The sequence below is a fragment of the Narcine bancroftii genome, chromosome 5 (genome assembly GCF_036971445.1).
Source record: "Narcine bancroftii isolate sNarBan1 chromosome 5, sNarBan1.hap1, whole genome shotgun sequence".
NCBI classification, from domain to species: Eukaryota; Metazoa; Chordata; class Chondrichthyes; order Torpediniformes; family Narcinidae; genus Narcine; species Narcine bancroftii.
The window spans coordinates 183,741,203-183,811,184 of NC_091473.1; the positions used below are offsets into that span (position 1 = coordinate 183,741,203).

General features: G+C 50.6%; 3 protein-coding genes across 24 annotated transcripts in view; 1 reads left to right on the top strand and 2 right to left on the bottom strand.

Annotated features, from left to right (window-relative positions):
- Window positions 1-14,589: 14,589 nt before the first annotated feature.
- LOC138764323 (uncharacterized) lies at window positions 14,590-28,791 on the bottom strand. Of its 17 annotated transcripts, none has more exons than XR_011358106.1 (8): window positions 28,698-28,791; window positions 26,942-27,737; window positions 25,131-25,201; window positions 22,000-22,110; window positions 19,335-19,457; window positions 16,559-16,684; window positions 15,688-15,920; window positions 14,654-15,210 (listed from the first exon to the last, which is right to left on the bottom strand). XR_011358106.1 is itself a non-coding variant. In XM_069940070.1 (7 exons), the coding sequence occupies exons 1-6, from the start codon at window positions 27,091-27,093 to the stop codon at window positions 15,742-15,744; spliced, it is 762 nt and encodes a 253-aa protein (XP_069796171.1). In that variant the 5' UTR covers window positions 27,094-28,674; the 3' UTR covers window positions 14,654-15,210; window positions 15,711-15,741. The 17 variants fall into 17 exon arrangements, 1 of the variants encoding a protein (XP_069796171.1); XR_011358105.1 differs by lacking the exon at window positions 28,698-28,791 and adding an exon at window positions 28,406-28,674; XR_011358107.1 differs by lacking the exon at window positions 28,698-28,791 and adding an exon at window positions 28,414-28,436.
- Window positions 28,792-32,937: 4,146 nt separating this feature from the next.
- Window positions 32,938-50,626, bottom strand: xrcc1 (X-ray repair complementing defective repair in Chinese hamster cells 1). Of its 6 annotated transcripts, none has more exons than XM_069940075.1 (17): window positions 50,435-50,626; window positions 49,464-49,556; window positions 48,005-48,112; window positions 47,166-47,324; window positions 46,255-46,335; window positions 45,148-45,262; window positions 44,555-44,688; window positions 43,894-44,035; window positions 43,214-43,430; window positions 41,946-42,062; window positions 41,194-41,290; window positions 38,628-38,745; window positions 37,090-37,147; window positions 36,306-36,421; window positions 34,492-34,582; window positions 33,881-33,956; window positions 32,938-33,626 (listed from the first exon to the last, which is right to left on the bottom strand). In XM_069940075.1, exons 1-17 carry the CDS (start codon window positions 50,483-50,485, stop codon window positions 33,513-33,515), a joined length of 1,887 nt encoding a protein of 628 aa, XP_069796176.1. In that variant the 5' UTR covers window positions 50,486-50,626; the 3' UTR covers window positions 32,938-33,512. The 6 variants fall into 6 exon arrangements, with proteins under 6 accessions (XP_069796176.1, XP_069796174.1, XP_069796175.1 ...); XM_069940073.1 differs by having other exon boundaries at window positions 32,939-33,626; window positions 37,090-37,150; window positions 45,148-45,259; XM_069940074.1 differs by having other exon boundaries at window positions 32,939-33,626; window positions 37,090-37,150; window positions 38,628-38,742.
- Window positions 50,627-52,486: 1,860 nt separating this feature from the next.
- ethe1 (ETHE1 persulfide dioxygenase) overlaps window positions 52,487-69,982 on the top strand; it is a 17,848-nt gene continuing 352 nt past the window's right edge. Inside the window, exons 1-6 of the mRNA XM_069940079.1 lie at window positions 52,487-52,853; window positions 53,278-53,422; window positions 56,106-56,254; window positions 56,764-56,893; window positions 68,703-68,792; window positions 69,532-69,648. Of these exons, the coding sequence (XP_069796180.1) occupies window positions 52,497-52,853; window positions 53,278-53,422; window positions 56,106-56,254; window positions 56,764-56,893; window positions 68,703-68,792; window positions 69,532-69,648 (988 nt within the window). The 5' untranslated portion in view covers window positions 52,487-52,496. The remainder of the gene's footprint in view (window positions 52,854-53,277; window positions 53,423-56,105; window positions 56,255-56,763; window positions 56,894-68,702; window positions 68,793-69,531; window positions 69,649-69,982) is intronic.

Genomic DNA, 69,982 nt, shown 5'->3' on the forward strand with positions numbered 1-69,982 from the left:
TGTGTGATGGGTTGGTGTTGACGGAGCTTCTCTCTGTGTCTGAACCTGGGATTGTGTGACAGGACGGTGTGGAGGGAACTTCACTCTCTGTCTTACACCGGTAGTGTGTGAAGGGATGTTGCAGAGGGAGCTTCACTCTGTGTCCGACCCCTGAAGTACGTGATGATACAGTTCAGAGGGAGGTTCACTCTGGGTCTGACAAAGGGAGTGTGTGATGGGACGGTGCGCAGATAGCTTCACTCTGTGTCTGACCCCAGGAGTGTGTGATGGGATGGTGCAGAGGAAACTACACTCTGTGTCCGAAACCCGACTGTGTGTGATGGAACGGTGTGGAGAGAAACTCACTCTTTTTTCCGGCCCCCGGGATTGTGTGACGTGACGGTTTTGAAAGAGCTTCACTCTGTGTCCGACCCCCGGTGTGTGTGACGGGATGATGCGGAGGGAGCTTCATTCTGTGTCCGACCCCCAGGAGTGTTTGACGGGATGGTGCAGAATAAACTTCACTCTGTGTCCTATCCCGGGCGTGTGTGATGGGTTTGTGTGGAGGGAGCTTTTATCTGTGTCTGAACCTGGGATTGTGTGACAGAACGGTGCAGAGGTAACTTCACTCTCTGTCTGACACCGGTAGTGTGTAGGCACGTTGCAGTGGGACCTTCACTCTGTGTCTGACCCCGGGAGTGTGTGACGGGATTATGCGGAGGGAGCTTCGCTCTTTGTCCGACCCCCGGGAGTGTGTGAAGGGACATTGCTGAGGGAGCTTCACTCTATGTCCAGCCCCGGGTGTGTGTGTTGGAACAGTCTGGAGGGAGCTTTACTCTGTGTCTGACCCCGGGAGTGCGAGACGGGACGGTGCGGAGGGAGTTTCACTCTGTGTCCGAACCCCGGGACTGTGTGACGATACAGTTCGGAGGGAGGTTCACTCTTGACCTGACAAAGGGATTGTGTGATGGAACGGTGCGGAGGGAGATTCAATCTGTGTCTAACCCCGGGACTGTGTGATGGAGCGGTGTGGAGGGAGCTTCAATCTATGTCTGACCCCCTGGAGTGTGTTACGGGATGGTGTGGAGGGAGCTTCACTCTATGTCCAAACCCTGGGTGTGTGTGAAGGGAAGTGGCGGAGAGAGCTTCACTCTGTGTCAGACCCTGGGAGTGTGTGACAGGATAATGCGGAGGGAGCTTCGTTCTGAGTCTGACCAGCGGGTGTGTTTCACGGGACGGTGCGGAATGAGCTTCACTCTGCATCCTATCCTGGGAGTGTGTGATGGGTTGGTGTGGTGGGAGTTTCTCTCTGTGTCTGAACCTGGGATTGTGTGATGGGACGGTGTGAAGGGAACTTCACTCTCTGTCTGACACCGGTAGTGTGTGAAGGGTCGTTGCAGAGGGTGCTTCACTCTGTGTCCGACCCCTGGAGTACATGATGATACAGTTCAGAGGGAGGTTCACTCTGGGTCTGACAAAGGGAGTGTGTGATGGGACGGTGCAGAGGAAACTACACTCTGTATCCGAAACCCGACAGTGTGTGATGGAACGGTGTGGAGAGAGCCTCACTCGTTTTCCCGGCTCCCGCGATTGTGTGACGTGACGTTTTTGAAAGAGCTTCACTCTGTGTCTGACATCGGGAGTGTGTGAATGGACATTGTGGAGGGAGCTTCATTCTGTGTCCGACCTCAGGATTGTGAAATGGAATGGTGTGGAGGGAGCTTCACTCTGGTTCTGATCCCAGGAGTGTGTGATGGGATGGTTCGGAGGGAGCTTCACTCTGTGTCGGACCCCGGGTGTGTGTGACGGGTTGATGCTGAGGGAGCTTCATTCTGTGTCCGACCCCCAGGAGTGTTTGACGGGACGGTGCAGAATGTGCTTCACTCTGTGTCCTATCCCGGGAATACGTGATGGGTTGGTGTGGAGGGAGTTTCTCTCTGTGTATGAACCTGGGAGTGTGTGACGGGACAGTGCAGAGGGAACTTCACTCTCTGTCTGACACAAGTAGTGTGTGATGGGATGGTGAGGAGGGAGCTTTACTCTGTGTCTGACTCCGGGTTTGTGTGGTAGAACGTTCTGGAGGGAGCTTCACTCTTGTGTCCGACCTCAGGAGTGTGTAATGGAATGGTGTGGAGGGAGGTTCACTCTGGTTCTAATCCCGGGAGTGTGTGATGGGATGGTGCGGAGGGAGATTCAATCGGTGTCCGACCCCCTGGAGTGTGTGACGGGATGGAGCGGAGGGAGATTCACTCTGTGTCTGACATCGTGAGTATGTAACGGGATGATGCGGAGGGAGCTTCACTCTGTGTCCTATCCCGGGAGTCTGTGATGGGTTGGTGTGGAGGGAGCTTCTCTCTGTGTCTGAACCTTGGATTGTGTGAAAGGACGGTGCGGAGGGAATTTCACTCTCTGTCTGACACCGGTAGTGTGTAGGTATGTTGTGGCGGGACTTTCACTCTGTGTCCGACCCCGGGTTTGTGTGATGGAACGGTCTGGAGGGAGCTTCACTCTGGGTCTGTCCCTGGGAGTGTGTGATGGGATGGTGCGGAGAGAGCTTCACTCTGTGTTCGACCCTCGGGAGTGTGTGATGGAGCGGTATGGAGGGAGCTTCAATCTGTGTCTGACCCACTGGAGTGTGTGACGTGATGATGCAGAGGGAGCTTCACTCTGTGTCTGACACTGGGAGTATGTGAAGGGACATTGCTGAGGGAGCTTCACTCTGTGTCCAACCCCGGGAATGTGTGATGGAACGGTGTAGAGGGGCTTCACTCTGTGTCCAACCCCTGGAATGTGTGATGGGACTGTGTGGAGTGAGCTTCACTATGTTTCCGACCTCTGGGAGTTTGTCACAAGACAGTTTAGAGGAAACTTGACTCTGTCTGATGCCTGGATTGCCTGAAGGTACCTTGCGGAGTGAGCTTCACTCTGTGTCTGACCCCGGGAGTGTGTGACGGGATGGTGCGGAGGGCTCTTCACTTTGCGTCCGACCCCTGGAGTGTGTGATGGGACAGTGTGGAGTGAGCTTCACTTTGCGTCCGACCCCTCTGGTGTGTGATGGGACAGTGCAGTGGGAACTTCACTGTGTGTCTGACCCTGGGAGTGTATGATGGAATGGTGCGGTGGGAGCTTCACTGTGTCTGACCCCGGGAGTGTGTGACGGGATGATATGGAGCGAGCTTCTCTCTGTGTCTGAACCTGGGAGTGTGTGACGGGACAGTGCGGAGGGAACTTCATCTGTGTCCAACCCCCATGATTGTGTGATGGGACGGTGTGGAGGGAGCTTCACTCTGTGTCTCAAACCGGGAGTATGTGAAAGGACATTGCTGAGGGAGCTTCACTCTGTGTCTGACTCCAGGTGTGTGTGAAGGGACGGTGCAGAGGGAACTTCACTTAATGTCTGATCCTGAGAGTCTGTGATGGGATGGTGCAGAGGGAACTTCACTTAATTTCTGATCCCGGGAGTGTGTGACGGGATGGTGCGGAGGGAACTTCACTCTGTGTCTGACCCTGGGAGTGTATGATGGAACGGTGCGGTGGGAGCTTCACTGTGTCTGACCCCGGGAGCGTATGACGGGATGATGCGGAGGGAGCTTCACTCTGTGTCCGATCCCCGGGATTGTTTGACAGGACAGTGTCCTTTCCCGGCAGTGTGTGATGGGATGGTGTGGTGGTAGCTTCACTCTGTGTCCGACCCTGGGAGTGTGTGACGGGGCGATGTGGAGCGAGCTTCTCTCTGTATCTGAACCTGGGAGTGCGTGACGGGACAGTGCGGTGGGAATTTCATCTGTTTCCGACCCCTGTGGTTGTGTGATGGGACGGTGTGCAGGGAGCTTCACTCTGTGTCTGAAACCGGGAGTATGTGAAGGGACATTGCTGAGGGAGCTTCACTCTGTGTCTGACGGAGGAGTCACGTGATGGAGTAATGGCCGGTCAGGGAATTCCAGCCCTCTCCCGAAAAGTTAAAAAAACACACACAAAGCACAAAGGTACAAGATTAAAATTTATAATAAAGTAAAAATAAAGGTGAGAAGAAAATGGCAGCGATGAGAGAAAAGTCGAAAACAACGGGAAGAAAAGAGGAAGAAAGAATATCGGAAGAAGAAGGTGAAGGCCTTACCTGTATGAAGAGGCCCGCCGCGGAGAGAGAGGCCCGCTCCCGCAGGTCAGTGGAGGTCCCGGGCTCGGGACTACAAAAATGGCTCGCAGAGCCGAGTAAAAGTGAGCAACCGCGCATGCGCGAGGAGTCGCGCATGTGCGATGCGCATGAAAAAAACACACTGACGGGAGGGGGGAACAGCTGCGGAGTCGATCTCCACAGCTGAGAGAGACACCTGCAGCACAGCAGCAGGTGCAGAACAGAGACAATAACGACAACAAGAAAGAAGAGGGTAAAAAGAAAACAAGGAAACAACAGATGGTCAACCCAGAGGAAGAAGAAGAAGAAGAACAGAAAGAAGTGGAAGAAGAAGAGAAAAGCAAGACAATGGATGTAGCTTTTTTTAAAGAATATATGGAATCAGTGAAAGAATGGCAATTACAAGAATTTGATGAGATAAAAAGAAGAATTAAGAATGCAGAAGAAAAAATGAATAAAATGGAAGTGGCCATATCAGAATTGGCAAAAAGAGTGGAAAATATGGAAAAACGAGAAACATTTGTAGATATGGAAGTAAAAGACTTAAAAGAGAAATTAGAAGAATCTAATAAAAAAGCTAAAGAGGCACAGGAGCTGTTAGCTCAGAAGATAGATATAATGGAAAATTATAATAGAAGAAATAATATAAAGATAGTGGGCCTTAAGGAAGATGAAGAAAGCAAGAATATGAGAGAATTTATAAAAGATTGGATCCCCAGGGTCCTGGGAAGACCAGAATTACAGGAAGAAATGGAAATAGAGAGGGCACATAGAACTTTAGCCCCGAAACCACAACCGCAGCAAAAACCAAGATCCATTTTAGTAAAATTCTTAAGATATACAACAAGAGAAAATATATTGAAGAAAGCAATGAAGAAAGTAAGAGAGGACAAAAAGCCACTGGAATATAAAGGTCAAAAATTTTTTTTATATCCAGACATAAGTTTTGAACTCCTGAAGAAGAGGAAGGAGTTCAATACAGCAAAAACGATCTTATGGAAAAAAGGATATAAATTTATGTTAAAGTACCCAGCGGTACTTAAAATAGTTATTCCAGGGCAACAAAACAGACTATTCTCAGATCCAGAGGAAGCAAGGAAATTTGCAGAACAACTACAAAACAAGCAGAGAGATGAAGACATGTAATAAGAGTAAAAATGAACACGAACTATATGTATGTGTGTAAAGGGGTATATGTGTGTATATATATAGTGTGTATACATGAATGTATCCATATTTAGAGGAAAATATAGAGTATAGACAAGAATTAATAAGGGAGGGAAAGGGAATAGAGGGAATAAGGAGGGAATTAAAAGAGTGACCTTTGTTACATATGAAAATTGAAATCTTTTCTGGGGGGGCTGGGTGGGGAGGAGTTACGGTCACTACAAAATCAGTTGACGTTTGCGAGTGAATTCGCAAATCCAAATGGAGAGGGGAGATGTGGTTGTCCGACAAGGGATAAAGGGCAACTCAGGAGGGGGAGGGGAGAATGGGGTTAAGGAAGTTTTAAATAGGAGAATAAGGAAAATGTTTGATGTTTTAGAAATGTTGTCTTATAAAGTGTTCAAAACAAGAAAGCAGAAATGGATAAGAAGGAAAGGTGATGTCTTGGATAAACTTATACCTCTCATTTTGTTCATTTTAGATTGGTCACAGTGTTTGAGCTACTGAAAGAAAATAGACACACACACCGAGAGCAGTTTAGTTTATACAAATGTTTATTACTAATTTAAAAGCTGATTTCACACTACAATATGCAAGCCCTTTCCAACTATACTTATCAACGCTTGGACTGGTCCCAACTGCCAAAGCGAGGCAACGACTGCACACTTGTAGTAGGTTGTCAGGGCGCCGGTAGCAGCTTCTCCACCTCCCCCGACCGGGACGTTGCTCGGACTCTGGCTGTTCTTCCTTCTTGACAAGGGGTGTTCCCACCCCTCGGAGAGTCTAAACTTCAGCAGCGGGACCACAGGCTTATATACCCCAAAAAAAATTAATCATGCACCTACTCCTTCTAATATTTGTCAGTCAAAATCAAAACTGAACATTATATTCTACAATTTAGAAGATTAATTATTATGGAACCAGGATGTTATGATTTCCTGGTTTATCTCGTAGATACAAAGACTTATTAAAACTTCTCGAGCAAGACAGGTTATGACCAATTCGTCAATTTCAGAGTGTTGCATTTGACAACTGCTTTCCCTGGGCCTCACGGTGGAATTCCATTTCAAAGTGTATCTTCAGATAAGTCCCCATGGCTGAGTTTAATTACATCTGCTAGTTCTGAAAGTAAGGTGACCTGCGTGTGGACCCAGTGTCGTCAGTTCCACATAAGCAAAAAGCATATGGGCACATGGTTTTAATCCTCCATTACAGGTGATGATGGAGAAACGGAAAGGGAAGATAAACAAAGTATGAAATGGCTACGCTGAACTATATGACTTTAAATATTAATGGAAAACATAACCAAATTAAAAGGAAGAAACTGCTAAATTTACTGAAAAAAGAAAAAATTGAGATAGCATTTGTGCAAGAAACAAATTTAACTGAATTGGAGCACAAAAAATTAAAGAGAGATTGGGTAGGACATGTAATAGCAGCGTCGTATAATTCAAAAGCAAGAGGAGTAGCTATATTAATTAGTAAAAATGTGCCAATTAAAATAGAAGAGGAAATAATAGATCCAGCAGGGAGATATGTAATGATAAAATGTCAGATATATTCGGAGTTTTGGAACCTACTCAATGTATATTCACCTAACGAAGAAGATCAAAAGTTTATGCAAGATATTTTTTTGAAGATAGCAGATACGCAAGGGAACATATTAATAGGAGGGGATTTCAACCTGAATTTGGATTCAAATATGGACAAAACTGGGAAAAAAATTAACAGAAAGAACAAAGTAACCAAATTTATAATTAAATCGATGGAAGAAATGCAACTTTTGGATATATGGAGGAAACAACACCCAAATGAAAAAGAATATTCATATTACTCGGGTAGACATAAAACATACTCAAGAATAGACCTATTTTTGTTATCAGCTCGGATGCAAGATAGAGTAAGAAAAACAGAATATAAAGCTAGAATATTATCGGACCATTCACCCTTAATATTGACAATAAAGTTAGAGGACATCCCTCCAAGAATGTATAGATGGAGATTAAACTCCATGCTACTCAAAAGGCAGGATTTTAGAGAATTCATTGAAAGACAAATTAAAATGTATTTTGAAATAAATACGGAATCAGTGAAGGATAAGTTTATACTATGGGATGCAATGAAAGACTTCATCAGAGGGCAAATAATAAGTTATGTAACCAAGATGAAGAAGGACTATAATCAGGAAACAGAGCAGTTGGAAAGGGAAATAGTAAATATAGAAAAAGAATTAGCAATGAAGGAAGATACAACTAAAAGAAGAGAATTGGCAGAAAAAAAATAAAATATGAAACACTACAAACATATAAGGTGGAGAAGAACATAATGAAGACAAAACAGAAATATTATGAACTAGGGGAAAAAACGCACAAAATTCTAGCATGGCAGCTTAAGACAGAACAAGCAAAGAAAATGGTATTGGCATCAAGGAAAAAAGACAAACAAATCACATATAATCCAAAGGAGATCAAGGAAAACTTTAGAGAATTCTATGAACAATTATACCAAACTGAAAACGAAGGGAAAGAAGGCAAAATAGATGAATTTTTAACTAAAATTGAACTACCAAAATTACAAATAGAGGAATAAAATAAATTAACAGAACCATTTGAAATAGTAGAAATACAAGAGATAATAAAAAAATTACCAAATAATAAAACACCAGGAGAGGATGGATTCCCAATAGAATTCTATAAAAAATTTAAATATTTATTAATTCCTCCCCTCCTGGAAGTAATCAACCAGATTGATGAAACAAAAAGCTTACCAGATTCATGTAAAACAGCAATAATTACAGTAATACTAAAGCAAGGGAAAGATCCACTCGCACCAGCGTCACAGATTATAAGATAATAGCTAAACTATTAGCAAACAGATTAGCAGAGTATGTACCGAAAATGGTAAATCTAGACCAAACTGGATTTATTAAAAAAAGACACACAACAGACAATATTTGTAAATTTATTAACTTAATTCATGCAGTAGAAGGGAGTAAAGCGCCAACAGTAGCAGTTGCTTTAGACGCAGAGTAGAATGGAATTATTTATTCAAAGTATTGCAAAAATTCAGTTTACCAGAGAAGTATATTAATTGGATTAAAGCATTATATAAGGGACCATTGGCGAAAGTGACAGAAAATGGATATATATCAAAGGAATTTAACTTAAGCAGGTCAACACGGCAGGGATGCCCACTATCACCCTTATTGTTTGTGTTAGCTATAGAACCACTAGCAGAATTGATAAGAACAGAAAATAATATAAAAGGGATAAAAATAAAAGACAAGGAATATAAAATCAGTTTATTTGCAGATGATGTTATAGTATACTTAACAGAACCAGAACTATCAATAAAAGAATTATATAAGAAATTGTCGGGTTACAAGATTAACGTAAATAAAAGTGAAGCAATGCCAATGAATAATGCGGATTTCTCAAAATTTAAGAAGGAATCACCATTCAGATGGCAAATGCAAGCAATAAGATACCTAGGTATACAAATAAATAAAAATCTTGGCCATCTATATAAACTCAATTATTATCCACTAATGAAAAAATTACAGGACGATTTAGAGCATTGGAAAGATTTACCATTAACACTAATAGGAACATTTTCCCAAGGATATTATACCTATTTCAGGCATTGCCAATACACTTGACAGAGAAATTCTTCAAGGAGTTAAAGAAAATAATAAGGAAATTTTTATGGAAAGGGGGGAAACTGAGGATAGCACTAGATAAATTAACAGAATGGTATAAACAAGGAGGCTTACAACTGCCAAACTATTTAAAAATTATTATAGATCCGCACAATTAAGATACCTATCAGATTTTTATCAAACAAGGGAAAAGCCAGATTGGACTAGATTAGAATTAGATAATATAGGGGAAAAGATACCTGAACACATATTATATAAATGGGATGAAAAATTGGTACAACATAGAAGTTCTCCAGTGTTACATCATCTACTCAATATTTGGAAGAAGATTCATGTAGAAAGGAATAAAACAAATTATCAATTACCAAAACTAATATTGACGCAAAATAAGTTACTCCCTTTTACAATAGATAACCTTTCCTTTAGAGAATGGGAGAAAAAAGGGATCAAAAGAATAGAAAATTGTTTTTCAGGAAATAGATTATTATCCTTTGAACAAATGAAAGATAAATACAATATAACTCAAGATACAGTACTGGCATATTACCAATTGAGATCCTGCTTGAAGGACAAATTAGGAAGCAGTCTGAGTTTACCAGACGGAAGTAACTTTGAATATGTGATTACAGATACAATGATAATCAAAAGATTTATAACAAATATGTATATTAAACTGCAAGAAAAGGAGAATGAGGAAACAAATGGTAAAACTAAACAAAAATGGGAACAAGATTTAAATATAAAGATAAAAAAGGAAACATGGGAGAAGTTATGTTCTGGAACGATGAGAAATACAATAAATACGAGGTTACGTATGATACAATATAACTGGATACACAGGCTATACATTACACCTCAAAAGTTAAATAAATGGGACCCAACAGTATCTGATAGATGTTTTCGATGTAAAAAAGAAATGGAAACAACAATTCATGCAATCTGGACATGTGAGAAAGTAGAAAAATTTTGGGAAGATCTAAACCAAATATTAAATAAAATTACAGAAAACAATATACCAAAAAATCCAGAGATCTTCCTCCTAAGTAACATAAAAAACAAAGAATTTGGAATTGATTTGGATGGTGCACAAAAAAGATTTGTTAAGATAGCTCTAGCCGTAGCAAAAAAATGTATTATGTCAACTTGGAAATTGGAAGATAATTTGAAAATACAACAATGGTATATAGAAATGAATAAATGTATTCCATTAGAAAAAATAACATAGTTTAAGAAATAATATTGAAATATTTGAACAAATATGGGAGCCTTACATGAAACACAATAGAGAAAACCTACCGGGGACATTCACTACCTAAATTAACGAAAGGAGAAGGGAATGAAAAGAACTGACTCAGTGGAATTTCTTGTTTATTTTTATTGAATGACAACATTGTTTGACTGGTTTAATGTATCCTAGATTTTGTACTTTAAATGGACAGGGGTGGGGGGTAGGGAGGGTGCGATGGGAGGAGGGGGGGGAGAAAATGGCACTGTATATATTTGAAAAGGAAAAAGTATGTATCATGGTCAATGTGGTTTATGGTGTGAAAAATAAAAAATTTTTTAAAAAAACTTTGTCTGACCCCAGGTGTGTGTGAAGGGACGGTGCAGAGGGTACTTCACTTAATGTCTGATCCTGAGAATCTGTGATGGGACGGTGCGGAGGGAGCTTCACCCTGTGACAGACCCTCGCAGTATAGAAGGACCATCTGGTCTGACCCATAGATCACACATGGAGAGATATTCAATCTGAAAATGAAATTTGCTGCTTCCTCTTGCTGAAATTTGGTTCCACAGCACAAATGTCATGTTCATTTGTCCTTTTGGTGAATCCCTGCGGCCTGTGGTCTTGTCCCCCCACCTCCTTGTTTTGGTGTCAGTGCTGAACACGCCCTGTTTCATGAAAATATGCTCACTTCCTCTTAACTCCAAGGTGGAAGTTGGGCCTGCTGTTCAATTCTCTTTCTTCAACCTTATTATAAGGCCATGAGAAATCGGCTATTCAACACATCGTGTCTTCCCCGCCTTTCATTCATGAGCTGATCCATTCTCCCACTCAGCCCCACTGCCTGGCCTCCGCCCCATAATTGAGAACTGTCAATCTCTGCCTTAATTACAACACAAATTCCACAAATTTACCACCCTCTGGCCCAGAGATCAGATTTCAAACTCCACCACACTTTCTTAAATAATTTGCTGAATCATTTGTTGCCACTCACAAATATCAAACCAATAAATGTCAGGCCTTGGTGAAACTTCATAAAATATTACATCATAGTACAGGCCCTCTGGCCCTCGATACTGTGCCGAACTACTGTCTACCTAAAAAACACCCTCTAATTTTATGACATCGATACGCTTAAATATTTCAGCTTCCAGGCCCCTGCAACTTTGTGTAAAATTTGTTTTTACACCTGACATCTCCCCTAAACTTCCCTCCCTCCTCTTTGTACACACGTCCTCTGGTGTTTGCTGATGCTGCCCTGGGAAATAGGGTCTTGACCGTCCACCCCTTTTATGCCTCTCAGAAGCTTTAGAGCTTCTATTAAATCTCTTTTCATGGTCACTCCGAACAGAAAAGTCCTAGTTCTGCTAACCTTGCTAAAGGTTATTTTATGATGAAATGCAACTGTGAGTCACAGTAAAGAGAAGAGGTGGAAAATCTCGCGATGCAATGCGAGAGTAACAGCCCAAGACTCCACGTGGACAAGCTGTAGGAGATGATTGTGGAGGGCCAGGAATGACCATCCTCTACCTCATATCAACAGCTCTATGGTGGAGGGAGGGGAGTTCCTCAGAGTCCACTTAACTAGTGACCTGACCCTGGTCGCACAACACCTCCTCAATCGTCAGGAAAGCGCAACAGCGACTGCACTTGTTCAGTAGACTGAGGTGGGCATGGCTACCGGCAAGCATCACGTCATCTCTCTGTCAGGAACGTCCCAGCTGGCTGAATCACAGTGTGGAACATTTGCTGTGGAGCATTGGATCGGAGGTCAATACGCAGGACCATAGGAGTGGCAGAGAGTCACTGGGGATCCCCCCCCCCCCCCAACCATCGATATTATCGTTGTTTGAAGAGGGCGTGCAAGATGGTTGAGAATTTTCCCAAATGGAGGACGTGCAAGGTCGGCATCAGAAACTCTCTCGGGTAGGGGGGAGGGGGAAGGGGAGGGGAGGAGGGGACTTTTCTTCTATGAACTTTGGCGCAGCACCGTCACACTCCCCCCCTCAGCTGGCACTCTGGCATGGTCGCGGCACAGCCTGTGGACCCCCAATGAACAGGTGAGGCCCCTGCTAATTTGTCCACTCTGCTACCATCTGGAGGAAGGTCCAAGAGTCTGAAGGCATGGACTCAGCGGCACAAGGACAGCTTCTCCTCAGAATTCACAATGGACCACAGACCCTGCCTCACTTTGACTTTTTCTTGCGCTGTGATTTATATAAACTTGGCCAGTGGCGCCCTCCTGTGTATAATAGATTAAATATTGCACAAAATAGCCAAGAAAGAGAAGCATAAGAGTCCCTGGATTTGCCTCGAGAGTTCCAGCCACCACACAGCCTTCAATCCACACCATCGGCAACCCAAGCTCCAAATCCAACCCTCTGACATGATCAGGAAGCCTTCTGCACTCTTTGTGTATCCCGGTTCCGATACAGCTGGTACTAGCATCCCTTTCAGCCAGTCTTGAACCAGTCTCCTGCAGTCTGCAGCCTGGTGCGAGTCCCTTGACCGCAGTCCCCAGCAGCCCACAAGGATTCCTCTCCAGTCGCCAACAGTCCTGCCACCTGTGTGTTTTACAGCTGCAGATCCCCTCGCTGGTACTAACAGCAAACTCTCATTCCAAAATCGAGGAGCTGATTGTAGACCAGGAAGGGCAAACCAGAGATGAACGATCATTGGAGAATTAGAGGTGGAGACCCTGAGCAAATTTAAATTCTTGGGAGTCACTATCTCAGAGGACCTTTCCTTGATGCAACATATTAAATGTCATCGTGAAGAAAGTACGTCAGTGCCTTTACTTCTTCAAGAGTTTGCCAAGTTTCAGTATGACATCAGAAACCTTGGCAAACTTCTGCAGTGGAAAGAGTGCTGACTGGCTGTATCACGGCCTAGTATGGGGACATCAATGGCTCTGAGTGGAAAGCCTTGCAAACGTAGAGGACACAGACCAGTACATCACAGGCACTTTCCCCACTAACGAGGAAATCTACATGGGAACGCTGCCATCGGAGGGCAGGGATCCACATGTGGTCTGTCCTCGCCTCTGCCATGAGGAAAGAGGTAAAGGTGCCACAACTCACACCACTATGTTCAGGAACAGCTGCCACCCCTCCACCTTTCCGTCAGACTCAACAACAAACTCATTTAAGGATTCTTACACTGAGCATTATTTATTACTGATTTTCTTTTCTTTGCACAGCTTGTTAATATTTCCTTTGTTTACATTTCTACCTTTTGTATACATATTGTATCTTTTCTTGAGTACATTTTCTACACTACCCACAAGAAGAAATTCTGCCTGGCCTGCAGGCAAATGAGACTCGAGGGTGTATGTATGGACGCTGCCGATAAACAGAATGAACCAGATGGCCTTTAGCAACCGTGCAGTAATTCCAGATGTTTGTCTGCCAGTGGATCAGCATTTGTGGAGGCAGAGGGATGACCAGTGATTCAGGTCAAGGTTCTGCATCAAGGCAGAGTGTTGAAGGAGGATTTCCTGTATAAGCAAGCGGGCACCTGCTGGGGCAGGGGGGGGGAGGGGGGAGAAAAGAAAGGACAGGGGGAGTAGCACAGATTAATAGGTAGATGATAAATGGACATGGACAGGAGGGGAGAGTAGTGATCTGAAAGGGTATGGCTCTGTGAATGCAGAGCTGGAGAAAAGGAGAGAGGGATGGAGAGAGAGGTAGGGAAAAAGAGAGGGGGAGAGAGGGAGCTGGAGGAAAGGAGACGGAGGGCTAGGGGGAGAGACAGGGGTAGGGGCTAACAGAAACCAGAGGTCAATGTTAATATCATCCAGTTGGAGGGCTTTCTGACAGAATGTGAGGTGTTGTTCCTCCAATTTGCAGTGACCTCAATTGGGCAATGTATGAGACCATGGACAGACTCATCGGCATGGGAATAAGGCTGGGAATTAAAATGGATTGGCCAGTGGGAGATCCCCACTATTGTGGCAGACAGAGCCAAAGGACTCAATGAAGTGATCTCCCTCTCTGATGTGGAGGAGACCAAATTCAGTAATACGAACCCTGCAGATTGACAAGTGAAGTGTTGCTTCAACTGGAAGGACTGTCTGGGCCCCCCTGAATGGCAAGTGAGGAAGAAGGTGTGGGCGCAAGCGGAGTGTCTCCTAGGGTTACAGGGGTAGGTGCTGAAGGGGAAGATTGGTGAGGAGGGGAGGAGTGGACAAGGGAGTCATTTAGTGAATGCAGAGTTGGAGGAAAGAAGACCAAGGGAAAGAGAGAGGGAGCTGGAGGGAGGGAGACATTAGGGGAGAGAGAGGGGGGATTGGGGACTTACGGAAGATGAAGAAGTCGATCTTAATGCCATCCAATTGGAGGAAGCCCAGACAGAATGAGGTGTTGTTTCACCAATTTGCAGGTGGTGTCAGTTTGGCAGTACACGAGACCATGGACAGACATGTCATCAAGGGAATGGGGCAATTTTTATGTTTCAGTCAGTTTACAAATACTCCACTGCAGAAGAGAAATTCATAAATGACTCATTTACTTTGAAGTAACATTAAAATAGAATGTGAACACAAAACCATGGAAGAACTATCAAATCCAATCTCCGAAGGTTTGAACAATGAATCTCCAAACAATGCAACATGTATGTCCTTATCCCCAGTGGGTACTTATGAGCTGCCAACCATTCCATTTAGGTGGTCTGTTCCCAACGTAAGATAGCGATGACGGTGTGGTTGCTCCGGAATGTTCTCCACTCTGCTAGTCTCCGGTTACTGGGCGCTGTGGGAATGATTCAGGCAATGCTCCCTTCTGATTTCCCATCGGAATGAGACAGCAGCAGGAAATTCTCCACTGTTGCATCACATCACAGAATGACGTGAAGCTTGTGCACCAGTGGAGGAGTTCCATGCTAAAGGTCCGGTCGCTGCAACGATAGAAACAAGGCTCCCACAAACAACCGCGTCACAATCAGACCGCATTGGTGGTGTTCCTGGGTTCGCAAGGAATATTGGATCCAGAACATGCCACTCCCAACATTTCTCCTCCCACTGCTGGCCATAGGATCAGTCAGTTCCACCTGCGGAAGGAGTCGAAGTGTCAGATTCATCCTTATCTGAAGGACAGTGTGTCTCTCCCTCCCTCTCCTACTCATCACCTCACCCCCCGCACTCCACAGAGATCTTTCCACCACCCCTTTATCCTCAACCCCCAGAGGTCCCTCCCCACCATCTCCCCCCATCCCACAGCGCTCTCTCCTCACCACCCTTCCCTCCTCACCACCATACAGCTGCCTCACCACCCTCCCCACCACCTTCTCCAACTTCAGTTTCCTTCCCACCGCCCCTCTCTCCTTATCCCCGAGGTCTCTCCTCACCACCCCTTCCACAAAGCTTCCTCAACACCCTCATCCACAGAGCTCCTTCCTCCCCCCCCCACCCCACAGCCCTCCCTTCTCTCCCCTACCCAGAAAGCTCCCTCCTCTCTGCCCCCTCCCTTCCTCACCACCCACTCCCTCCCTCCTTACACCCCCTCCCTCAGTGGTCCCTCTGCTCACATCTCCGCCATGGTGGAGCCCACCCGTCTGAGCCAGGGCCCAAGCTCGTCTAAGTCACCGCATGCACAGCCAGGCTAGCAGAGCAGCACCCAGCAGAGGGAAGATGCAGCTGAACATGATGCTGCTGTTGCACAGGTGTTCGTGGCAGCACTTGATGTTGTGGATGTTGTGGATGGGCTCGCTGCAAATCAACGAATTCACACAGCCCCGGAATGGGAAATGCTTCTTCCGGCCTGAGGCACAGCAATGGTTAGTCCTCCCCCTCTCTCCCCCTGCTCTCCCTCCTTCACCTCCCCGTTTCCCTCCACCTTCTCTCCTTTTTTCCTTACCCCTTCACCTCCCCTAATTTTCCTCACCCCCATCTCTGTTTCCCCTACAGCTCCCCTTCCCCCTCTTTCAAGGAAATGTGCAGGCAGGTTTTTCCACATAGAGTGGTGGATGCCTGAAATGGGCGGCCAGAGGGTGAGGGAAGCAGATGCACTGGTGGTGTTTCAGGTTTGAAACAGACCATTAAATCCGCAGGAGGGCAGAGGAATTATGGATTGTGGATATAGTTTAATTTGGGCATCCTACTCAGGATCATGGGCTGTAAGGCCCGTTCCTGTGCTGGACTGTTCCACCATCATTTGGCCTTCTCACCCCTGGATCTTCACCAGTCATGGAGACCAAAGCTGATCCAAAACATCAGGTACCATTTCCCTACAACCAAAATACTTTCCCTCTATAAATGAAGTCAATAACTGTCTCTCCAGAGGCCCCGAGATGGGAGTTGTCCCCTTCCGGTCCCTTACACCCCACCCCGTCTCTGTAACCCCCTCCTGTCCCCTACACCCCTCCCTGACTCTTTAGCCCCCTCCAGTGAGTTACTTACTCATGTAAATTCCTTTGAAGATCCCCTTTGCACATGCTTTCTGGTTAGCCACGCAGGCAATGGGCTTTAACTTCCCTGCACATTCGTGACCTGTACATCCATAGCACTTCTTGCCATTCTCAGACTCTGTTTAATAAATAGAAGCCTGTTACTCTCATGCATCCTGAAGAGGTGGTGGTGGTGGGTGGGGTGGTGGGGGGTGGTTTTAATGGCTGTTCTGAATTAAATTCTTGATCTCAAAATCCTGAGCCCGTCATGACAAAAGAAGTGAATTTCTTGATTTGGATACAGGAGTTCAGGGACTGAGCCCCACAAAGCAAAGGTCCCTCAAAGAGCATGAGAATTGTGTGGACCATGAGCTGTGGCGTTGCTTGTTAAAGGAGACCTGTTGGCCAAGAGGCGTCCTCCTCTGGGCTGACAGACATGCGTGTCCACATTGATGTAGCAGACAGGAACTCCATTTCATATCTCGTTAAGCTAAGGCTGTATTCCTTCCAGAATCAGAATCATGTTGTCATGAACATGTCATTACATTTGTTTTGCAGCATTATTATTGTGCATTACAGGTGTAAAACTGCTCTAAATTAGAGTTCCGAAAATACCTGTATTTTCCCTGATTTTAACCCAGTCTGTGCCAGGAGTAATTCACAAGTGGCTTCATTGACCCCTATGTTTTGGTCCTGTCCGGTTTTGGAAAGATATCTTTGTCTTCTTTCAGTAATTAATTTGCAGCCAAATCCTTTAACTGCTCTTTCTGGAGTTTTAGGAGCGGATGGAGGTCATTGTCCGGCTTTTGCTCATCAGACGATCACTTTTAACCACCCTGATGGCCAGGAGAACAACTCTTCTAAGACAGAAGGACCCCACTCCGCCTGCGATAGCCCAGTGATCTTTCTCAAACCGTCGGAACTTAGAGAGAATCAGGAGTGGCACATTTGATGCCTCCATTCAATTTGAAGAATCTTGATACCCAGGCATACAACATTTTTGCATGATATAATTTTTAACATTTTTCTTTTTGGAGTTCTTGTCCCTTCCTGATATCATCAAATTTATCTTGTGGGTAAGATGTTTGATGAATGTTCTTTCAAGGCTTTCCTGTGGATTTCTTTGCATTGTTTTTGTTTTTCATACCTATTGCACTATAGATTAGTACAGGTCGTTTTAGTATAATGTGAATTCTTTTTCTTTTGCCTTTTTGTGTATAGGGAGATGAAAACACTATTTTTTTCATTGGTGTTGTTGTATATTATAATCTTGTCCATCATGTATCCTTATTCTCTCTGTACATTGTCTCCTGTATGATTCATATTATATTAAAATTCAATAAAAGAATTGACCAAGAAAGACAGCCATGCAGGCCCATCTCTTTGGCTTCATGAAGAGCCTGAGGAAATTGGGCCTTCAGTCCTTCTATTGAAACCATCCTGTCACAGTGCTCTGCCCAAAACCGCTGAATAGCAGACTTAAGTTTTTAAAATTAGACATACAGCACGGTAACAGCCCCGTGCCCCCCCCCCCCCGCCCCCATACCCCAATTAACCTACAAACCTCATACGTTTTGAAGGATAGGAGGAAACCAGAGCATCTGGGGGCAATGCATTGTGTTCTTAGCCACACAGCCCCCCCCCCCCCCACCACTCACTTTTCACTTATGACTGTGTGGCTCAGTGCAACAATAAAAGCATCTGCAAATTCGCTGAAGATACTACGAAAGTCAGCATATAGGTGGGAGACTGAATGGTATATGAACAATAATGTCGCAGTCAATGTCACCAAAACCAAGGAGCTGATTGTTGACTTCAGGAATGGAAAAGCAGAGATGTACTGATATCTTGAAGAAAGCACGTCAGTGCCTCTACTTCCTCGGGAGTTTGTGGAGGTTTGGTATGACAAATTTATACAGATGTGCAGTGAAAAGTGAGCTGCATCTGGTATGCAGTCACCAATACCCCTAAGCATAAAACGCTGCAAAAGATAGTGGACACAGCCGAGGACATCACAGGCAAAACCCTCCCCGCCATCAAGAACATCTACAGGGAATGATGCCATAAGAGAGCAGCAACAATCATCAAGGATCCACATCATTCCAGCACACGCTCTATTCTTGCTGCTGCCTTCACAAGACTCGCACCACCAGGTTCAGGAACAACTGCTACCCCTCCGCTATCAGACCCCTCAACGACAAACTCAATCGGGACTTGCTTAAAAACTTTTACTTCTGCACTTTATTGATTTTTTTTCTCTCTATATTGCACAGTTTATTTACATTTCTTTCTTTGTTCACATGTGTACATTGAGTACAGTATTTTTTTTGCACTACCAATAACTTGTAATTCTGCCTGACCCGCAGGTAAAAGAATCTCAAGGTTGTATGTGATGTCATGTATGTACTCTGACAATAAATCGGAAATCTGAAGCCCATGCAGACATGGGGAGAATGTACAAACTCCTTACAGAACAGCACCGGATTCAAACCTGGGGTGCTGACGCTAACCACTATGTTAACCATGCCAGCTTCGTGCACTTGTTTCTCTGCTGTGTCTCTCTCTGTGACTGTCATTACGTGGGCCCTTTTTTAAAATTACGCTGTTTGACTTGCTTGATACATCACACGCCTTGCAAAGCATTTACACAGACAACCAAGGTTAATTTAGTAATCTGCTTGGTCTGCCCCTATTTGAAATATTGCCTCTGTTCTACCCATCTCCCCCAGTTCTGATGAATCACACAGTCCAGGATGGGTAACTTGCTGCCTGACTTGCTGAGTGTTTACCTGGCTGAGTATCTTGATTGCACAGGTTGGTCTCACAGCAGATGACAGTCTGTCGTAAATGACCGGTGTTAAAAGAGATTCCACAGCCGATTGGACTGGAACAGCCTCTCTCTGTGAACGTCGCTGTGGAGGAGAGGGGAGCTGCTGTTACCAAACTGGGGTGCGGATGTTGCCAGGATGACCTACTCCGTGCACTGTGTTTATCAGAGCAAGGGGAGAAAGTTGTGGGACTAGGAGCTCAGCCGATCACTGAGAACTTGCACTCTAGAGGCCATTCGGGTCCATGTGTCAGTGTTGGACCAACCGTACAAACCCATCCCACATCATTCTCCTCACATTCCCATCGACCCTCTCTCCTGCCCCGCTCCCCCCCCTCAGCGATACTCCCTCAGTACAGTGCTCCCTCCCCACCGCAACCCCCCATTGTGCAGTGCTCCCTCCTCACGGTCCCTCCCACAGTGCAGAGCTCCCTCCTCAGCACCTTTTCTAGTGCAGAGCTCCCTCCTCACAACCACTGCCACATGGCAGAACTCCTTCCTCACCACGTGTCCCACAGTGCAGAGCTCCCTTCTCCCTGCCCCTCCCACAGTGCAGCGCTCCCTCTTTTCTGCCCCTCCCACTGTGCAGAACTCCCTCCTCACTGCCCCTCCAACAGTGCAGAACTGTCTCCTCACCACCTTTTCTAGTGCAGAGCTCTCTCCTCAAAACCACTGCCACATGGCAGAGCTCCCTCCTCTCTGCCCCTCCCACAATGGAGAACTCCCTCCTCATTTGCCCCTCCCACAGTGGAGAACTCCCTCCTCATTTGCCCTTCCCACTCTGCAGAGTTCCCTCCTCTCCGCCCCTCCCACAGTGCAGCACTCCCTCCTCTCCACCCCTCCTACAGTGGAGAACTCCCTCCTCATTTGCCCCTTCCCACAGTGGAGAACCTCATTTGCCCCTCCCACTGTTCAGAGCTCCCTCCTCTCCGCCCCTCCCACTGTGCAGAACTCCCTCCTCTTCGCCCCTCCCACAGTGGAGAACTCTCTCCTCATTTGCCCCTACCTCCCTCAGAACGGTCTGACAATATTTTCAAAAAACAAATAAACTAGAGCTCTGTATAAACAATAGTCCTCCACAGGAGAGGAAAAGCCTCATGTTGAATTAAGTCGTGCCAATTCAATCTTCCTCCGAGAACATCATCCCCCATTACCCAGTCGAAAACAGGAGTCCTTTATCTGGACAATGAGATAGCAGAACAACGAACAGAAATCCCAGGATGTTAAACATTTAATGAGCAAATGAACTCTCAGCTAATTGCTTGAAATGCATAGTTGGAGTCAGCAGAGCTTTACTCACAAGCAGTAAACATCTTCTGAACAAGAAGCCTGCCCAAATACTCCTACTCCGCTCACATAAAACCTTTCATTCAAATCCCATATCTGCAGTTTGAATCATACATCTTTGTCTGTCTTCCCATTGGTGCTGATTGTGACTTCTGCACTGTCCCCCTTTTTTTAAAATAAGATGGACAGACAGTCAGCTCTCCCCACCCCCTCGACCACCCACCACCTCGACCCGTGAATGGCCAGTTTTGCCAACCCTACAAGGAGATCCACTGAATGCCCGGCCCTCTTCTGGACCAGGCAGCCGCAGATCAGGAGTGGAGGGTTGAAGAACAACCACAATTTGAGGGGCAGCCCCTTCAAAGAGGCGAAGGGGGGCTGCAACCTCAAACATTCTACAAAGATATGGTACTGCACTACCCCTCCCACAGTGGGACCTTCCCTCCTCACTGGCATTCTCCTCCGCATCGCCCCTTCCACAGTTTGGAGCTCCTCCCAGTGACACTCCAACCAGGTGATGCTCCCTCCATCTCCCCTCCTTCCTCACTGTCCTTCCCATAGTACTCCTCCTCACTGCCCCCTCCTTCCTCTCCAATTCCTTTCTCCTCCCTCTGTCCCTCCATGCCACCCCTCCTCACTGCCCCTCCCTCAACACACTGCTTCCTCCTCACTGCCCCTCCCACAGCCCTCCCTCCTCACCAATGCATTTCTCCTCACCATCCCTCTCCCCCCACAGCCCCCTCCCACAACACTCCCCCATCTCACTGCCCCTCCCTCCTCACCATCCCTCCACAGTATGATGCTCCCCACCCACCTGCCCTTCCCTAGTGCGGAGCTCCCTCCTCACTGACCCACCACTCCTCCCATAGCATGATGGTGCTTTCTCCTGTCAACCCCTCCTGTCGCACTCCCTTACCTCCCCTCCCACGGAGATATTTAAACATGAGGAGCGGGTATGGGTTAATTGGGTGTAAATTTGGTGGCATGGGCTTGTGGGCCAAAATGGCCTGTTACCATCTTGTATGTCTAAATTAAATTAAAACATTAAATTATGAGAAATAGAGTGGAGACCATTCAGCCCTCATTCTTGATCTCTCAACATAGCTGATTGCCCTCACCCCCACATCCCTGCACTAATTCCCATGTGCCACAATTGAAAGGAATTGCAGGATTGAAATTATTGAGATTAATAAGATGAGGAAGAGGGTAGGAATGAGGTGGAGGGGGGGGGGGTGGGCACTATGGTGCGGGAATAACATCAGCACCGGGGCTGAACAATCTGCTTCACCGAAGTAACATCGTGGCCACACTTGAGGTAGGGTCAAAGAGGATCTTTTTACCATTTTCCAGAGTCGATAATTCCGACTTGCAGACCTCATCTTCAAGGCACTCTGTGACCTCACACTTTGAGTCCACTGGTGTTGAGCACGAGTTACACTTGAGCGCCAACACTAGACAGGAGGGCATGGGGGGGAAATAAATGATCAGAGCGAGCTACTCTGGACGGCCCAGTGTATCGGAAAATATCGAGGAGTCATCATGTTATCCAGCAGGACTGAAGCCTCTGGACTGGTTCCACTTGCCTGCATTCAGCCCATATCCCTTTTCCATCCACAAACCCATCTGGATGTATCATTCCCCCACCTCTCCCACTTCTTCATTTCTGGGGAGAAAAACACAATGCTGGAGAAAGTCAGCAGGTCAAAGGTAAGATACAGAATCAACGTTTCAGGCCTTCAGCAAAGTGTGGAAAATTGTCAGCAGATCCCCGAACAAAATGGTGGGGGGAGGAGGGGAGGGGCACAGACCCAAAGACAAGGAGGTAATAGGTCGATAGGGGAGGAAGGGCAGAGCAACAAGCAGGGGGAGGAGGGATGGCTCTGTGAATAGAGAAGAGAACAGAGGGAAAGGAGATAAAGGAGAACGGAGAGTAGGTTAGCAGAAACCAGAGAAGTCGATATTAATACCATCCGGCTGAGTGCCTGGATGGAAAAATCGTTTATCCAACTGGAAGAATTTTCCATCTGGGCCCTCTCCAACTGGATGGCATTAACATTGACTTCTCCAGTTCCTTTCCATTCTCCCTCCCTTCCCCATTCCTAGGTCCCCTTTTCCTTAGCTCTCCACCCCTTTCCCCTCCTTCCTGGTGTGCCCTCCCTCCCTTATCTACCTATTACTGTGCTCCTCCCCACAACCATTTTGTTCAAGGACCTGTCTACATTTTGCTCACACCTTGATGAAGGGCTCAAGTCCGAAACGTTGGTGATGCAGCTTTATCTTTGCTATATAAAGTACAGTTTGACCTGCTGAGTTTCTCAAACATTGTGTTTTTATTTCAAGCATGGTTTCCGTAGACGTTCGGGAATTACTTTGACTCTCTGTGGAGAAGTGTGGAGTGCAGTAGAACAGAGGATGGGGCCAGAGCTGTTGTAACAGCAGTGTTGCCACTAATGTAGACCTGGGAGACTGAGGAGCGGGAGTGGAGACATGGCGCTGCCCCACAGGATCCTCCTGCCCTAATTCTGACTTTAAAATACAGGTCAGGCTTTAAACGGCCTGTTAAAGGACATTGTTTATAAATAAAATCCTGCAACATAAGGTTTGTGCCCAAAACGGAGGTGGCTGTGCTCAGCAGCAGTCAGTCTCTGGGACCGGATTGACATGAGACACAAGAAATGGGGAGAACAACCTCCCCACCCCCTTCCTCCCAGTGGAGAAGGAGAACCAGAGGAAACAACCCTACAGGAAGGCAACCAAAACAATGGACCAGTGAGGGGCCCAACGGCTGCCGGACCCAAAGGGGAGGTGACCACAGCAGGAGATCAATGAGGGGCTCAGCACTGAGGGGCCTACGCAGGCTGTTGGCGAAGGGCCTCAGGCACTGAAGGTGTCCTGATCCACGTCAGAGGTTTGGCTCACCGATGGATCGAACGGGACTCTGTGGCTGCATCGGCTTCGGGAGCACTGGAGGCGAATCCATGGACACTCTGTAGCCCCTTTTCCATTGGCATCCCAGTTACTTGGCTGTGCAGTGTCCCAGTTGTGCCATTCCCACTAGGCCACCTCTAACCAGGACACTGACTGCTTTTCCACTGAACACACTCATCCCCGGGGATCGGAGAGTCTACTTCAAATGGAAACGGGTGACTTTCTGCTGTCCTTTTTCCACTGGTTTATTCAGCCCACCTGCATCAACTGACACCAGGGATACGAGTCAGGGAAGAGGCCACCCATCCACGGCGTAATTTGACATCATTTGACATCAGTGTGCTGACTGCTTTCTTTTTCCACTAGAGCCTGTCCCAGTTAAATCTTGGGGCAATGTGCCAAGAGACCAGTGTCTCTGAACGGACTCTCTGTTGCTTCTCTTTCTCCTATTGTTAGGAGTACCAGGCAACGTTCATGGCAACTCTTTGTTTGGCTTACAGTGGATAAAAGTCACAGTATGTCATGTATGTTAATGTATTATTATGTGACAATAAAAGGAACCTTGAACATTGATCCATAATTTCTGAAAAGTGGCGTCATCGGCAGATAGGGTGGTGAGGTGAGCTTTTGCCTTCATAAATCCGAGCTCTGTATAGGAATTGAGATGTTATGGTAAAATTGTACAAGACATTGGTGAGTATAAATTTGGAACAATGTGTGCGGTTTTGGTCACCGAACTACAGAAAAGATATCAATAAGATTGAAAGAGGGCAGAGAGGATTTAGTGGGTTGTTGCCAGGACTTGAGGAACTGAGTTACAGGGAAAGGTTAAATAGGTTAGGACTGGAGTGTAGGAGATTTGACAAGAGGTATACAAATTAAGGCAAGCAAGCTTTTTCCACTGAGACTAGGTGAGATACAAACCAGAGGACATGGGTTAGAGTGAAAGGCGAAAGGTTTAAGGAAAACATTAGAGGAACTTCTTCACACAGAGAGTGGTGGGGGTGTGGAACAATCTGCCAGCTGAAATGGTGAATGTAGAATCCATTTTATCATTTAAGAAAGTTTGGACAGTTACATGGATGGGAGGAGTATGGAGGGATATGGTCCAGGTTCAGGTCAGTGGGATTAGGTAGAATAATAGTTTAACAGAGACTAGAAGGCCCGAAGGGTCTGTTTCTGTGCTGTAATGTTCTAATGACCACAGGTATGGCAGAGGTCCCTTGGCCTCCAGCCCCTTATGATCTGGAAGAATGTGATCTGAGTTCACAGATCAGCCTTCTCTACATTTATCCCGGCTCCTCCTGCGTTCCACTCCCCAACCCTCTCCCACCCACACATAACAAGACTGGACGCAAGCTTGAGGAGCATCTCCCTGACTACTTGGGGCGTCTGGATGGCAGGAGTGAGGAGATTGAATGGGCGGGTGTAGCAGAGGAACCGACCTTACAATGGGGAGCTGCAGGCGGGGAAGAAGAGAGCAATCCCTGCGGAATGCTGAATGGGATAAACTGGGCTGCCGATATGTCGGAGTACATCTTACCTCCAAGAAAGAGACTGACGAGCACCAAGGCCGCCAACAAAACTCTCATTGTATTTCGGCAATGTCCTGTGCTGGCGAAGAGAGAGATGAGTGTTAACATCTTACAAGAGCAGCTCAGATTTCTTCCAACATTCCCAAATAAAACTCATCATCCAGTAAACCAAAGTTTTGTGTCCGCAGGAGGAGAGGGGGCAAGTGGAGTTTCTATGTCTTGGAAGGATGTAGAGCAAATACAGTCAACCCCAGAATGACTAAGTTGGTTGGCATGGAGGAGATGGCCTGTCTCAAGCTGATGATACTAAATTGAGTGGAAAAGCAAATTGTTCAGAGGATAAGGAGAGTCTGCAGAGGGATATATGGGTGGTCAAGGAACTGTGAGATGGAGCACAATGTAAGAAGGAAAGAAATATTGGAAGGAAAAATGTTAGATCAGATTATTATTTAAATGGCAAATGATTGAAGGATGCTGCCATGCAGGTCTTGGGAGTGCTTGTGCATGAATTTCAGGTTTGCAGGCTATTAAGAAGGCAAATGGAATGCCAGCCTTCATTGCTAGAGGGATTGAGTTTAGGAACAAGAACGTTATTCTGCAATTGTACAAGGTACTGATGAGGCTACCTCTGGAGTACTGTGTACAGTTTTGGTCTCCTTTTGTAACCTACAACATTCCACAACACTGTCCACAACTCCTCCAACCCATGTACCATCCACAAACTTATTGACCCATTCTTCCACTTCATCTAGGTCATTTATAAGAATCTTAAAAGTGCTGTTTCCTTTAGATGCAGCATGGCAACAAGCCGTTCTGGCCATGAGCCCGATACATTCAGATGGCCAATTAATCTACTAACCTCATTCATCTGGAAACCCATGCAGACACAGAGAAGGCAAAAAAAAAAGGCAGTGCATCCACTGGTGCGGACCTGGTGTGAGCTGGGAGGAGACACAGTGCTGCTCCATAGAGATCTTCCACCCAGTCTAACCACCGACAGCTGATCACAGGGTTTCAAAGGAGCCAAAAAGTGTTATTTTTTAAATCCTGCATCCGCGGGGTCTGGGGCCAAGGTGGCGGTGCCTATGCTAGCAGCAGCCTTGAGCAGAGGACTTGTTCATGGACCCAAAATGCAGGGAGAACACACCCCATTTAAGGAGAAGCAGAGGAGACAACCTGTGGGACGATGATCACAGCGGCGGACTAGCTCTGCATTTGAAGGGCACACATAGGTGGTGGGCTGTTGGCGACTCGAGGCAAGGAACCCTGCAGGTTGCGGGCAACTTGCGGTCAAAGGATTTGCATTATGCTGGAGACTGGCTGAAGGGGTACCAGGTATCGGAATGCAAGAAGGTGCAGGGGTGGAGAGGCTCACTTTGGGTGCTGAAGGGCCTTCCCGATCGATTCAGAGGTTTGGATCTGGAGCTCAGGTGGCCGATGGATCAAACAGAAGTCTGTGCATGGGTGCTGGGGTGAATTCACGGGCACTCTGTGACTCAGAAGGGACTTTCTTTTGCTTTTTTTCCTGACTTACAGGGGTGCCGGGCAATTTCTGCTGATGGTGAATTTTATATTACCAACAAAAAAAATCTTGAATCTGACAGACAGCGGTGGATTTAAACCCAGGTTGCTGGCACTGTGATAGTGTTACTCTAAACAGGCCACCCATGCCTTTTTACAACACAGAAAATAGAACATCAGGTTAGCCACCAAGTGCAAGATGTACAAGGTATTTGTCTTATCGGCCTTGTATTTGGATGTGAGACGTGGTGCCCTTATCAGTCACCTATGTCAGCTTGACCAACTGCAGCAGCATCACCTATGTTCTCTGATGAAGATCACCTGGCGAGACAAGGTCTCCAATATCGAGGTCCTTTCTCGAGGCAGAATGCCAACCTTGGTGATGTCAGTCCAACCACACTGGGCAAGACATGTTATCAGAATACCTGATGGAGGACTGCCCAAGGGCATCTTGCACAGCCAACTGTCCAGTGGTACCCGACAATGAGGCGGCCAGCGACTACGGTACAAGAAGCCTTAAGAAAACTGACATTACCCCATCAACATGGGAGGATCTGAGGCTCAAGATCACTGGCAGTGGAGGGATGCCATCAGAAAAGGTGTTGACTCTGCTGAGAACATGCTCAAAGACAAGAGGAAAGGCACAGGAAGGGCCACAACAGAGTTTTTGCCCCTACTGCCCCTTCGGGCCTCACCCTGCCAAGTATGTGGCAACCAGCGCTTGCCAAGGATCAGCCTGTATGGCCACTCCAGGACGCACATATGAAATCCCACAAACTGACTGAAAGGAACCATCATCATCCTGCATGTTACACTAATTATGCCATGCCTTTTTACGTCGTGGAAAATACCGCTGCTCTGATTGCCATCGGTCTGCCGGCGTTACATTACCCACCTTATTTATGGCCTCTCAGTATCCCTGCAGTCTTTTATTCCTCAGCTGACACACTGAAAGTTCGTCTCCTCCCAAACCCCACCTCACTCTCTGAGGGCGCAAACCTGCACTTTTCCGTGGCACGCTTCCGTGATCTGGACGCCGTTTGGGTGAGGCAATCCTTGAGGCAATGACTGAGAAGTCAACTTCTGACCTAGCCCTTCAGCAAAACACAAGTTATTATCCTTCAGTTAATGCATGGGAGGGAGGATTTGACCTTGACCCCAGTCATCTGCCTAATGGACAGGTTCACCTTTCTTTATTCTCTGGACAACAAACAAAGGTTTGTCCTTGAACCCAGTTCTCCAGCCAATGTCCAGGTTAAGGTTTTAATCCAGTTCTCTGCCCAACAATTTGACCTTGAACCCAGTTCTCTGGCCAACAATTTCACCTTGAACCAGTTCTCTGGCCAACAATTTGACCTTGAACCAGTTCTCTGGCCAACAATTTCACCTTGAACCCAGTTCTCTGGCCACCAATTTGATCTTGAACCCAGTTATCCAGCCAGTTCAGGTTAACCTTTCAACACATTTTCTGGCCAACGATTTGACCTCAAACCCAGCTCTCCAACAAACAATTTGGCCTTCAACCCAGTTCTCTGGTCAATGCCAGAGAAGCTAATTTTCTGGCCAAGTTACCCAGAGTTGACCTTGAACTCAATCCTCCAATCAATGCCCTGCACCAGCCAATGCCATGGAGAATAACCTAGTCCAGGAGGGGGACAATGCCTAGATTACTCTTCTGCCAATTCCCAGGAGGTGGGCATTCAACCCAGTTTGAATGCCCAGAAGATTGAGCCTTTCAGCCAAATCCTCAGATTAACCTCACCTACTGACCAATGCCCAGGAGCTTCATCTTCAACCCTGTTCCACAGCCAATGACTTCCAAGCCCACCATTTCTTGACCCAAATGTTGGGTATTTGACCTTTGAACTGAGCCACTGATTGGCTAATTCTGCAAAGGTTGGTCTTTTGGCATGGGGGGGTTTGGGATCTTGGGCGTTCAATTCATCCGCCTCCCTCGCAGAGGAAAGTTTGTTAAAGGTGGCGCCTTATGCCCCAGTGGCCCGACGCCTCCCCCCCCCCCCCCCCTCCCGGGGGCTTCCCGCCCGCGCCCTCACGCCTTAAATAGCCGGCGGCTTCCGAGTAGCGGGAGCGGCGCCTCGCCCAATTGCCGCGCGCCTGCCCCACCGCGAGACCGCTCGGCGCCCAATGGCACGCCGCCGGCCTCACAGGAGGCGGAAGGTCCCTTCGAGCCGCCCGGGGTCCTATTTCAAATGCAGGGCCGCGCGTCCGCTGGCGGTTATTATTTTTCCCGCTTTTCCTCGCCATCACCGCTCTTAAAGGGACAAGCACATTAACTGAAACTTTTTTTTGGGGGGAAAGAAAAGGTTAAAGATCCATAATAAGGAAGGATATAATGAGCCAACTTGTCAAAAAAAGATGGCTAACTTAAGGAAGCATTGGAGTCAAGTTCGTGGTAAGATTCCACCCATCCCATAGTCAGAAGCTGCTTAAAAATAGTTCCAAAGTTATAATGGTCCATTTATTCACAATTCTGCCAGCCAATCAAAACAAGTCCAGCAGATATTGGTCATTCAGCCCATAGAGCATGGCCCACCACTGCATCACCAGCTCCAACAGCAGACTCGATGGCCAAAAGGCCTCCTTCAGTCCTTTTAACCTTGTGAGCAGTGCCCTTGAGTTTGCAGTTGGAACGACAGCAGTTGACCTCATGGGCAATGCCGATGCGTCGAACTATAGAGAAAAGGTTGGAGAAGCTTCGCGATAGGTTGCGGGAGGCACAAGTCAAGTCTCGGTGTGGACAAGGCGAAGAAGAAGATCGCGGACTCCAGGAGGGAGTGGAACACGGTTGTCTGTGGGCGCCGCAACTGCAGTAAAAGCGCACCGGAATGCTGGAGGAACTCGGCCAGTCTCGCAGCGTCCAGAGGAGATAAACATATTTCTGACGTTTTGGGCCTGAGCCCTTCTACAAGGAATCGGTAAAAGAAAATCCCAGGAGACCTCAGAATTAAGGCAGTGCCGGTGGCTGGGGGAGGAGGCCGACCAACAAAACGTCATCATTGGAGACGATAAAGTGGGGTGGGGGGGGGGGGGTGGGAGAAGAATGAGAATTAATTTTGTCCATGTGAAAGGGAAAAGAGAGACAGGTCATGGGGGGGGGGAAGAAAAGGGTGGCAAAGGGGGTTGGTTTAATGGAAATTGGAGAAGTTGACATTGATGCTGTCCGGTCGGAGAGAGCCTGGATGGAAAACAAGGTGTTCTTCCTCCAGTTTGCGGGTGGTCTCGGCCGTACACAAGACCATGGACAAACGTGTCAGAAAGGGAACGGGAAATTGAAAATGGGAGACCCACGCTACTGTGGAGGGCAGAGCTGAGGAACTCAACGGAGCAATCTCCCAGTCTGCATCCGGTCTCTCCAATGTGGAGGAGACCATAACGGGAGCCCCGGACTTCAGGAGGACCAGGAACAACTACCCTCCATTTGAGACAGTAGAGAGCACCAAATTTTTACTCCAACCATAGCGTCTATGCACTGTTTGACCTGCTGAGTTTCTCCAGCATTGTTTGTACTTCAAATTTTCATGTTTTACTTCCACTTAACTAGTGACCTATTGTCCTATTGTGGACACTCAACATCTCATTTGTCAGAAAGGTGCAACAGCACTTCCTGAGGAGACTGAAGTGGTCACCATTTTCCCAACCTTCTGCACGGGCTCTATCGAGAGCGTCCTGGCCGGGCTGCATCACAGCGCGGATGCGTTGCTGCAGAGAAATAGATTTTGGTCAATCCACAGGACCATAGGAGTGGCAGAGGGGGTCGCTGGAAACTTCTTCCCCCACCCACCCCCCCCCCCCCACAAATGACATGATCTACTGGGACCATTGCCCGAAGAGGGCACGCAAAATCATTGAGGACCCCCTTCCACCCCCCAACACAGCTGCTCCGACAGGGAAGAGATCCAGGAGGATCAGAGCCAGCACAACCGGGCTGAAGAACAGCTTCTTCCCACAGGCAGTGAGAACGCCAAAGAAATCGCTCGCACTGACCATCTGAGACTCTTATCTTCCCAAAACAATATTTATTTATAAATATGAAAACTGCCTATGTATTGTCTGTATGCATGTGCTTTATGTTTGGTTTTTGGTCTGTGTGCTTTTCACTGAGGACCGGAGAACGCTGTTTCGTCGGGCAGTACTTGTACAATCAGATGACAACAAACTTGACTCGAGATTACCCCACCATTCAATTGCAAGCTGATCCATTTTGCCTGCTCCCTGCCCTAGCTAATCAAGAATTCATCAGGCTGCCCAGTTGGCGTAGTGGTTAGTGCAATGCCTTTACAGCACCAGCGATCGGGACCTGGGTTCAAATCCCGCGCTGTCTGTAAGGAGTTTGTACACTCTTACTGTGTCTGCTTGAGTTTTTCCCAGGGGCTGTTTTCCCCCCACCATTCAAAACATAACAGGAGATGGATGTTAATTTGGGCCGAAATGGCCTGTTACTGTGCTGTATATCTAAATTTAAAAGTTTAAATCTCTGCCTTAGAAACTCCCAATGACCTGACCTTCACAGCCACCTTTGGCAACAAGTTCCACAGATTCACCACCATCTGGCTTATTAGGCAGGGGAGTGGGAGAAGGGATCAGCTTGCAATGGAATTGGCAGATCGGACCCGATGGGCTGAATGGCATACTCCTCTGGTGGATGCAGAGTGCATGGACTAACACCACTCGGGGAGGTGGGAGTATCTTCACACTCCTGATCCATGCCTTGCAGATGGGGGAGTGGTGGTGGAAATGCGGCAGATGCAGTACATGAACTAACTCCACCCAAAGGAGTGGGGTGTGTTCATTCACCTTTCTGACACCTTTTGACAGGATGGTGGTGGATGCAGAGTGCATGGACTAACTCCACCCAGGGGAGTGGGGTGTGTTCATTCACCTTCCTGACACCTTGTTGACAGGAAGGGGTGGATGGTGGTGGATGCAGAGTGCATGGACTAACTCCACCCTGAGGGGGGTGGCATTCCTCATATTCCTGACCCATGCCTTGTGCATGGAGAGAAATGGGTCAGATGTGGAGTGCACAGACTAATTCCATCCAGGGGAGTGGGGCATGTTCCCTCACTCTCCTGACCTCTGCCTTGTAAACGGGGGTGGGGGGAAATGTGGAGGATGCAGAGTGCATGAACTAATTCCGTCCAGGGGAATATTCTCTCCCTCTCCTGACTCGTCCCTTGTAGACGTGGCAGTCAAGATCCCCAGCCTTTTACGCTCCCTCAGCATTGAGGCTGGTGCAGCTGAAATTCCAGTCAGAGGTGAACCCTCCCAAGAGATGAAGGGTGGAGGATATGGGGCGATGGGAGGTGGTCAGACCCTCCCATTAGGGATAGTCATTGCCTGATGTGAATGTCTCATCACTGAGAAGTCAGTATGCGGAAGATGGAGGAGGTCTTGCTGCTTTATAAAAAGTTTTAACGCAAGAGGTGAAACAAATCTTGAGACTTGGAGAGAGCAGTGTGTGACAACCTGGTTATAATTTCTCTTTATTAAAATAAACACAATGAAAGATGAGGTTGGAGACTTTGACCTCAGCGGTCAGACGTCCTTAGTGAGAGAGTGTCTGGGATAATTCTGGTCCCAATCACCCCGCTCAAACTCCGAGAACAGGGTGCAGGAAGGACAGGGAGTACAGGAGGGAGAGCAGGAGGGTTGCATAAGCGAGAGGATGGAGGGAGGTGGGACAGAGAGAATTAGGGGATGGAGGAGTGAAGGAGAAAGGGGGAGGGAATTGGGTAATGAAGGGCAAGAGAAGGAAGGAAGCGAGAGAGAGGGGGAGAGAGGGGGGGAGAGAGAGAGGAGGGGGGAGAGAGAGGGGGGGGCGAGAGGGGGGGGGGGGCGAGAGGGGGGGGCGAGAGGGGGGGGGCGAGAGGGGGGGGGCGAGAGGGGGGGGGCGAGAGGGGGGGGTGGCGAGAGGGGGGGGGCGAGAGGGGGGGGCGAGAGGGGGGAGAGGGGGGCGAGAGAGGGGGGGGGCGAGAGAGGGGGGGGCGAGAGAGGGGGGGGGCGAGAGAGGGGGGGGGCGAGAGAGGGGGGGCGAGAGAGGGGGGGGCGAGAGAGGGGGGGGCGAGAGAGGGGGGGGCGAGAGAGGGGGGGGCGAGAGAGGGGGGGGCGAGAGAGGGGGGGGCGAGAGAGGGGGGGCGAGAGAGGGGGGGCGAGAGAGGGGGGGCGAGAGAGGGGGGGCGAGAGAGGGGGGGCGAGAGAGGGGGGGCGAGAGAGGGGGGGGCGAGAGAGGGGGGGGCGAGAGAGGGGGAGGGGGGGGCGAGAGAGGGGGGGGCGAGAGAGGGGGGGCGAGAGAGGGGGGGGCGAGAGAGGGGGGGCGAGAGAGGGGGGGCGAGAGAGAGAGGGGGCAGGGCGAGAGAGAGAGGGGGCAGGGCGAGAGAGGAGGGCTGAATGAATGGAGACAGAATGAGGGGAAGGGACGGAGGAAGGCGAGGGGACGGAGGAAGGCGAGGGGACGGAGGAAGGCGAGGGGACGGAGGAAGGCGAGGGGACGGAGGAAGGCGAGGGGACGGAGGAAGGCGAGGGGACGGAGGAAGGCGAGGGGACGGAGGAAGGCGAGGGGACGGAGGAAGGCGAGGGGACGGAGGAAGGCGAGGGGACGGAGGAAGGCGAGGGGACGGAGGAAGGCGAGGGGACGGAGGAAGGCGAGGGGACGGAGGAAGGCGAGGGGACGGAGGAAGGCGAGGGGACGGAGGAAGGCGAGGGGACGGAGGAAGGCGAGGGGACGGAGGAAGGCGAGGGGACGGAGGAAGGCGAGGGGGAGAGAGAACAGGGAGGGGAGAGCAGAGTAGGGGACAGAGGGAGAGAGGAGGATGGGGTTAGGGGAAAGTGGGTTAGGAGTGCAGGGTGGTCTAGATGCTGGGGACCACGACGAAGGGCTGGTGGGGTACCAGCCTCTGCCTCTCGTTACAGGTGTACACCCAGCGGGGGCGGACGAAGGCCAGGTTCGAGTTCTCCATCAGCGCCTGCCGGGGGAGGGGAGCAGACTCAGTGCTCGGATGTGATCGCTCTCCAACCCCACCACCGTGCTAACCCCACCTACCACCCAGAACAGGAGTAAGGGTCAGCGAGGAGGAGCAGTGGGGAGGAAAGGGGTGGCTGTGGATGGAGGGGGCAGTGCGGAGGGAGGGGGTAGCCAAGGCAGGTGGGATAAGCAAGGGGAGAGGGCGCGGCGAGGAGGGTGGAGAGGGGGTGCTGACCTTGACCTTTGTCCCCTCACCTCATCGAATCGGTCGTCCCAATCCTCAGCGGTGACTACAAAGTTAACACTCTCACTCATGTAGTCCTCCAGGGACCTGCAGAGGGGGAAGCAGAAAGAAGAGAGGGGCCAAATGGCCTCAGCAACTCTGGCGCGGCAGAGAACAAACCCCATACCCCTACATTCACATCCAGAGACCAGAACTATGTGCGACCCTCCCAGTGTGGTCTCACCCACATCCTGCGCAATTGTAACAGGATGTCCCAGCTATTGGACTCAGTGCCCTGACAGATGAAGACGAGTGAGATCAAATGCTTCCTTCCCTGCCCTGTCTACCCGTGTCCCCCACTCTCAGGGAGCAATGTAACCTGTAGGTGTTCTATCCACACTGTCCCTTCCTCATCACCCTCCCCACTGCCCCTCCACCTGGCTGCCCCCTCCTACCCCCACTGTCCCTCCCTCCACTTCCACCTATCTCTCCCCCACCACTCAATCCCTCCTCACTGCCCCCTCCCTCCCTCCCATCTCTCCTTCCCCCTCCTCCCATTTCTCTTCCCCATAATGCCTCCCACCCCCACCTCCTCACCGCCCCCTCCACCACCTTCTTTCTCCCTGCCCGCCTCCCTCCTCACCCATTGAACGCGGTGATGTAACGTGTCAACAAGCGATGCTCACTGCCGGGAAACTCTCCATACAGGAGGAAGTGTTTGCCCTGGAAGAGATCTGCAGAAAGGAGATGGGGAACGGTCAGGCCGGGAGTGGGACTGTGGCACGCGCCAGGCAGTTACGGTTCAGCGGTCCCATCCCAGCATGGATGGACAGACAGCAGGGTGACAATCTCAGGAGGGGAGTTTAATCAGGCTGGTGTGTGGAGGTTAGAGAGGCAAGGTGAGAGTGGGGATGGGGCTACAGAGGGGTAGGGATAAGGAGGAGGGGGCAGGATGGAGAGGGGGCGCAGGACGGAGAGGGGAGCTGTGACAGGACGGAGGGGGGAGGGGATAGAGGGGTGAGAGCCAGGACAGAGGGAAGATGGGAAGGCCAGGACAGAGGGGGAGGGGTGTCAAAACGGAAGGGGGAGGGGGAGAACAGGACAGAGATGGAGGCGGGAGAGTGAGTCAGGACGGAGGGGGGAAAGTGGGTCGGAACAGAAGAAGAGGGGTCAGGACCGAGGGGAGGTGGGGTCAGGACCGAGGGGAGGTGGGGTCAGGACCGAGGGGAGGTGGGGTCAGGACCGAGGGGAGGTGGGGTCAGGACCGAGGGGAGGTGGGGTCAGGACCGAGGGGAGGTGGGGTCAGGACCGAGGGGAGGTGGGGTCAGGACCGAGGGGAGGTGGGGTCAGGACCGAGGGGAGGTGGGGTCAGGACCGAGGGGAGGTGGGGTCAGGACCGAGGGGAGGTGGGGTCAGGACCGAGGGGAGGTGGGGTCAGGACCGAGGGGAGGTGGGGTCAGGACCGAGGGGAGGTGGGGTCAGGACCGAGGGGAGGTGGGGTCAGGACCGAGGGGAGGTGGGGTCAGGACCGAGGGGAGGTGGGGTCAGGACCGAGGGGAGGTGGGGTCAGGACCGAGGGGAGGTGGGGTCAGGACCGAGGGGAGGTGGGGTCAGGACCGAGGGGAGGTGGGGTCAGGACCGAGGGGAGGTGGGGTCAGGACCGAGGGGAGGTGGGGTCAGGACCGAGGGGAGGTGGGGTCAGGACCGAGGGGAGGTGGGGGTCAGGACCGAGGGGAGGTGGGGTCAGGACCGAGGGGAGGTGGGGTCAGGACCGAGGGGAGGTGGGGTCAGGACCGAGGGGAGGTGGGGTCAGGACCGAGGGGAGGTGGGGTCAGGACCGAGGGGAGGTGGGGTCAGGACCGAGGGGAGGTGGGGTCAGGACCGAGGGGAGGTGGGGTCAGGACCGAGGGGAGGTGGGGTCAGGACCGAGGGGAGGTGGGGTCAGGACCGAGGGGAGGTGGGGTCAGGACCGAGGGGAGGTGGGGTCAGGACCGAGGGGAGGTGGGGTCAGGACCGAGGGGAGGTGGGGTCAGGACCGAGGGGAGGTGGGGTCAGGACCGAGGGGAGGTGGGGTCAGGACCGAGGGGAGGTGGGGTCAGGACCGAGGGGAGGTGGGGTCAGGACCGAGGGGAGGTGGGGTCAGGACCGAGGGGAGGTGGGGTCAGGACCGAGGGGAGGTGGGGTCAGGACCGAGGGGAGGTGGGGTCAGGACCGAGGGGAGGTGGGGTCAGGACCGAGGGGAGGTGGGGTCAGGACCGAGGGGAGGTGAGGTCAGGACCGAGGGGAGGTGGGGTCAGGACCGAGGGGAGGTGGGGTCAGGACCGAGGGGAGGTGGGGGTCAGGACCGAGGGGAGGTGGTAGGACGAACAGGGAATCAGGACAGAGGGAGGGGGGCAGAAGGGGGAATCAGAATGGGGGGGGGGGCAGAATTAATGGTGTGGGGGTCGAGAAACTCACCAGGCAGCTCCGGGATGGGCAGGTCAGGACTGACTCCATCCTCGATGTCAGTGTTCTCGTCGGTGGAGGCTGTGTACGGATCATCATTGTCTCGGTGGTGAATGTGCTCCTGGACCCTATCCAGAAAGGTCAGAGGTCACTGCAGAGGTTATTATCCCTACTCCCCTCCCTGTCTCTGTAACCACTCTGGTCTCCTACACCCCTCCATGTTTCTGTAACCCGCTCCAGTCCCCTACACCCCTCCCTGTTTCTGTAACCCGCTCCAGTCCCCTACACCCCTCCCCGTTTCTGTAACCTCCTCGGGTTCCCTACACCCCTTCCTGTCATTCCCTCCACCTCTACCTGTCTCTGTAACCTCCTCCGGTCCCCTACACCCCTCCCTGTCTCTGTAACCCCCACTCTGGTCCCCTCCACCCCTCCCTGTCTCTTTAACCCCCTCCAGTCCCCTACACCCCCACTCTCTGTAATGCCCTCCGCTCTCCTACACCCCTCCCTATCTCTGTAACCCCTCCAGTCCCCTACACCTCTCCCCATCTCTCTGTAACTCCCTCTGATCCCCTCCACCCCTCTGTCTCTATTACCCCCTCCAGTCCCCACCACCCCTCCCTGTCTCTGTAACCCCCTCCAGTCCCCTCCACCCCTCCCTGTCTCTGTAACCCCCTCCGGTCCCCTACACCCCTCCCTCCCATCCCTTCCCGCAATCTCCCTATGAGATCGGGTGGGATTCACTCCCCTCCCAACCCCAGGGGATGTGGGATTTTGGGAACATGGCCTGCGTCCCTACCTTTTGATCTCCTCCTCCGTGTCACAGTCCGAATCCTCATCCACCGCCACCTCGTCGCCTGCTGCAGGGTAGTGTGCGCACAAATGTTACCCCTTCCACAGGCCCAGCAGGTAGTGCTGCTGCTTCCTCTGCCCTGGAGACCCAGGTTCAATTTCACCCCCATCCCCCACCGCTGGGCAGAGTTTTCAGCCCCTCTCCCTCTGTGACCCCCTCGCATCCCCCCATCTCCCCCAGATCCCTATGATGCCCAGGGTATCAGTCAGTAAATCAGCCCTGAGAACCGCCCCACAGCATTTGGAACAAGTATATTGTACAATGTATATCTGTAACGAACAATCCGACTTGATGAGACAGAGCAGGGAGAGGGAAGTGGTGCAGTGGACTGCAGTAAAAGGTGGGGCTCTGGGGTACGTTGTTGAACAGAGAGGCCCCGGGGTACAGGGACATCGTTCCGTGAGAGTGGGGACAAAAGTAGATGGGGCGGGGAAGGGTGTTGTAGAACAGAGAGGCCCTGGGGTACCGAGACATCGTTCCCTGAGAGTGGGGACCCAGGTAGACGGGACAGGGAAGGTTGTTGTAGAATAGAGAGGCCCCAGGGTATAGGGACATCGTTCCCTGAGAGTGGGGACACAGTAGATGGGCCGGGGAAGGGTGTTGTAGAACAGAGAGGCCCCAGGGTACAGGGGCATCGTTCCCTGAGAGTGGGGACACAGGTAGATGGGGCAGGGAAGGTTGTGGTAGAATAGAGAGGCCCCGGGGTACAGGGACATCGTTCCCTGAGAGTGGGGACACAGGTAGACAGGGCGGGGAAGAAAATGCTTGGCCAGGCTTGCCTTAATTGGTCAGGCTTGCCTTAATTGGTCAGGCTTGCCTTAATTGGTCAGGCTTGCCTTAATTGGTCAGGCTTGCCTTAATTGGTCAGGCTTGCCTTAATTGGTCAGGGCACTGAGTCCAGGAACTGGGACACCCAGCTACAACTGTACAAGAGACCACACTTGGAGTATCACTAGCAGTTTTAGTCGACTGGCTGTGGGAAGACATCACTTGGCTGTGGGAAGACATCACTCAGCTGGAAAAGGTGGGGGGAGAAACAGAAAAGATTCAGTGGGATGGACCCGGGACTGGAGAGAGGGGCTCGAGCAAGAAGGAGAGGTTGGGTCATTTCTCCCTGGAGTGTTGGACATTGGGGTGGGGAAGAACCATTTTATGGTTTATACAACTGAAAGGGACATGGATAAGGTGGAGGGTTTCAGGAAAGATTTTAAGGGGAACTTCTCCATATTTTGTTGGGGTGTGGGTCTGTGGAACGAGGAGATGGGAAAGGCAGGAACATTTATGCCTTTTGGACTAGTCTGGGAATAGGGAAGGTTAAGAGGGAGATGGGCTGAATGCAGGTAAACAAGACCAGCTCAGGGAGAGAACTGGGCCTGCAAGGAGGAGTTGGGCTAAAGGGCCTGTGCGACCAGCAGGAGTGACAGGGAAGGAAGGTTTCCTGGTTCGTAGCCTTGGCGGCTGATTGCACCCAGGAACATTCCTACCTGTCCTGTCCTCCTCCGTAGATCCTTCAGAATCCCTGTCCCCCAGGCGGGAAGTGCTGGGAACTTCCTCCCTCTGCTGAGGCCTGTGGGGATCTGGCAACTCCTTGCGGGGTACCTGCTGGGGGACAGGTGGTCAAAGAGGCTCTCTCACTCCCCATTCAAGGAGAATCGTTAACGTGGGGGTTAAATGCGGGTGGGGGGGGGGGAGGAAGAGATTGAATGGGGAGTAACAGCCTCCATCTCTGCATCTCCTTACCGCCTTTCCTCTCTCAGCACTCCCACTTCACTATCACTCACCCCCACACCTGCCCACCACACTATCCCTCCCCCCGCACGCCGTCCTCCCCCCGCACGCCGTCCTCCCCCCGCACGCCGTCCTCCCCCCGCACGCCGTCCTCCCCCCGCACGCCGTCCTCCCCCCGCACGCCGTCCTCCCCCCGCACGCCGTCCTCCCCCCGCACGCCGTCCTCCCCCCGCACGCCGTCCTCCCCCCGCACGCCGTCCTCCCCCCGCACGCCGTCCTCCCCCCGCACGCCGTCCTCCCCCCGCACGCCGTCCTCCCCCCGCACGCCGTCCTCCCCCCGCACGCCGTCCTCCCCCCGCACGCCGTCCTCCCCCGCACGCCGTCCTCCCCCGCACGCCGTCCTCCCCCCCGCACGCCGTCCTCCCCCCCGCACGCCGTCCTCCCCCCGCACGCCGTCCTCCCCCCGCACGCCGTCCTCCCCCCGCACGCCGTCCTCCCCCCGCACGCCGTCCTCCCCCCGCACGCCGTCCTCCCCCCGCACGCCGTCCTCCCCCCGCACGCCGTCCTCCCCCCGCACGCCGTCCTCCCCCCGCACGCCGTCCTCTCCCCCATCTGCCCACCCTCCTCACCGCCTCCTCCCTCCTCACCGCCTCTCACCAGAAGTGGGGAGGGGAGCTGGAGAAAGGGAGGGAGGGGGATCGGGAAAGAGAGAGACAGAGGTAGGGGACAAATGGACATTGGAGCTGTCAATGTGGATGCCGTCTGCTCAGAGACTGTCCAGGATTCCGAGTCCTCTCTCCCCTTGTGCCTGTAGCGTCTACCCATCCATTCGTCTACCCATCCATTCCTCACAGAGGGGAGGTGGGCAAATGGTGCTAGAGTAACAACCTGCGTCTCAATGTGGACAAGACAAGGGAGATGATAGTGGACTTCAGGACGAAGGGTGTCCATTCTCAACGACACATCAATGGTTCCGTCATGGAGAGTTTGGGCAAAGTTCCTCAGTGTGAGTGGGACAGACACCCATTCTTGACCCACAGCACCACCTCATCTGTCAGGAGGGACCAGCACCACCTATATTTCCTCAGGAGGATGAGGTGGGCAGGGCCAATGGGGACCCAGCTCAACAACATTCTACAGGAGCACAGCCAGAGTGTCCCACCACTGGGTAGGATGGTAGCTGCAAAGCATCGGACCGGAAACAATAGAGGGTCGTCAGAACAAACGGGAAGACCACTGGGGTCGCCCTTCCCTCCAATGACGACTTTTGCCGGGAGCAAGAGCTCAAAGAATTATCGAGGACCCCTTTCCATCTGGCCCAGAGGGTCTCTGACCCACTGCCATCAGGAAGGAGGTACAGGATCATCAAAATCAGGACAGCCAGGCTGGAGAATAGCTTCTTCCCACCGGCTGTTAAATTGATGAAGAATTTTCTGTAACTGAGTAAATCATCCCAAAATATTTAAGATCATAAGATATAGGAGCAGAAATAGGTTATTCAGCCCATCAAGTCTTCCCCGCTGATCTATTTTCTCACAGCCCCATCGCCCGGCCATCTCCACATAACTTTCCAATCAAGAATCTATTAATCTCTGCCATAAGTACATCCAATGACCTGGTCTCCACAACCACCCATGGCAACAGATTACACAGATTTACCGCCCTCCGGCTGAAGAAATTGCTCCGCATCTCTTCTAAGTGGACGCCCTTCGATCCCGAAATTGCGCCCTGGGGAAACAACCTTTCTACATCGACTCTGTCCATGCCTTTCAACATTTGAAATGTTTCAATGAGATCTGTGTGTGTGTGCGCGCGCGCATGTGTGCATGCGTCTGTGTCTGCGTGTGCACACACGCTTGTGCGTGCACGTATCATGTTATGGAGAAATGCTGTTTCATCGAGTTGCACATGTATGGTCAGACAATAATGAACGTGAATTTGAAGAGGGGAGAGTTGGTCAATGCAGGAAAGAATACAGCCTCCCCCACCCCCACAGCAGGGTTCTCCTGCCCGGGGGGGCAGTGGGACATCGAGTTGAGGGCCACGAGATCACGTGATCCTCTCCTACAAGAAATGCTGTTCACGTTCAAGGGAACTGGGTCGAAACAGCATTCATTGCTCCTCACTTGGGTTGGGGTGGGGGGGGTTAAGGGTAAGGGTCAGCTCGTGTGTGAGGAGGAGGGTAAAGGGTCAGTGTTGATGGGACAGTCCCCATTGTTACCGGTGGGGCTGGAGATCTGGGATTCAGGTGATGGGCGTCAAACATGCCCCCTGCTGTCTCCATTGAGGGGCTGAAAGGCCTGCTCCTGCCCCCTTCCCTACCTTGCGCTCCAATGTTTGCGGTGGGGCTGACTTCGGGCTGTGTCCCTTGGCCTCCTCTCCTTCCTCACTGCTCGAGCCAGCACCGTCCAGCAGGTACCTGTCGGTGATGAGGGGGGTGGGGGGAAGGAGAATCGTTAACATGGGGGTTAAATGCAGGGGGGGGAGGGAAGAGATTGAATGGGGAGTGAGAGAGTGGAGGGGAAAGAGTCGGGGAGGGGAGGGAGGAATAAGGGGAGGGAGGAATAAGGGGAGGGAGGAATAAGGGGAGGGAGGAATAAGGGGAGGGAGGAATAAGGGGAGGGAGGAATAAGGGGAGGGAGGAATAAGGGGAGGGAGGAATAAGGGGAGGGAGGAATAAGGGGAGGGAGGAATAAGGGGAGGGAGGAATAAGGGGAGGGAGGAATAAGGGGAGGGAGGAATAAGGGGAGGGAGGAATAAGGGGAGGGAGGAATAAGGGGAGGGAGGAATAAGGGGAGGGAGGAATAAGGGGAGGGAGGAATAAGGGGAGGGAGGAATAAGGGGAGGGAGGAATAAGGGGAGGGAGGAATAAGGGGAGGGAGGAATAAGGGGAGGGAGATTGGTGGGTGAGGAAAGGGGAAGTAGAAGGAATCAAGGGGGTAGGAATCGGGGGAGAAATTGAGGGGGGTAGGAATCGGAAGTAAGGAGAGGAATCGAAGGGGCTAGGAATCGGGGGGAGAGGAAATGGGGGGGGGAAGAGAACAGGAATCAGGGGAGGGGGATTTTGTGCCCACCGTTTGTGTGAGAGCCTGCGTTTCCTCTTGTAACAGTCCAGTATCCAGTCCTTCCTGACGACAGCTCCACCGAGTGCTTTCACCTGCGTGTACTTGGGGGTGTTGGCAAAGGCACAGCTGGAAAACACGAGGGGGAACAATTATGCCGGCGCACCAAAGAGCAGACGGCCCAATCTGTCATCTCCAAACCTGCAGGACTGTGGACAAGGGTACGCCACAATCGACCGTCGCATGTTGTGTGGTGTCGACATTTCTCTCAGTGACCGAGGAGGTTTGTTCTGGCGCGAGGGTCGTTGAAGGAAGCCCTGAGATGTACTATATTGAGATTCCTTCCATCCCCGCAAGAAAACAGTCAGGGAGTTGTCGTCAAGCCACCGGATCGGCTTGGTTGGCGCAGTAGTTAACGCAACGCCTTTACAGCGCCAGCGATCGGGACCAGGGTTCAAATCCCACGCTGTCTGTAAGGAGTTTGTACGTTCTCCACGTGTCTGCATGGGTTTTCCCTGGGGGCTCTGGTTTCCTCCCACCGTTCTATCCATACTGAGGGTTGTAGGTTAATGGGGTGTAATTGGGCAGCATGGACTCGTGGGCTGAGGCCTGTTACCGTGCTGAACGTCCAAATTTAAAATTTTTAAAAGAGGGATTGTTTGTTGGGTTGAGTAATGTACAAAAGTGCTGGAGAAACTCAGCAGGTCCTGCAGCGTCCACAGGAGACAAAGATGTCTTACCAACGCTTCGGGCCTGAGCCCTTCGTCAACGTGTGAGCACATAGCAGGTAGGTGCCTGGATAAAATGGTGGGGGGAGGAGGAGGGGGGGGGGGGGAGGAGCACAAGCCAACAGGGAAGAGCCAACAGGGAAGAGGCCATACGTGGACACGAATAGGCTGGTGAGTATTAATCGGTGGCTCTGTAAAGGCAGAGCTGGGAGAAAGGAGACGGGGTGGGGGGGGGGGAGGGAGGGAGAGAGCTGGAGGAAAGGAAAAAATGGGATAGGGAAAGGGAAGAGATGGGGTCAAGGGTGGACAACCAGGGGGAGGGGAAGGGGGGGGTCTTACAGAAGCGGAAAAAGTCAGTGTTAACGCCATCCGGTTGGATGGTGCCGAGACAGAATATGAGGTGCTGTTCCTCCAACACAAGGGTGGTTTCAGTCTGGAATGCCCGTGCCCCTCCATATGCTCCAGAATTCCCTGAGCCACCACAAAGCAACCCAGTAACCCCAGGGCTCCCTTCCATGCGACCCACAATGCCCCTGAGCCCCCTCCACTCACATCAGGTGGGTGCACTCTGGGTCCCAGTCGCTGCGGTATCGCGCCCCCATCTCCAGGGCCTTGTCCCGCAGCTCCGATCGGAAGGGGTTCTGAAACCCACTGAGGACGAGCACGGCGCCCTGCAGGATGGAGCGGAGGTCAGTGGGCTTGGCCCCTGTGAGCCCCTCTGTGTCTGGTTTACTGGAGGGGGGCTCCGACTTCGCCGGTGGGGGTTCGACTGTGGGTGGATATGAAGGGGGGGGGTGGAGTTGTTACCTCGTGTCAGAGACCTCACCCCCAAAACAAGCTCCCATCTTCCTCCCTCCGCCACTCCTCCCAACCTGCCCTCCCTCCTCCGTCACCCCTACCACTTTGTCACCTCCCCTCCCTCCATGTTTCCCCCATCCTCACCGCTTCCTTGCCCTCCTCACTGCCTCACCTTACTTCTCACCACCTCCCCTCCTTGCCTCTCCTCCCACCTGACTTGCTACCTCCCCCTCCTCACCACTTCCCCTCCCACCTCCTCATCACCCCCTCCTGGCTTCTCCTTCCCATCCCCTCTCCTCACCTCTCTCCCACCCCCTTTCTTGCCTACCCACCTACCTTTCCCTCTCTCCCACCTCCCCTCACATCTCCCACCTAGCCCTCCCCCTTCCCTTGCGCCTGACCCCTTGTGCCCCCAGCCACCTCAACATCCCCACCTTTCTGCCGCTTCAGGGTGGGCTGTAATGGACTGGTCTTCTTCCCGGAACCTTCCAATGCTTCCTTTTCCTTCCGTACTACTGGAGGGTTGGCCTTCTCCTTCGGGAACTCAAACTTCCGCTTGGTCCGCGGTGCGTCCGCCTGTGGCCGACAGGAGCCTGGGAATCAGGGTGGGATCTAGCACCCTTCCTGAAAATAACTGTCCCTGTCTCAGGAATAACCATCCTGGGAATAACTGTACCAGGAATAATAGTCCCTGTCTCAGAAATAGCTATCCTGGGAATACTGCCCCTGATCCAGGAATAACCGCACCCAACCCGGGAATAACCAACCTGGGAATAACCGCACCTAACCCTGGAATAACCATCCCTGGAATAACCTCCACCCATCCTGGGAATAACTGCACCCAATCCAGGAATAACCCCCCAACCCTGGAATAATCATCCCGGAAATAATCTCCACCCTTCCCAGGATAAACCGCACCCAACCCAGGAATAACCAAACCCAAACCCAGGAATAACCACCCCCAACCCGGGAATAACCTTCACCCTTCCCAGGAATAACCGCACCTGACCTGAGAATCACCATCCCGGCAATAACCACGACCCTTCCTGGGAATTTCCCTCCCCACAATTCTCAACAATGGAAGGCCCACCGTACCTTGTCAGTGGGCGAGCGGGCAGCCAGCTGGCCCGGGGTCCTCTCGGCGCCTCCAGGGGCATCCACTCCACTTGCCTGCAGGGTGGCATCAGCATAGCTCGCCCCCAACCCCTGACTCGGCGGCGGAGGGGATGCTGCCGAGGAGAGAGACAGGGTCAGTGTGGGGTTCTGGAAAGAGGGATACAGGGAGATGCAAGGCCTGGATGGGGGAGGACGGGACATCTGTGGGGGGAGGAGATGGGGTTATGGGGAAAGCTTGTGGGAGGGTGGAGGGCGATCCTGGGGACTGGGGTGATGGGCAGAGGTCCTGCAGATATGTTAGGATGGGTTCCAGTGGACGGAGCGATAGGGATCTCAGGTAGGTGATGGGTGTATGGGGAAAATCCTCAGGATTGGGGGGAGAGATTGTGGAGGGGGGAGGGGAGTGGGGATCCTAGGTGCGGGGTGGGGGAGCAGGAAACATGGGGAGAGATGTCGCGGCAGTCAGACACACTGGCTCAGGAACTACCCCCTCTTCCTCCCAGGACAGAGGTTGGTTGGAGAGGAATCCACCCACCCCAACCTCCCCCCTCCCCCTGTCAGCCACAACCCACCTGTGGTGCTGAGGCGAGGTCTGCTCGCCCGGTTGAACAGACTGCCTGGTTTGAGGCCCTCGTTACATCCCTCCTCCTCCTTCACCACAAACGGACCCAGCCAGGTCACCTTCTGCTGGAGAGAAACCAGGTTCACTCTGTGTCTGACCCTGGGGAATGTGTGATAGGACGGAGAAGGGGGAGTTTAACTCTGTGTCTTACCCCAGGAGTGTATGATGGGATGCTGCAGAGGGAGTTTCCTCTTCACTCTGTGTCTGACCCCGGGAGTATGTGATGGGATGGTACAGAGGAAGCCTCACTCTGTGTCTGACCCCGGGAGTGTGTGATGGGATGGTACAGAGGAAGCCTCACTCTGTGTCTGACCCCGGGAGTGTGTGATGGGACGGTACAGAGGGAGCTTCACTCTGTGTCTAAACCTGGAAGCATGTGATGTGATGGTGTACGGGGAGTTTCACTCTGTGTCCAACTCCGGGAATGTGTGATTGGACAGTATGGAGGGAACTTAACTCTGTGTCTAACTTCAGGAGTGTGTGTTGGGATAGTGTGGTGGGAGCTTCACTCTACATCTCACTCCAGGAGTGTGTGAAAAGCTTCAGCCAAAATCCTTCCTGCCATCCTGGGATCTATCTGCCCCTCCTCTTGGATTAAGAATCCATTCGCCTGTTCCCTCTCAAGATTCCATTATTGTCGTGTCGTCGTACAGAACATGTAACATTACACAAAACTGCCTTTGGCCTGCCTTAACAGTCGCCATTAGATTGGTGTCGCCTGGCTCCCCTTAAAGTGCAAGGGAAGGAGAAGCATAGACACACTCTGAAGGCACTCTGAGTGCCATTGATTCGCCTCCCGCAGCCTCTGCAGCTGCACAGACTCTTGTTCAATTCAGTGGCAACACGAGCTCCAGGTCCAAACCTCCAACCAGGAAATCTTCAGTGCCTGAGGCCCCTTGGGAGCACTTCTTGCCACCCCACCCACCCACTGATCTTTCTGTGCGAATGATTCCCCAGTGCTCCCTTCCTGAGCCCAATACCCTGCCCTCTTGTGACCATGGGCTTGGGGTGGGGGGCGGCGGTGGTGGGTGGGGTCGGGTGGGTGATAGCCACTCACCGGACTGCTGGGACCTGCCATCTTCTCATCCAGGTCAGGACCGGAGTGAAACCTGATGAAAGAGAGTCCATAGCACAGATTCTGCTCCGGGTGTGAACGAGGGCAGGTGGAAGGGAAGAAATGAAGAAAAATGAACCAACACGACCAGTCTTGCTGCCCCATCCTGGTCCGAGAACACCTCCCGGTCAGCTCCCAGGGAATTATCCTGTCGTTCCGTGGAAAAGGAAGTTGTTCTGCGCATCTCTCCTGCCTTACAACACCAGAGACCATTCACCCTTCTCTCTGGCCTACGGCACGGTGACAGCAGGCAGTTTAGCCCTTCTCTTGGGCCTATTACAGAGGACAGGGGGCCATTCAGCCCCTCTGGATGAGAGGAGGTGGGAAGAGAGGAGGTGGATTGGGGAGGGAAGAGAGAGGGTGGGTGAGGGGATGGGGAGGGTGAGGGGGAAGAGTGGGGGTAGGTGTGGGTGAGGAGCGGGGAAGTGAAGATGGTGTGGGAGAGGTGGGAGAGGGAGATAAGGGGAGGAGGGAGAGAGGTGGGTGAGGGGGAGGTAGGAGAGGGGTGGTTGAGGAGGGGGCAGAGAGGTTTGTAGGTGAGGAGAGGGGTGAAGGTGAGAGGAGGGATTCCCAATCCCATCCTCTCCTCATCTGGAAAAACCCTTCCCATTCCCGGAACCTGGCCTGTAATTTATAATTAACAGCCACCCCTCCCCCACCCCCCAACCACAACCACCAGTCTCTTCCCACTCCCTCATTTCAGAATATTCTACTAGAGGAGGTGGGAAATCATCAGATTTTTCCCCGTAGTCTGGTTCGGCAGGGATTGGAGGACAAATGGATATGGTTGAACGACCCCCACGGAGTTAACCCAAAGATCAGAGTGGCTTCCCAGCCCACCCCGGCCCCCTCACCTTGTTGTAGGGCTGGGTGCAGACCACTTTGACCCGGTCCCACTTTTTACCCAGAACACCCTTGGCCAGCTTGTCTGGACCAAACATGCGGACGCGGTTGAGGTTGTTTCCGCTCCGGCTCTCCATGGGAGACATGAAGAAGGAGGAGACGAGGATCACCTGGGAGGGAGGAAGTGGAGAGGAGTTAGGTCAAAGTTGGGTGCTGCAACAGAACCAAGGAGGAAAGGCCGCCACGCCCACCAGCTGGAGAGAGACCCTGGAGCTTGGGGGTGTTGTGGTGGCAAGGGTCAAGATGGGAGGGGTGTCGGGGACTACAGAGACAGGGAAGGGTGTAGGGGACCACAGGGGGTTACAGAGACAGGGATGGGTGTAGGAGACCATAGGGGGTTACAGAGGCCAGGAGGGGCCCATGGGGGGGGGGGGTGGGTTACAGAGATGAAGAAGTTTAGGGAACCAGAGGGGGCTACAGTTACAGGGAGAAGGTGTAGGAACCAAAGAGGGGTTGCAGAAACAGGGAGGGGTGTAGGGGACCAGAAGGGGTTACAGAGATGGGGACGGATGTAGGGGACCGGAGGGGATTACAGAGACGGGGAGGGGTGGAGGGGTGGAGGGGCTTACAGAGACGGTGGGGTGGAGGGGATCAAAGGGGGTTACAGAGACAGGGAGGGGTGTAGAGGACCGGAGAGGGTTACAGAGAAAAAGTGGGATGTTGGGGACTAGCTCAGAGGAAAGGTCGCGGATTAAATCTCCCCCTTCAGAGGAAGGGCTGGCATGGAACCTGGGGATCAGCTACCAGCACGTCAGTGGGTTGAGTTTTCAGACGAAGCACATGATCTCACCTCAAAATCCTGTTGGCAGGCCGACATCGAATTTCCCACCAACACTTCCACGAAAGCCGATCCCTCATTGCCAATATCGATGCTGTGAATCAGCTCCGCCTTCTCAAACTGCGCGGGACAAAGACAGCAAGTTCACCAGGAACCTTCTTCCGAATCAACACCCTCCCCAGATGCACAATATAAAATGCAGCAAACGCTATGGGCTCATTCCTACAGGTGGACTGCGGAGAGTGTTCTGGCCGGTTGCATTATTGCTTGGGACAGAAGCGCCGACTCTCAGGTCAAGAATAAACTCCAGAGGGTTAACTCAGCCTGCAACATCACAGGCACCAGACTTCACTCCGTTGAGGATGTCTACAAGAGGTGGTGTCTGAAGAAAGCAGCCTCTATCCTCATGGATGCCCACCACCCAGGCTACACCCGGGAAAAAGGAGCCTAGACGAGCACTCAGTGGCACAAGGACGGCTTCTTCCCCTCTGCCGTCAGATTCCTGACGGATCAATAATCCAAAGACATGGCCTTACTTTTCGTGCACTACTGTTGTAATTTTTTTTTCCAAGAAATGTCGTTAGATGGTTATAATATGAATGTTTGCACTAGGATACTACTGCAAAACACTGAATTTCATGACTTGTTCACGACAATATATCCTGATTCTACTTTTTCCAGGAACATGCAGTTAGAGACAGGCAGCAAATGGAAGGTCACATTATTAAAACATCCTGATAAGGGGTCTTGTCCCAAAATGTTGACTGTTCACCCCTTTATCTCTGGGAAAGACTGCATCAGTTCTGTGTTCCTGAGTCAGATCGCACCGGGGACACCGTACACAGCTCCTGGTCTCCGTATGCCTTGGTTAGACCACACCGGAAAAATTGCAGTTCCCGGTCTCCATATCCCTGGTTCAAATCACACTGGGAGCACCGTGCAGTTCCGGGTGTCTGTATCCCACACCAGGAGCATCGTGATGTTCCCGATGTCTGTATCCCACACCAGGAGCGCCGTGAAGTTCCTGGTGTCTGTATCCCACACCAGGAGCACCATGCTCAGTACCCAGTCTCTAAATCCCTGGTTCAAATCACACTGAGAGCACTGTGCAGTTCCCGGTATCTGTATCCCCACCAGGAGCACCGTGCACCATTCCCGGTCTCCGTAACCCTGGGTCAGACCATTTCCCAGTGGGGACACACCCTCCAAACCAGGAAACTTAAGGAACCCCTTCGCTGCTCCCAACACAAGCGCTCACAGCCAATGGCAGCAGTGAAGCACAATTCTGTCCTTGGTGATCACGGAAAAAATGGGCAAAAGCCGGCCTTGGTGTCAGGAGTGAACACCGCCATCAAGAGATAGAAACTGCTGGACTGTTGGAGGTTCTTGGGGTGGGTGACGGGACTGTTGGAGGTTCTTGGGGTGGGTGACAGGACAGTTCTCCACCATCAATACTCAGTCCGCCACACACCTGGAGGATGACCGATATCTGCTTCTCTCCTTTGTCCCTTGAGCGCCACTTGCGATAGGTGTCCGCCTTCAGCAGGTTCTCTGCCTTGAATGTCTGGGGAGGGGTTTGAGCAGACACAGATCCCATCAGGCCTCTGAACGCAGGTGGAGTAGGACACAAGCCCACCATCTAGGAATGGCCCCATCCTTCACTTCCTCCCCCACCCTCCAATCCCTCAAACCTCACTCCACCTTCCCATGAAACCCTCCGATTCCCTCCTCATCCCTGTATCTGTACCCCCTCTGCTCCCCTTCTCCCTTTCCTGTCTCTGTAACCCCCTCCGGTCCCTGACACCCCTCCCAGTCTCTTTAACCCTCTCCGGTCCCCGACACCCCTCCCAGTCTCTTTAACCCTCTCCGGTCCCCGACACCCCTCCCTGTCGCTGTAAATCCTTCCGGTCCCTGACAGCGCTCCCTGTTTCTGTAACCCCCTCCGGTCACCGACATCTCATTCTGTCTCTGTAACCACCCCCTCCTGTCCCCTACACCCCTCCCTGTCTCCATAACCTCCTCCAGTCCCTGACATCCCTCACTGTCTCTGTAACCCCCCTCCGGTCCCCCACACCCCTCCCTGTCTCTGTAACCCCATCCAACATATCATCCAACCTGACTGCCTATCACCTGACCACTGACCCCCAACACCCCCCAATCCACATAACCTGAACCCCCACATCATCTGACACTTGCCTCCCAAGTCACATGATCCCATATCACCTGACCACTGAATTCCCCCAGACACTTCCTGACCCTCTCACATCACCTGACGCTTTGTCACCTGACACACACCCACGTCACTTCACCCTCTATATCACCTGACCCCACATCCAGATCCCTCCACATCACCTGATCCCCATGTCATCCCCATGACCACCCCCGATCAATGCCACCCTCAGCAGGATACCATAGCATGAAGCCAAGGCCCAGGCGGCTCACCGGGTCCTCGCTGCTGCACGACACCACATGCCGGAGCTTCACCTCGGGCATTTTGTTGGGGGGGGGGTGATAAAACCTCACACTGGCGGCCCCACTACCGGACCGGGGAACTTCTCACGGATCCTTCCCGACGCCGCCGCCGCCTTGAAATCAGGTTGTTTTGGCGCGCCTCCTCATTGGACTTCCGTTTCCGGGTTAGACAGCGAAACTCCCACCTTTGCAGTGGTAGACGTCCTTAAATTAGTTATTCGTGCGACTTTCTGAGGGAAAATCTTTTTTTCAATTCCTTTCAAGTTTTAGAGGATGATTATATCAATAGTTAGGCAGCTGGCAGAATGTCAGGGATCTCAAGGGGGAAAAAAAATGAGTGCGGCCATGTTGCATACTGGCTACGTGACTGCAACATTGGTGTGGGAGGATCGGTGCGGCCATGTTTTCTATTGGCAAAATGGCTGGCTGTGGCTGCAGCAACTCTGAGTGAGGTCTCAGGAGGCCGGCGCAGACTTATATCCCGGAGGGTGATTGACACCTGACCGGGTGGGGCTTGAGCCATTCAGGCCGACTGATTGACAGCTGGCCAAGTGTTGTCCTGTCCCCTTACACTCCTGCAGGTGCAGAGGTTGCCTCCTGCAATAGGCCGGTGGTTTACCCCCACAGTGCCAGAGACTCCCATATTCCCATCTAGATCGACCGCACCACTGACCACAAGAGGAGATACCGTCCAAGCCCAAGATTGGCCTCTAGCGCTTCCTCAGCCACGCACAGTCCAGTCTCCGTACCCCTCTGAAATGATCAGTGTCCCCTCGCATGTGGGTACCCCTTCGCTGCTGGCATCTGGAAAGAGAGTTTCGGTGCCACAAGACTCACCCCACCAGGTCCAGCAATAGCTGCCCCCCGCCACCCCCCCCCCACCATCCGAACCCTTCATCAAGGACTCTTGATTTTTCTTTAATGCACAGTCAGTTTGTTTACATTCCTTTACCCTTTTACACGTACATGCAGTCTTTAGCTGTAGGGGAGTAGAATGATTGAGACAAGACCAGATTCTCAGAGGTTTCCCAGGGCAGCATCAGCAAACACCAGAGGATGTCTGTACAAAGGGAGGGGAATTTAGGGGTAAGTTTTATAACACAGAGGATTGCCCTGTTGGGGATGGGGTGGAGGCTGAAACGTTGGGGGCATTTAACAAACTCTTAGGCACACAGATGGAAAGAAAATGGAGGGTTACGCGGTAGGGAGGGGAAGTACTTTTTAAAAACTTTTTAGGGAATACATGGATCAGCACAACAATGAGGGCTGAAGGGCCTGTACCTGTACTGTGTTGTTCTCTGATCTATATGTGGTCATTCTGCCTGGACCACAGGAAAAAGAATTTCAGGCTTGTATGTGATGTTATGTATGTTCTGTGACAATCAATTTGAAATCCCACAGCAGGGGTGCTCATTAGCACATGATAGGACATCCCTGGACCTTTATGGACCATTGGGACCATCACTTAGATTCTGGGGCAGTTTACAGTGTAGGGGACCGGAGGGGGTGGGGTTATGAAGATAGGGGGGGTTGTAGGGGACCAGAGGGGGTTGAAGAGACAGGGATGGGTGTCGGGGACCAGAGGGGGTTGAAGAGACAGGGATGGGTGTAGGGGACCAGAGGGGGTTGAAGAGACAGGGATGGGTGTAGGGGACCGAAGGGGGTGACAGAGACAGGGAGGGGTTACAGAGACAGGGAGGGGTGGAGGGGTGTACAGGTCCAGAGGGGGTTGCAGAGACAGGGAGAGGTGTAGGGGACCGAAGGGGGTGACAGAGACAGGGAGGGGTTACAGAGACAGGGAGGGGTGGAGGGGTGTACAGGTCCAGAGGGGGTTGCAGAGACAGGGAGAGGTGTAGGGGATCGGAGGGGATTGCAGAGACAGGGATGGATGTAGGGGACAGGGAGGGGTGACGGGGACAGGGAGGGGTGACAGAGACAGGGAGGGGTGACAGAGACAGGGAGGGGTCAGGGGATTGGAGGGGATTGCAGAGACAGGGAGGGGGATAAGGGACCGGAGTGGGGAGGTGGGGGGATGTTACAGAGACAGAGGGGTCCGCCTGGAGATGAACCAGTCGTCTATCAGTGGATCCTCCCTGCAGCGGGAGCCCCGCGGGGTGGGGCGAACGCAGAGACGTGCCAGCCCGGGAACGGAGGGCGGTTCAGCAGCGGAGGGCGGTTCAGCAGCTGGTGGAACAGGTCGAGTCGCTTCGCCGTCCCAGGTCCCGGAACTATCGCCTGTCCCTCCATGGCAGCGCTCCTCCGCAGCTGCGCCCGCATCCTGCACCGTTGCCCCAAGCCTGTGCCGGGGTTCCCAGCCCCAATGGCCTGTCCAAGCGACCACCGCTGCTCCCAGAGCCGCATCCACAGCCAGGGCTTGATCTTCCGCCAGGTACCAGGCCGTTCAGCCCTCTACCGCTGATACACCGCGACAGGAGGCCGTTCAGCTCCTCGACCACTATTAAATCGGAACCAGAGACCGTTCAGCCCCTCTACCCGTGTTAGACTGGGACAGGAGACCGTTCAGGCCCATCTACCCCTGTTAGAAGGGGACAGAAGGCCATTTTGCCCCACTCCCCGTTAGGCAAGGACAAGAGGCCGTTCAGTTCCTCCCTACTGTTACATGGCAGTTTGAGGCCATTCACCCACTTGTTGTCTTCAGAGAGCCTGGCCCCCTGTGGACTGACACCAAGCCATGTTGGCATCAGAGACAGTGCATCCTCGGTTAATGATTGCCTAGAGATGGGTCCCATTAACAACAGTAGGGATCGCACGTACACACACACCCACCCACTGGAATTCTCCATCTTTGGCAGATGTTTGAAAAGATCAGTTCGACTTACACCTATATTCTGGCTGATGCACAGACCAGAGAAGCCATCATCATTGATCCAGTTCTCGAAGAGGTCAGCAGAGATTCCACATTAATTCAGGAGCTGAGGTTAAAGCTTCTCTACGCAGGTAAACTTTCTGCATCAGCCCATCACCTCGGTCAGATACAGAGTGAAGCTCCCTCCGCACCGTCCCATCACACACTCCTGGGGTCAGACACAGAGTGAACCTCCCTCCGCACCGTCCCATCACACACACTCCCTTTGTCAGACCCAGAGTGAACCTCCCTCCGAACTGTAACGTCACATACTCCTGGGGGATGGACACAGGGTGATGCTCATTCCACACCGGCCCATCACACACTCCCGGGGTTCGGACACAGAGTAAAGCTCCCTCCGAACTGTAACGTCACATACTCCTGGGGGATGGACACAGGGTGATGCTCATTCCACACCGGCCCATCACACACTCCCGGGGTTCGGACACAGAGTAAAGCTCCCTCTGCACCGTCCCATCACACACTCCCGGGGTCGGACACAGATTGAAACTCTGTCCGCACCATTCCATCACACACTCCCGGAGTCCAACACAGAGTGAAGCTCCCTCTGCACCATCCCGTCACACACTCCTGGGGTCGGACACAGAGAGAAATTCCTTCCATACTGCCCCATCACTCATTCCCTGGGTCAGACCCACAGTGAAGCTCCCTCCAGAACGTTCTATCACATAAACCCGGGGTCGGACACAGAGTAAAGTTCCCTCAGCACCGTCCCATCACACAATCCTGGGGGTCGGACACAGATGAAGTTCTCTCCGCTCCATCCCATCACACACTCCCGGGGTCGGAAACAGAGTAAAACACCCTCCACACCTTTCCATCACACACTCACGGGGTCAGACACAGAGTGAATCTTCCTCTGCACTATTCCGTCACACACCCCGGGTGTCAGACACAGATTGAAGCTCCCTCCACATTGCTCCCTCACAAACTCCCGGATCAGACACAGAGTGAAGCTCCCTCCACACCGCTCCATCACACACTCCTGGGGTCAGACACAGAGTGAAGCTCCCTCCACACCGTCCCATCACACACTCCCTTTGTCAGACCCAGCGTGAACTCCCTCCGAACTGTATCGTCACATACTCCCAGGGGATGTACACAGAATGAAGCTCACTCCACACAGTCCCATCACACACTCCCGGGATCAGACACAGAGTGAAATTCCATCCGCACCGTCCCATCTCACACTCCAGGGGTCGGACACAGAGTGAATCTCCCCCTGCACTATCCCATTACATACCCCGGGGGTCAGACACAGATTGAAGTTCCCTCCACACCGCTCCATCACATGCTCCCGGGGTTGGTCACAGAGTGAAGCTCCCTCCGTACGGTCCCTTCAGACAATCCCGGGGTCAGACTCAGAGTGAAGCTCCTTCCGCATAGTCCCATCACACACTCACAGGGTCAGACTCAGAGTGAAGCTTCCTCTGCACTATCCTGTTACACACCCCGGGGGTCAGACACAGATTGAAGTTCCCTCCACAACGCTCCATCACACACTCCCGGGGTCGGACACAGAGTAAAGCTCCCTAAGCACATCCCATCACACAATCCCGGGGGTCGGACACAGATGAAGTTCCCTCCGAACTGTCCCGTCACACACTCCCAGGGTCGTACACAGAGTGAAGCTTTGTCCGCACCATCCCATCACACACTCCCAGGGTCAGACCCAGAGTGAAGCTCCCTCCAGAACGTTCTATCACACAAACCCGGGGTCGGACACAGATGAAGTTCCCTCCAAACTGTCCCGTCACACACTCTCGGGGTCGGACACAGAGTAAAGCTCCCTAAGCACCTTCCCATCACACAATCCCGGGGGTCGGACACAGATGAAGTTTCCTCCAAACTGTCCCGTCACACACTCCCAGGGTCGTACACAGAGTGAAGCTTTGTCCGCACCATCCCATCACACACTCCCAGGGTCAGACCCAGAGTGAAGCTCCCTCCAGAACGTTCTATCACACAAACCCGGGGTCGGACACAGATGAAGTTCTCTCCAAACTGTCCCGTCGCACACTCTCGGGGTCGGACACAGAGTAAAGCTCCCTAAGCACCTTCCCATCACACAATCCCGGGGGTCGGACACAGATGAAGTTCCCTCCAAACTGTCCCATCACACACTCCCAGGTCGGACACAGAGTGAAGCTTTATCCGCACCATCCCATCGCACACTCCCGGGGTCAGACCCAGAGTGAAGCTCCCTCCAGAACGTTCTATCACACAAACCCGGGGTCGGACACAGATGAAGTTCCCTCCAAACTGTCCAGTCACACACTCCCAGGTTCAGACACATAGAGAAGCTCGCTCCACATCGCTCCGTCACACACTCCAGGGCATCAGGCACAGATTGAAGCTCCCTCTGCACTGTTACATCATACACTCCCGGGGGTCGGACACAGAGTGAAACTCCCTCCGCACCATTCCATAACACACTCCCGGCGTCTGACACAGATTGAACCTCCCTCTGCATCGTCCCGTCACACACTCCTGGGGTCAGAGACAGAGTGAAGCTCCCTCCACACCATCCTATCACACACTCCCAGAGTCAGACACAGAGTGAAGCTCCCTCCGCACCGTCCCATCACTCACTCCTGGGGTCAGACACCAACTGAAGCTCCCTCCGAACCGAGGTTGGGGTGAACGGTAAGATGGACCTGTTGAGGAAGGGATGGTTGGGGTTAGAGCATCCACTGCACAGGAGCCATGTTCACCACGCGTTTAAAGCGCTGACCTGCCCATGCTGTTGCACAGTGAACACGCACTGTCACGCGGACCACATCACCGGGACCGGGCTCCTCAAGGCCGCTATTCCTGGCTGCCAGAGTGTCATCTCCAAGGACAGTTGTGCCAAGGCGGACAAGTGGATCACCGAGGGAGACATCATCGAGTTCGGGAAGTTCGTGAGTAGTCGGGAACGATGAGGTGATAGGGGTGGGATGAGTGGCATGGGGTGGGAGGAGGAGAGTGTTGGAGGGGCAGTGAGGATAGAGTGGCAATGAGTGAGGGGCAGTTAGAAGGGAGGGGGAGGGAGGGATGATGAGTGGGGAGGGAGGGGCATTGACGGCCGGTGTGTTTGGGGGAGTGGGGATGGAGGGGCAGTGAAGGGTGGTGAGTAGGGAGGGGGAGTGGGGATCTAAGGACGGTTGGGAGGGGCAATGAGGAGGGAGAGGCGGTGAATATTAAGGGGAAGAGGGGCAGTGAGGAGCGAGGGGAAGAGTGGGGCGATGAGTAGTGAGGGGCGGTAAGTGGGGAGGGAGAGGCATTGAGGAGGGATGGGCAGTGAGAAGGGAGGTACAGTGAAGGGCAATGAGTAGGGAGGGGTAGTGAGGGAGGGGTAGTGAGGAGGGAAGGGTAAGTGAGTGAGGGGCAGTTGTATCTGTGATCCTGCCAAAGTCTCTCTCCTCCTCAGTCGGTGATGGCTCGTTCCACCCCAGGACACACTGACGGGTGCCTGACCTACGTCCTCAATGATCATTCCATGGCTTTCACTGGTGACGCCCTCCTCATCCGTGGATGTGGTCGAACCGACTTCCAGCAAGGTATACACCCCACCCCATTTCTGTATCTCCTGTTGTCCCTTACATTTCTCCCTATCTTTAACTCCTTCCAGCACCTACACCTTCCCGGGAGTGTGTCATAGGACGGTGCAGAGGGAGCTTCACTCTGTGTCTGACCCCCAGACTTAAATAAAGTAGTACTAGAATTTCTATGGAAGGGGAAGTTAGCTAGAGTAGCGATACATAAATTGACTTGGAAATATGCCTTGGGAGGTTTACAATTGCCTCATTTTAAAAATTTTGAAGCAGCTCAGTTAAGATTTATTAATTGCATGTTGAATGTTTTGTATCCTCCTATTTGGGCCAGGGTAGAATGGGCTGGTATTTCAGAACCTTACATCGTTTCATATTTAAGTGAAATTCTGTCTTATTACAGAGTTATAATGTACCGATTTAAAAACATTTGTTAGAGATTTGGACTAAAAGGAATTTATTGATAGGTACGAAAGGTAAAATATCGCTTCAGGCTCCAATATATCAAAATAAATTGATTCCTTTTTCGCTGAACAATAGATTTTTTAAAAATGGCAGATTAAAGGAATAAAGTTGTTGCAGGATTGTTTTGAAGAGGGTAAATTTTTATCGTTTAACCAAATTAGAGCGATATTTGGAATTTCAGTGAATGCTTTATTTGTGTCCTATCAAATTAGAGCGTTAGTGAAAGATCATTTTGGAAGAGAAATGAAAATTCCTAAGTTAATGAGATTTGAGTTCTCATTCATTAAATAAGGTTTTATTTCTGAGATGTACGTATAGAGCAAGTCTAGAACCAGGGGTCACGGTCACAGTTTAAGGATAAAGGGGAGGTCCTTTAGGACTGAGATGAGGAAGAATTTTTTCACTCAGAGGGTGGTGAATTTATGGAATTCTCTGCCACAGGAAGTGATTGAGGCTGGTTCTATAGCTATATTTAAGAGAGAGTTAGATTTAGTACTTGTGACTAGGGGGATCAGGGGGTATGGAGTGAGAGCTGGAACAGGGTACTGAGTGGATGATCAGCCATGATCAAAATGAATGGCAGTGTAGGCTTGAAGGGCCAAATGGCCTACTCCTACGCCTATTTTCTATGTTTCTATGTATTGTTGCCAGACACTATGGATAAAATAAATTTAGATACATCGAGGATTAAATGGGAAAATGACTTAATTTGCGATATTAATCAGGCCAGTTGGGAGACGATGTGTTTTGATGGTGTGACTAAATTGCTTAATGTCAGATATAGTGTGGTTAATTATAATTTTTTGCATCAGTTGTATCTGACCCCTGAGAAATTGAAAAAAATATGGATTTAGTAATTCAGAAGTGTGTTTTAGATGTGGATTTTGTGTAGGTTCATTTATTACACTCAGTTTGGCTTTGTGATGAGGTTCAACCATTTTGGCAAAAAAATTAGAGAATTTCTTCAAAAATTGTTTAAATTAAATTTTTATTAGATCAAAAAATTTTTTTGTTGGGTTCTACTTAGTGATTTGGGGTGGGACAAGTTTCAGACAGCTTTACTTCATCTAGCATTGGCTGTAGGACGTCAATGTGTGGCGATTTCATGGAAAGATGAGCCTGAGGTAAATGTAACTCGTTGGCAATAATGAGTTGAGATCTTGTATTTATATGGAGAAAATAACATAATTTGCATGAGAATTATGACTTTTTTATTAAGATGTGGTCACCATATTTGAAATGTTTGGGTTTAGTAATATCTTAAATTGTCATATGTGTTTCTTTTATAATTTTTTTTTATGCTTCCCTTGCGGGGTTTGCTGAGGGGGGTGGGTTAGTTGTAGTTTTTCATTTTTATATTATGGACTTTGTATAAGTTTTTTCTTAAAAATTTTAAATAAAGTTTTGTGGAGGGAACTTCACTCTGTGTCTGACCCCAGGTGTGTGTGATGGGACGGTGCGGAGGGAGCTTCGTTTTGGGTCTGACCTCGGGAGTGTATGACGGGATGGTGCGGAGGGAGCTTCACTCTGGGTCTGACCCCGGGAGTGTGTGACGGGACGGTGCGGAGGGAGCTTCGCTCTGTGTCTGACCCCGGGAGTGTGTGACAGGACAGTGCGGAGGGAGCTTCGCTCTGGGTCTGACCTCGATAGACTTGGGATCAGTACCCATGGATTGGAGGGTAGCTAATGTTACGCCACTATTTAAAAAGGGGGGTAAAGAAAAAGCGGGGAATTATAGGCTGGTGGGCCTTACATCTGTAGTGGGCAAAATAATGGAATCCATTATTAAGGATGTAATAGCGGAGCATATGACGAGCAGTGAAGGGATCGGATAGAGTCAACATGGATTTACAAAAGGTAAATCGTGCTCGACAAATCTATTGGAATTCTTTGAGATGGTAAAATAGATGGGGGAGAGCCAGTGGATGTGGTGTACCTGGACTTCCAAAAGGCCTTCAATAAGGTCCCACATAAACGACTGGCATGCAAAATCAAGGCTCATGGGATTGGGGGCAAGGTATTGATGTGGATTGAGAACTGGCTGGCAGATAGAAGACAGAGAGTTGGGATAAACGGCTCGTTTTCTGAGTGGCAGGCAGTAACCAGTGGGGTGCCACAGGGATCTATACTGGGACCCCAGCTGTTCACAACTTACATTAATGATCTAGATGAGGGGATTGGATGTAATATCTCCAAATTTGCAGACGACCCTAAGCTAGGAGGGGTTGTGTGCACTGAAGAGGGCGTCAGGAAGCTCCAGTGTGATTTAGATAAATTGGGGGACTGGGCAGATACATGGCAAATGCGCTACAATGTGGATAAATGTGAGGTTATCCACTTTGGTAATACAAACCGGAGGGCAGATTACTATTTGAATGGCAATAGATTGGGAGATGGGGAAGTGCAGAGAGGCCTAGGGGTTCTTGTGCACCAGTCACTGAAGGCGAGCATGCAGGTACAGCAGGCGGTTAAAAAGGGAAATAGAATGTTGGCCTTCATATCAAGAGGGTTTGAGTATAGGAATAAGGATACCTTACTGCAGCTGTACAGAGCCTTGGTGAGACCACACCTGGAGTATTGTGTGCAGTTTTGGTCACCTTATCTAAGGAAGGATGTTCTTGCAATGGAGGGAGTGCAGAGGCGATTCACCAGGCTGATACCTGGAATGGTAGGAATGACTTATGAGGAAAGATTGCACAATTTGGGATTGTACTCGCTGGAGTTTAGAAGATTGAGAGGGGATCTCATAGAGACATATAAAATTCTGGCAGGACTGGACAGAATGGATGCGGAAGGGATGTTTCCAATGGTGGGGAGTCCAGAACCCGGGCCATGGTTCGAGGATAATAGGCAAACCATTTAGGACTGAGATGAGGAGGAATTTCTTTACCCAGACGGTGGTGAATCTGTGGAATTCATTGCTACAGAGGGCAGTAGAGGCAGGTTCATTGAATATATTTAAGAGGGAATTAGATATATTTCTTCAGTATAAGGGAATTAGGGGTTACGGAGAGAAGGCGGGGATGGGGTACTGAACTTTAAGATCAGTCATGATCTTGTTGAATGGCGGAGCAGGCTTGAAGGGCAGAATGACCTACTCCTACTCCTATCTTCTATGTATCTATGACCCCGGGAGTGTGTGACGGGATGGTACAGGGGGGGGAGGGGGGGAACTTTCGCTCTGTGTCTGAACCCAGGAGTGTGTGACAGGACAGTGTGGAGGGAGCTTCGCTCTGGGTCTGACCCCGGGAGTGTGTGATGGGACGTTGCGGAGGAAGCTTCACCCATGTTTATGACCCTGGGCGTGTGTGATGGGACGGTATGGAGGGAGCTTCGCTTTGTGTCTGACCACAGGAGTGTGTGATGAGACGGTGCGGAGGGAGCTTCACTCTTTGTGTGACCCTGGGAGTGTGTGATGTGACGGTGCGGAGGGAGCTTTTCTCTGTGTCTGACCTTGGGAATGTGTGATGGAATGGTGTGGAGGGAGCTTTACTCTGTGTCTGACCCCAGGAGTGTGTGATGGGACGGTGTGGAGGGATCTTCGCTCTGTGTCTGATCCCCGGGTGTGAATGATGGGACGGTGGAGAGGTAGTTTCACTCTGTGTCTGACCCCAGGAGTGTGTGACGGGATGGTGCGGAGGGAGCTTCACTTTTGTATCTGACCCCAGGAGTGTGCGATGGGACAGTGTGGAAGGAGCTTCACTCAGTGTCTTAACCCACGAGTGTGTGATGGGGCAGTGCAGAGAGAGAGCTTTACTTGGTGTCTGACCCCAGGACTGTATGATGGGATGGTGCGGAGGGAGCTTCACTCTGTGTCTGACCCCTGGAGTGGTGGTATGTTTTGCATGAATCTGGTATGCTTTGTGTTTTATAAATCTGGTTGATTACTTCCAGAAGGGGAGGAATTAATAAGTCTTTAAATGTTTTATAGAATTCTATTGGGAATCCATCCTCTCCTGGTGTTTTATTGTTCGGTAGTTTTTTTTCAATCTGAGGCGCCTGCAAGCTCACACCAAGACACAAGAGAAACTTGTCCGTGAACTACTCTTTGCAGACGATGCCACTTTAGTTGCCCATTCAGAGCCAGCTCTTCAGCGCTTGACGTCCTGCTTTGCGGAAACTGCCAAAATGTTTGGCCTGGAAGTCAGTCTGAAGAAAACTGAGGTCCTCCATCAGCCAGCTCCCCACCATGATTACCAGCCCCCCCACATCTCCATCGGGCACACAAAACTCAAAACGGTCAACCAGTTTACCTATCTCGGCTGCACCATTTCATCAGATGCAAGGATCGACAATGAGATAGACAACAGACTCGCCAAGGCAAATAGCGCCTTTGGAAGACTACACAAAAGAGTCTGGAAAAACAACCAACTGAAAAACCTCACAAAGATAAGCGTATACAGAGCCGTTGTCATACCCACACTCCTGTTCGGCTCCGAACCATGGGTCCTCTACCGGCACCACCTACGGCTCCTAGAACGCTTCCACCAGCGTTGTCTCTGCTCCATCCTCAACATCCATTGGAGCGCTTACACCCCTAACGTCGAAGTACTCGAGATGGCAGAGGTCGACAGCATCGAGTCCACGCTGCTGAAGATCCAGCTGCGCTGGATGGGTCACGTCTCCAGAATGGAGGACCATCGCCTTCCCAAGATCGTGTTATATGGCGAGCTCTCCACTGGCCACCGTGACAGAGGTGCACCAAAGAAAAGGTACAAGGACTGCCTAAAGAAATCTCTTGGTGCCTGCCACATTGACCACCGCCAGTGGGCTGATAACGCCTCAAACCGTGCATCTTGGCGCCTCACAGTTTGGCGGGCAGTAACCTCCTTTGAAGAAGACCGCAGAGCCCACCTCACTGACAAAAGGCAAAGGAGGAAAAACCCAACACCCAACCCCAACCAACCAATTTTCCCCTGCAACCGCTGCAATCGTGTCTGCCTGTCCCGCATCGGACTTGTCAGCCACAAACGAGCCTGCAGCTGACGTGGACTTTTTACCTCCTCCATAAATCTTCGTCCGCGAAGCCAAGCCAAAGAAGTTTTTTTAATATCTCCTGTAATTCTTCTATTTCAAATGGTTTTATTGATTTATTTTGTTCCTCTGTTTGTAATTTTGGTAGTTCAATTTTAGTTAGAATTCATCTATTTTGTCTTCTTTCCCTTCGTTTTCAGTTTGATATAATTGCTCGTAGAATTCCCTGAAGTTTTCATTGATCTCCGTTGGATTATATGTAATTTGTTTGTCTTTTTTCCTTAATGCCAATACCATTCTTTTAGTTTGTTCTGTCTTAAGCTGTCACGCTAGAATTTTGTGTGTTTTTTCTCCTAGTTCATAATATTTCTGTTTTGTCTTCATTATGTTCTTCTCCACCTTATATGTTTGTAGTGTTTCATATTTTATTTTTTTATCTGCCAATTCTCTTCTTTTAGTTGTATCTTCCTTTATTGCTAATTCTTTTTCTATATTTATTATTTCCCTTTCCAACTGCTCTGTTTCCTGATTGTAGTCCTTCTTCATCTTTGTTACATAACTTATTATTTGCCCTCTGACGAACGCTTTCATTGCGTCCCATAGTATAAACTTATCTTTCACTGATTCCATATTTATTTCAAAGTACATTTTAATTTGACATTCAATGAACTCTCTAAAATCCTGTCTTTTAAGTAGCATGGAGTTTAATCTCCATCTATACATTCTTGGTGGGATGTCCTCTAGCTCTATTGCCAATAACAGGGGTGAGTGGTCCGATAATAGTCTAGCTTTATGTTCCATTTTCCTAACTCTCCCTTGAATGTGGGCTGATAACAGGAATAGGTCTATCCTTGAGTATGTTTTATGTCTACCCGAATAGTATGAATATTCCTTTGGGTGTTGTTTCCTCCATATATCCAAAAGTTGCATTTCTTGCATCGATTTAATTATAAATTTGGTTACTTTGTTCTTTCTGTTAGTTTTTTTTCCAGTTTTATCCATGTTTGAGTCCAAATTAAGGTTAAAATCCCCTCCTATTAGTATGTTCCCTTGCATATCTGCTATCTTCAAAAAGATATCTTGCATAAATTTTTGATCTTCTTCATTAGGTGAATATACATTGAGTAAATTCCAAAATTCTGAATATATCTGACATTTTATCATTACATATCTCCCTGCTGGATCTATTATTTCCTCTTCTATTTTGATTGGTACATTTTTATTGATTAATATAGCTATTCCTCTGGCTTTTGAATTATATGATGCTGCTGTTACATGTCCTATCCAATCTCTCTTTAATTTCTTGTGCTCTATTTCAGTTAAATGTGTTTCTTGCACGAATGCAATATCAATTTTTTCTTTTTTCAGTAAATTTAGGAGTTTCTTCCTTTTGATTTGGTTATGTATTCCATTAATATTTAAAGTCATATAGTTCAACATAGCCATTTTATACTTTGTTTATCTTTCCTTTCCGTTTCCTCATCACCACCTTCCCTTCTTACCATTTCTGCTTTCTTTTTTTGAACACATTATAAGACAACATTTCTAAAACATAAAATATTTCCACTATTCTCATATCTAAAATTCCTTTAACCCCAATAGTCCCTCCCCTTTCTGAGTTGCCCTTTGTCCCTTGTCGGGCAACCACATCTCCCCTCTCCATTTGGATTTGCGAATCCGCTCGCAAGCGTCAACTGATTTCGCAGTGACTGTAATTCTTCCCCACCCAGCCCCCCCCAGAAAAGATTTTAATCTTCATATATTACAAAGATCACTCTCTTAATTCCCTCCTTACTTCCTTTCTTTCCCTTCTGAGTTCTTACCTATACTCTATTTTTTATATATACACATATATATACATACACACATATACATATATAAAATATATATATATATATATATATATATATATATGAAAAGAGATTGGAAGTGTTCTGACCATCGGTTGAGGATGGAGATCTTGTCGCTGAGGAGGACTTTGCCGTCTGAGCTGCGCAGCGGGCTTTGGACTTGGGGTGAGGGGCCGTACACAGCCTTTAGAGCCTCGTAGAAACCCCTGAAGTCGCCAATGTCCGCGCTGAGCTGTGTTCGTTTGGCGAGGCTAGTCCACCACTCATTTTGGATCTCCCGGAGTTTGCGCTGAAGATGGCTGCATGCGCGACGGAAGGCTTGTTTTTTCTCTGGACAGGACGGCTTTGTAAGGTGAGCCTGGTGGGCAGCTCGCTTCTTTGCCAGCAGCTCCTGGATTTCCTGGCTGTTTTCGTCAAACCAGTCCTTGTTTTTCCTGGAGGAGAAGCCCAGTACCTCTTCAGTGGATTGCAGTATGGTAGTCTTCAACTGATCCCAGAGGGTTTCAGGGGACGGGTCCGTGAGGCGGGTTGCAACGTCGAACTTTGCTTTGAGGTTTGCCTGGAAGTTTCCTCTCGCTTCGTCTGACTGCAGTTTTCCAACATTGAACCTCTTTCTGGGGGCTTTATTGTTCCTGGGCTTTGGCTTGAAGTGAAGGTTGAGCTTGCAGCGAACCAGCCGGTGGTCAGTGTGGCATTCCGCGCTAGGCATGACCCTGGTGTGGAGCACATCTTGTTTGTTACTTTCTCGCACCAGGATGTAGTCCAGGAGGTGCCAGTGTTTGGATCGGGGATGCATCCAGGTGGTCTTAAGGCTGTCCCTCTGCTGAAAAAGGGTGTTTGTAATGACAAGCCGCTGTTCTGCGCAGAGCTCCAACAGGAGGCGCCCATTGTCGTTGCACTTGCCGACGCCATGCTTGCCCAGGATTCCTGGCCAGGTTTCTGAGTCTTTGCCGACACGAGCGTTGAAGTCGCCCAGGATGACAACCTTGTCGGCTGTCAGTACCAACCGCTCAGTCCAAGATTCCGCCCTGCTCCAGCTCCCTCAACAGCCCCTAAGGCTAGAGCTGGATGAGGTTTCCCACCCTGGATGAGACATATAAGGCAATCGAACAACTGAAAAGTGGCAAAGCAGCAGGTATGGATGGAATCCCCCCAGAAGTCTGGAAGGCTGGCGGCAAAACTCTGCATGCCAAACTGCATGAGTTTTTCAAGCTTTGTTGGGACCAAGGTAAACTGCCTCAGGATCTTCGTGATGCCACCATCATCACCCTGTACAGCACCCTGTACAAAAACAAAGGCGAGAAATCAGACTGCTCAAACTACAGGGGAATCACGTTGCTCTCCATTGCAGGCAAAATCTTCGCTAGGATTCTACTAAATAGAATAATACCTAGTGTCGCCGAGAATATTCTCCTAGAATCACAGTGCGGCTTTCGCGCAAACAGAGGAACTACTGACATGGTCTTTGCCCTCAGACAGCTCCAAGAAAAGTGCAGAGAACAAAACAAAAGACTCTACATCACCTTTGTTGACCTCACCAAAGCCTTCGACACCGTGAGCAGGAAAGGGCTTTGGCAAATACTAGAGCGCATCGGATGTCCCCCAAAGTTCCTCAACATGATTATCCAACTGCACGAAAACCAACAAGGTCGGGTCAGATACAGCAATGAGCTCTCTGAACCCTTCTCCATTAACAATGGCGTGAAGCAAGGCTGTGTTCTCGCACCAACCCTCTTTTCAATCTTCTTCAGCATGATGCTGAACCAAGCCATGAAAGACCCCAACAATGAAGACGCTGTTTACATCCGGTACCGCACGGATGGCAGTCTCTTCAATCTGAGGCGCCTGCAATCTCACACCAAGACACAAGAGAAACTTGTCCGTGAACTACTCTTTGCAGATGATGCCGCTTTAGTTGCCCATTCAGAGCCAGCTCTTCAGCGCTTGACGTCCTGCTTTGCGGAAACTGCCAAAATGTTTGGCCTGGAAGTCAGCCTGAAGAAAACTGAGGTCCTCCATCAGCCAGCTCCCCACCATGACTACCAGCCCCCCCCACATCTCCATCGGGCACACAAAACTCAAAACGGTCAACCAGTTTACCTCTCTCGGCTGCACCATTTCATCAGATGCAAGGATCGACAATGAGATAGACAACAGACTCGCCAAGGCAAATAGCGCCTTTGGAAGACTACACAAAAGAGTCTGGAAAAACAACCAACTGAAAAACCTCACAAAGATTAGCTTATACAGAGCCATTGTCATACCCACACTCCTGTTCGGCTCCGAATCATGGGTCCTCTACCGGCATCACCTACGGCTCCTAGAACGCTTCCACCAGCGTTGTCTCCGCTCCATCCTCAACATCCATTGGAGCGCTCACACCCCTAACGTCGAGGTACTCGAGATGGCAGAGGTCGACAGCATCGAGTCCACGCTGCTGAAGATCCAGCTGCGCTGGATGGGTCACGTCTCCAGAATGGAGGACCATCGCCTTCCCAAGATCGTATTATATAGCGAGCTCTCCACTGGCCACCGTGACAGAGGTGCACCAAAGAAAAGGTACAAGGACTGCCTAAAGAAATCTCTTGGTGCCTGCCACATTGACCACCGCCAGTGGGCTGATAACGCCTCAAACCGTGCATCTTGGCGCCTCACAGTTTGGCGGGCAGCAGCCTCCTTTGAAGAAGACCGCAGAGCCCACCTCACTGACAAAAGGCAAAGGAGGAAAAACCCAACACCCAACCCCAACCAACCAATTTTCCCTTGCAACCGCTGCAATCGTGTCTGCCTATCCCGCATCGGACTTGTCAGCCACAAACGAGCCTGCAGCTGACGTGGACTTTTTACCCCCTCCATAAATCTTCGTCCGCGAAGCCAAGCCAAAGAAAAAAAAAAATATATATATATATATACCTACCTACATTCACACATACATATAGTTTGTTGTCATTTTTGTTCTTGTAACATCTCTTCATCTCTCTGTCTGTTTTGTAGTTGTTCTGCAAATTTTCGTGCTTCCGGATCCGAGAATAGTTTGTTTTGCTGCCCCGGAATAACTATTTTAAGTACTGCTGGGTATTTTAACATAAATTTATAACCTTTTTTCCATAGGGTCATTTTTGCTGCATTAAACTCCCTCATCTTCTTCAGGAGTTCAAAACTTATATCTGGATATAAAAAAATTTTTTGACCCTTGTATTCCAATGGTTTTTTGTCTTCTCTTATTTTCTTCATTGCCTTCTCCAATATATTTTCTCTTGTTGTACATCTTAGGAATTTTACTTGGTTTTTGTTGTGGTTGTGGTTTAGGGGCTAATGTTCTGTGTGCCCTTTCTATTTCCATTTCTTCCTGTAATTCTGGTCTTCCTAGGATCCTGGGGATCCATTCTTTTATAAATTCTTTCATATCTTTCTTTGCCTTCTTCATCTTCCTTAAGGCCCACTATCTTTATATTATTTCTTCTATTGTAATTTTCCATTATATCTATCTTCTGAGCTAACAGCTCTTGTGTCTCTTTAACTTTTTTATTAGATTCTTCTAATTTCTCTTTTAAGTCCTCTACTTCCATTTCTACGGCTGTTTCTCGTTCTTCCACCTTGTCCACTCTTTTTCCTATATCTGTCATGATCATCTCTAATCTATTCACTTTTTCTTCTGTACTTTTTATTCTTCTTTTTATTTCACTGAATTCTTGTGTCAACCATTCTTTTAATGTTTCCATATATTCTTTAAAAAAATTTTATCCATGTACTTGCCCTTCCCTTCATCTTCCCTTTCTCTGTGTTCTTCCTCCTCTTCTTCTGAGTCCACTCCAGGATCTGTGTCCTTTACCTCTGTCTCTTCTGGTTTTCTTGTTGGGTTGTTTATTTTATTTTGTTGGGTATTTTTGGTCTTCTTATTTTTATTAAAAGTGTCTTGGTGTTGGTCTTCTTCCTCTGGGTTGGTCATCTGTTGTTTCTTTGATTTCTTATTTTATTCTCTTCCTTCTTGTTCTCGTTATTTTCTATGTTTTCCTCTTGCTGTTGTGTTGTAATTGCCTGTTTCAGCTGCGGAGATCTACTCCTCAGCTGGTCCCCCCTCCCGTCAGTGTTATTTTTGTCTTGCGCATCGCGCATGCGCGAATCCTCGCGCATGCACAGTTGCGCACTTTTGTTTGGCTCCGTGAGCCATTTTTGTAGTCCCGAGTTTGGGGCTTAGACTGACCTCTGGGAGCGGGCTTCTCTCTCCACGGCGGGCCTCCTCGTACCGGTAAGGCCTTCACCTTCTTCTTCCGACGTCTTTCCTTCTTCTTTCCTTCCCGTTGATTTTGGTTTTTCTTTCTTCACTGCCATTTTCTCCACACTTTTACTTTCACTTTTTTATGGTTTTTATGTTTGTGCCTTTGTTTTTTCTCTATCTTTTTTTAACTTTTCTGGAGAGGGCTGGAGTTCCCCTACCGGCCACTACTCCATCACGTGACTCCTCCGAGTGGTGGTATGTTGATGTTCTCAAAATCTCCCTGTGTTTCCCATTCCGAATGTTTTGCCAGGTTGTCCCGAGACACTCTACCGCTCAGTCCACGAGAAGATCTTTACCCTGCCACCGGATTGCCTCCTATACCCAGCACATGACTACACGGGTGAGTGGCCAGTCTGCCCAGCCGCTTGCTAGCAGGGGAGAGGCTGTGTGGCCCATTCAGTTTACACCTACCGCTCCTCTCCAACCCACTGTCTCACCTTGTTGGGACCTCTCCTCCCATCCCCAGCTCGTTGGGCCAAGATACCACCCCCTGGTTCCAGACAGTGTTGGGGGAGTGAATGGGTCCACCCAAGGGAGCTCGTCTCTTTTGGCTGAAACTAAGAGCCCACCCCATTTCCCCACCCCCCCCCAGCCTATCTAGACCTACCCTTGGCCCCCGAACCCCAACCTGATGTTTGGTGGTGTCATAAGTTCCAGAGCTGGGAATTAGGGATAGCATTGACTTTGGAAGACTTTGTGAATGAGCATGAGTGCTGAAAGGCCTTATGTCCCAGTATAACAGGATCAGAGGGGCTAAATGGCCTCCTGACCTGGTGATACAAGAAAGAGTGGCTGAATGACCTCTTGTCCCAGTAATACAGGAGCAGAGGTGTTGAACAACCTCCTGTCCTGATGTAACATGGTAGAAGGGCTGTCCTGGTATAACAGGTGTAGAGGGGATGAATGGCCTTTCCCAGTGTAACAGGGGTAGAGGGACAGTCCAGGTGTGCAAACAGAGAGGGGCTGAATGGCCTGTCCCAGTGAAATAGGGGCAGAGGGGATGTTCCGGTGTAGCAGGTGAAGAGGGGAAGAATGGCCTCCTGCTGTCAGACACGATGTCCCTGTGCTCTCCCCGGCAGGACGGACGGTGACCACGGTAGAGGAAGAACGCAGCCACAATCCACGGCTCACCAAGTCTCTGCCGGAGTTCGTCACCATCATGAACAACCTCAACCTCCCGAAACCAAAGCAGATCGGTGAGGACCTGTCGGAAACATACCCCTGTCCCCATATGAAAACCGTTCCCATCTGTGAACGCAGGGCCATCGAAAACACAGACCCATTAGAAACACACTCACAGACACACCCACACACTCATGACAATGGCCTGAATCTATTTTGTTTTTCTCCCCATGTTCCCATCATCCATCCCTTGTTCCCCTCTACCACCTCCACCACCATTGTCCCGCTCACATTCCCCTCAATTCCCCTCAATCCCACTCCCCGACCCTTCTCCTCCCCCACCCCCTCTTCCTTCCCAAACTCTCTCCCCACCCCTTTTCTCTCCCCCCCACCCCTCCTCTCTCCCCC

Bases quoted from the DNA above. Each gene is read 5' to 3' on its own strand.
- LOC138764323 (XM_069940070.1), bottom strand. From the start codon at position 27,093: ATGCCCTTGGGCAGTCCTCCATCAGGTATTCTGATAACATGTCTTGCC. The intron at 22,111-25,130 runs GTAAGATGTACT...CCTCCTGTCTAG, and splicing joins CGTCAGTCTCTTTCTTGGAG to TGTTGGCGCTCAAGTGTAAC. The intron at 15,921-16,558 runs GTAAGTAACTCA...GCTGTGCCTCAG, and splicing joins CTTCAAAGGAATTTACATGA to GCCGGAAGAAGCATTTCCCA.
- xrcc1 (XM_069940072.1), bottom strand. From the start codon at position 50,485: ATGCCCGAGGTGAAGCTCCGGCATGTGGTGTCGTGCAGCAGCGAGGAC. The intron at 42,063-43,213 runs GTGAGTGGAGGG...CGTGTTTTCCAG, and splicing joins CCAGAGTGCACCCACCTGAT to CTGTGCCTTTGCCAACACCC. The intron at 34,583-36,305 runs GTGAGTTTCTCG...TCCTTTCTGCAG, and splicing joins GCCCATCCCGGAGCTGCCTG to ATCTCTTCCAGGGCAAACAC.